Source organism: Sorex araneus, chromosome 1 (genome assembly GCF_027595985.1).
Source record: "Sorex araneus isolate mSorAra2 chromosome 1, mSorAra2.pri, whole genome shotgun sequence".
Lineage (NCBI taxonomy): Eukaryota > Metazoa > Chordata > Mammalia > Eulipotyphla > Soricidae > Sorex > Sorex araneus.
This window is the reverse complement of record NC_073302.1, coordinates 195143027-195209956: the sequence shown is the minus strand read 5'-3', so window position 1 is coordinate 195209956 and position 66930 is coordinate 195143027. Positions and strand designations below refer to the sequence as shown.

Genomic DNA, 66930 nt, shown 5'->3' with positions numbered 1-66930 from the left:
ATCTGAAAAGACTAAACAGGAGTTTCTCTATAAATTAAGTTTTTGATGAAATGCAGTTTATAAAACAACAACAACAAAAAAATAACCAGGACGGAGGCAGGAGCGATAGGACAGCAGGTAAGGCCTTGCATGTGACCAACCCAGGCCCGAACCCATGGAACCCCATCCGGTCCCCTGAGCATCACCCGGGGTAACTCCTGAGAACTGCTGGGTATGGTCTAAAAATCTTTTAATTAAAATCAGTTAAAAATAGGTCAACCCCATTGTATGACTGAAACGTAAGCACGATAGTTTGTAAGTCTGTAACTACCTCAGGGTGATTCACTAATAATAATAAAAAACTTTTTTTTTTTTAAATAGGTCAACCCCTGGGGCTGGAGCAATAGCACAGCAGGTAGGGCGTTTGCCTTGCACGTGGCCGACCCAGGTTCAATTCCCAGCATCCCATATGGTGCCCCGAGCACTGCCAGGAGTAATTCCTGAGTGCATGAGCCAGGAATAACCCCTGTGCATTGCTGGGTGTGATCCAAAAAGAAAAAAAAAATAGGTCAACCCCTAATTGCTACCAGGCTCAGATATTTTTAGGGTCATTTTTGCTTTGTATTTTTACTCAGGTAAATGTCCTAAGCAGAAAGATTTATGCACTATTTCAAAGAATGTAGAGAGGGGAAAAAAGCATCTCCACAAATTTCATGAAGCGAGTGTGAGCCCAGCTCCAAGTAAAGATAATATAAGAACCAGAGTCGTGGACATAATGCAGACTCCCGTCAAGTGTGGCAGGGCAGCCCTGCCGCAGCCTCACCCTGGGCGACGCGTTCCCCGAGTGAAGGCCCCACGGACCCAGGATGTTGCTTATGCGAAGCCTACGGTTTGCCGTAGGGTAACTGAGGAGCTAGGGTCAGCTCAACAGACAGGAAAACTTATTTTTATTCAACATCCATTTGTAATATTTTGCTAACTACAAGTGGAAGGAACTTTTCTAATGTAATAAAAAGTATAGCAAAATCTTCCAGCAAAAATTCTGGTTTTTTTTTTTCCTGTGGTTACAACCATGGGGCAGGGGCAGGTGGCTCTGTGGGAGGCAGGATGGATGACAGGCTGAGACACCATGTCCAGGGCCGTGTGTGTGTGTGTGTGTGTGTGTGTGTGTGTGTGTGTGTGTGTGAGGGCACGCATACACGGGCACACACATGGATATGCGTGCACCGTGGACGTGGCCTGGGTCGGGGGCGGGCCCGGATTCCTGGCCTGTGATCCTCTGGTGCTGGCCCCCTCCCCCCTTGCCCTTGAGGCTGAGAACTTTGTTCCCCTCCCCCTGAAAGTCAACAGCCCCGGTGGCACACAGACCTCGCCATGGTCTTCCTGGCGCCTGTCTTCTTTTTGCTTGGCCTCTGGGGCTCTCTGGCCGCAGGTACGTGGGGCTTCCTGGGGGAAGGTGGGTGGGGGCTCCCTCCCCCCTGCACGCTCCCCCCACGCTCCCCCCACCCCACAAGCAGACAGCCTGGCATATCCACGCTGCTCCAGGCGGGCTTGGGGACATGGCAGCAGACGCTGGGGGTGGCAGGGCCGAGTGGTGACGCAGAGGTGCCTTATCAGCACCCACAGTCCTTCCGGCCTGGCCCGCGGCGGAAGCGGGGGCTGCTCTGCTCGTGACAGCCCCTCTGCCCTGCGTCCAGCCTGTCCTGTCCTGCGGCAGGGCTGCCCACTACTGCCTGGGGCAGCGGAATTTTCTCGTGTCCAGACGCCCATGTGGGACCCGGGGACTGGGTCCCATGGTTTGCCCGGACACCCCTATGAGCTGCCGGGGCCCCTCTGCCCAGCCCAGACCGCAGGGACGCCCCCATCCTGATCCTGTGCCCCCTTAGCATTCCTTCCTTTTTTTTTCCTTTTTGGGTCACACCCGGCGATGCTCAGGGGTTACTCCTGGCTCTGCACTCAGGAATTACTCCTGGCAGTGCTCAGGTACCATATGGGATGCTGGGATCAAATCCGGGTTGGCCGCATGAAGGCCAACGCCCTACCTGCTGTGCTATTGCTCCGGCCCTTTTGGCCCCTTTAGTGCTCCTTTCAAACCAGACAACCCCAGGACAGGACCCAGGACCAGGAAGTGGACAATGACTGAAGTGCCCCAAGCTCTCCCTGGCCACCCCAGCACTGCTGGGCCTCAGTTTCCCCCCACCCCCACGAAGCGGCCTTCCTCTGCCCTTCCCCCACCACCCCAGGCCTCACCTTGGCGCTGCCTGTGCCCTGGCCTGAGCCCTTTGCATCCTGTGGGCATCCTCAGCTCTGCCTTCGTGCACACCTGGCCAGGCCCCGAGTCTGTGACTGCAGGGTCCCAAGGTCAGGCTATGCACACGCACCCCCAGACTTCTCTGGGTGCCCTGCAGGAGGCAAAGGGGGACCCACTCAGCATCCCTGCAAGGACCCAGGATGTGGGTACACCTTTGTGGCACTTAGCTCAGGAAGGGGGATGACTCGAGCTGGTGCAGAGCTGCGAGGGCATCCCGGGGCTGGGGGAGCTAGGGGGGACGAGCTGTGCTGGCAGAGCGGAAGATGGACAAGGGGGCAGCAGGCCGGAGGGATGGGCATGGGGTGCAGGGTGTGTGTGTGAGCGTGAGGTGAAGTGGGAGAGAGGCCCCGTGTCCGGAGGGCTGGACATGCACCCCAGGGAAGGAGCAGGCATGGGCTTCACGGCCCCCAGCTGGGAGAGCGGGAACAGGAGGGGCTGTGGGGCCTGAGACTCAGGGAGGCTGGGCTGGGAGGTGGTCCGGGCTGCAGAGCCCAGGCAGAGACCCCACCTCAGAGTCGAGTGAGTTTCAGGTGAATGGGAGGTGTATGTGTAAGTGTGAGGTGAAGTGAGAGTCAGGTATGCATAAGTGAGGAGCGCGAGGAGAAGTGTGCGTGAGAAGTGCCTCACAAGCCTCTCCCCCAGTGTTCCTGGGCCCCGAGGAGGCCCAGCAGGTCCTGCACAGGCGGCGGCGCGCCAACTCCTTCCTGGAGGAGCTGCGGCCCGGCTCCCTGGAGCGCGAGTGCAAGGAGGAGAGCTGCTCCTTTGAGGAGGCCCGCGAGATCTTCAGGACGCCCGAGCGCACGGTGAGGCGCGCCCCACGCCCTGCCCGGCCCGTCCGTCCCCTCCCTTCCCAGGATGAAGGGCTTCCCCTGCATCCTGCCCTCCATGTCCCACGCCCAGGGGCTTCCTCTCCCACCACAGAACCCTGGTCTCTGCCAGAGCAGCCACCAGGCAGGGCCATGAGCCAGGGAGGCGCCAGGCTGGACACGGAAGCTCCTGTGCCACAAGGCCATTTAGCGCCACCATCACCTCCTAAAATTGCATGTGCCGTCTCCTTTCTGGGAACATGGCCACATGTTCCCACACAGGCACACATGCTTCTCATCCACACTCACCTCACACTCCTTCACTCCTGACACACTTCACCTCATCTCATGGACACACCTCACTTACGCATACCTGACTCTCACTTCACCTCACACTTACACATGTACCTCCCATTCACCTGAAACTCACTCTCCTCTCACATTTCACCTCACTCTCCTACACACACCTCACATTCACCTCACACTCCCACCTGTCTCCCACCTCACACTCAGACACATACCTCCCTTTCACCTTACACTCAGTCCGACTCTCTCCCACTTTATCTCACACTCATACACGCACACCTCACACTCACACCTGACTCTCACATTTCACCTCACACTCATACACACCTGAATCTCACACTTCACCTCATACATGTACATACTTGACTCTCACTCACACTTCACCTCACTTATACACACACTTCACATTTACCTCACATTTACACAACTCATACATACATACTCAACTCATACTCACATCTGACATGTCTCACAATCATACCTCATGTACCTCACAGTCACAAATGACACACATTCTTACCTGACTCTCCCTTCCTTTACCTCACACATAGACACACGCCTCACACATCTCACTCGAACCTCACATACCTCATACTCATACATGACACCCGACTCTCACTCACATTTTTTTCTCTTTTTGGTCACACCCAGTGATTCTCAGGGATTACTCCTGGCTCTGCACTCAGGAATTACTCCTGGAGGTTCTTGGGGGACCATATGGGATGCTGTAAATCGAACCTGGATCAGCTGCATGCAAGGCAAATGCCCTACCCACTGTGCTATTGCTCCAGCCCCTCTCACTCACATTTTACCTCACACACACCTCATTCATTCATACCTCACACTTCACCTCATGTTGTACACACTTCACACTGCCACATGACACATACCTTGCATATGCACACCTCACATTCATACCTGACACCCATCTTACACTTCACCTCACGAACCTCACACTCACTCCTTATGTCACACACATACATACACTTCACACTTCTCTCACTCTCAACACATCTCGTGCTTCACCTCACACTCACTCCTTAATTCACACACATAAGCACACCTCACACATATCTCACACTCAGCTGACACACCTGACACTCTTCACACTGCCCTCTCCTGACACTCACCTCACACGGTCCCGAAAGAAGGTAGATTTGGAGAGAAGGAGGCTGAAGGCCTTCCAGCAAGGAAGACAGCACACTGTCTTCCCAGCTCCGATCTTTGGGTGACTCCCTGTTCTCACCAAATTATTTTTGTCGAAGGCCATACTGTAAGTTTTGCAAAGAAAGTAAAATGTAAGTTTCGCGAAGAAAATATAAATTTAGCCCATATTTCAGATGACAAGCAGTGAATAGTGCATATGAGAACGACATGCTGGGTTTAGTATTATTAATATGTTCAACTAAAGTTTGCTTAAAGGCATAAAAGAAATGATGATCATGTCAAATAAAAAGGAGATTATCATTTAGGATATAGGAATTACAAAAAAAAATCTAAAGTGGAAAAATCAGTAGTTAAAATTTCACTAGAGTAGCTCAAAAGTAAATTTCAACTAGCAAACACAAAATTTAATAGAAGCGGTGTTACCAAAATGGCATGTTCTCAGCCATTCTACTCTGAAAGAACATTGGTTTAGACCAGTGTTTCAGAAGGTACGTGGTGCAGCACCCCCTCCCGAGGGTATAACTGAGAGCCTATTGTCTCAGTTATCCCCTAGGGAGGGGTATAGCTTGTCTCCTGAAAGGTGTATTTCCAGAGGGATAATAAGTAACTTTTTTCGGAAAAAGGAGGCAGTAGGCCAAACAAATTTGGGAACCTCTGGCTTAGGGAAATAGTGATGGAGAATGTCAGACATAGGGGAAGAAATTATTATCTCTGAGTTCCTGAAGCTTATTTTTCCCCCAAAATCTCAACCCAATAATAATAATAATCTTCTCTAAGACATAATAAGGACTGGAGCGATAGCATAGCGGGGAGGGCGTTTGCCTTGCATGCAGCCGGCCCGGGTTTGATTCCTCCGTCCCTCTCGGAGAGCCTGGCAAGCTACCGAGAGCATCCTGCCCACATGGCAGAGCCTGGCAAGCTCCCTGTGGCGTACTCGATATGCCAAAAACAGTCACAAGTCTCACAGTGGAGACGTTACTGGCACCCGCTCGAGCAAATCAATGAACAAAGGGGCAACAGTGCTACAGTGCCTCCTCCGGAGTTGCTATGCCACGGGCTTGGTGCGCAGGTCTTTGCCCATCACCTCAGTCCTGTGCTGGTCAGGTGGGGTAACCTCTGAGTCCACAGTTGATCACGGCCAAGACTCGGGAGGGCGACTAAGAGGAAAGCGCGTGAACTCCGAGCACCTCAGTAGTCCCTCAGGGTTGGAGAGACTGGAGGAGGCTCCGGGGTAACCTTCCTCAGGTCTAGGAGAAAGCCTGGTCTGGGCCTGGCCTGACCACCAGCCACCGGCGCCCCGTCCTCACAGGGGCCCTGCCGTGGCTGTCGTGGTAGCTCAGTGACTCCTTCTTGGTCCCCCAGAACCGGTTCTGGATTTCGTACACTGGTGAGTAGGCGAGCAGCCCCTCAGGCCTGCTGTGACCCCGCTCCACGGCCGACACGATGCCCTCCACAGATGGGGACCAGTGCACCTCGAACCCATGCCAGAATGGGGGCTCCTGTGAGGACCAGCTTCAGTCCTATGTCTGCTTCTGCCCGGATGACTTCGATGGCCGGAACTGCGAGAAGAGTGAGGGGCCCGGGCCCAGGGGCCGATGCCCTTGGGGGGTGGGGTCTGGCCAGCAGTGCTGGGAGTGCCCAGAGGTGTGGGTCCAGGTCTCCTCGGGGGCAGCTCTCGGGCTGGGTTTGGCCTGGGCTGCTGAGGAGCAGTCGCCCGGGCAGGTTGGACAGGCCAGAGGGGGCAGCGCTCAGGGCCAGGCCCGCGTGCTGGCCAGGGTGACGGGCCGGCTGGCCAGGGTGACGGGCCGGCCCTCCCCCGTCAGCAGTGTCTCAGCAGCTGGGCCAGCGCCCAGAACCCACCAGGAGAGCTGCGGGCGAGCTGGCCCAGCGGGAGACGGCCGCTCGCAGGAAGCTCGGCCAGGCTCCAGGAGGTCCTGAGGCGCAGGCTGGACGTGGCGACGAGGCTGGCAGCCTGCCCACCCGTCCCGCCCAGCTGGACCCGGAGCACTTCAGAGCAGCCCGCAGGGTCGAGGCCAAACCCCGGAGCTGGGATGGAGTGGAGGGAGGGGGCAGGACGGGCGGGGGCGCTCTTGGAACACGCCTCGCTGGTCACCACAGGCCACAGGCACCTTCTCTGGGCCCTGCCCTGGGCAGACTGTGGCCAGCAGGGCTGGGCCCCTGCCCCTGGGCAGACTGTGGCCAGCAGGGCTGGCCCCTGGGCCCTCCCACAGTCGCCTCCCACCCGAGCTCGTCCCCGTGGCTCAGCGTCTGCCAGGGCCGGAGGGCCTGCTCTCTCCCCTGGCCACTCCTCCCGGCCCAGACCGCTCACGGCAGGCCCCCGAGCTCCAGTGCTGCCCCGGGGGTCCCCCGTGCCCGCCAGGCCGCTCACGAGCCGCCCGCCCGCCCGCCCGCAGACAAGAAGGACTCGCTGCTCTGCGTGAACGAGAACGGCGGCTGCGAGCAGTACTGCACCGACCACGCGGGTGCCGGGCGCTCCTGCTGGTGCCACGAGGGCTACACGCTGGAGGCCGATGGGACGTCCTGCACGCCCACAGGTACGGCCCTCGGGCTGCGGGCGGCCCCCGGCAGGATGGAGCCAGAGCCGGGCTGAGCGAGCTGCTTGTCTCGCAGTCGACTACCCCTGCGGGAAGATCCCTGCTGTGGAGAAGAGGAAGGACGGCCCCCAGGGCAGGATCGTGGGCGGCACTGAGTGCCCCAAGGGCGAGTGTCCCTGGCAGGTGAGCCGCAGGCCAGCAGAGGCCCGGTCCCAGCCCACACCAGCACCTTCCTCACCCCTGCATGGGGAGGCCACAGCCCGGGGACAGGCAGGAGATGTGCCACCTGGGCCCAAGGCACCCCTCCCCGACCGACCCCCTCCCCACCACGCCCCTGCCCCCACCGCGCCCCTCCCCACCGCGCCCCTCCCCCACGGCACCCCTCCCCACCACGCCCCTGCCCCCACCGCACCCCTCCCCACCACGCCCCTCCCCCACGGCACCCCTCCCCACCACGCCCCTCCCTCCACCGTGCCCCTCTCTCCAATGCACCCACATTGTTCATTATTCAATGCCTGTCCACTGCTCCTGTGCCTCACCATGCCCCCGTCCCTCTTTGCGCCGCACCCCTTTGTTCCCTCGCCCTCTCGGGGCGTGTCTGCTCCAGAGCCAGGACTGTTGGCCCCACGGGGACAGCCGGGTGCTGAGGGTCCAGCCAGGGACTGCGGGGTGGGGCCGTGGGACGCACTCCCTGCCCGAGCCCGGGAGGGGGCTCTGACACCGTCTGTGCCCGCCAGGCCGCGCTGAAGCTGAACGGGCAGCTGCTGTGTGGGGGGGCCTTGGTGGACCCCCACTGGGTCGTGTCCGCCGCCCACTGCTTTGACCGGATCCGGAGCTGGATGAACCTGACGGTGGTGCTGGGTAGGTGGCCTGGGGGCGGCTGGTGGGGGCTCCCGCGGCCTGCCCACACCTCTCGCTGTCCCCAGGGGAGCACGACCTGGACGAGCAGGACGGGGACGAGCAGGAGCGGCCGGTGGCCCAGGTGATCCTCCCCAGCCAGTACGCGCGGGGCCAGACTGACCACGACGTGGCCCTGCTGCGGCTGGGCCGGCCGGTACGGCTGTCGGAGCTGGTGGTGCCGCTCTGCCTGCCCGACCGGGCCTTCTCGGAGCGGACGCTGGCGCTGGTGCGCTTCTCGGCCGTCAGCGGCTGGGGCCAGCTGCTGGACCGCGGCGCCACGGCGCTGGTGCTCATGACCATCCGTGTGCCACGCCTGATGACCCAGGACTGCCTCGAGCAGTCGCACCGCCAGCCCGGCGCCCCCGGCATCACCGAGAACATGTTCTGCGCCGGCTACCTGGACGGCAGCAAGGACGCCTGCAAGGGGGACAGCGGGGGCCCCCACGCCACCGAGTTCCAGGGCACGTGGTACCTGACCGGCGTGGTCAGCTGGGGCCACGGCTGCGCGGCCGCGGGCCACCTCGGCGTCTACACCAGGGTGTCCCGCTACACGGAGTGGCTCCAGCGCCTCATGGACTCCGGGGAACGCCCGGCCTCGGGCGGCCTGGTCCACCGGGAGCCTGTGCCCTAGCGCGGGCAGCCCCACCTGCCAAATAAAGCAGCTGCCGCCTGCAGTCCTGGCATCCAACTTGGAGGGGGCGGGGACCCGGGTCGGCCCTGGGCTCAGGCACTGCCCCGGGCTGCGTCCCTCAGCGGGGCTGTGTGGCCCAGTGGGAGGCTCTGTCTGTGCCCACCAGGGCACCACGTGCTTCTCAGCGAGCAGCGAGCCCGCAGGCAGCCAGACCCAGGCCCCAGAAGCGGGATCCCTCCCCAGAGGCCCTCGGAGGGCCCCAGAGAGGCCCCAGGGGCGCCCCAGACACGGCCCCAGACCCGCCCGGAACAGGCCATGGGGGCGACTGTGAGCTCGTCCCCACGTCTGGGGCCCCCAGGGCCCCACATGACTGTCCTGGTGACACCCAGGCCCCGGCCGTACCCAGCACAAGCAGGGCCTCCCAGGACGCTGCCCACCTGAACCCCAAGGCTCATGCGTGTGTGTGCAGGTGTGTGCATGTCAACACATATGTAGCATGCACACGCAGCGGGACAGGGTGCCAGCACTCAGGCAGCTCTGGCCTCGCAGGATGCAGGCCAGCGTCCTCCAGCCTGTGCCGCCCTCCCTGCCTGCCCCCGTCCCCCTGTCCGCCTCTGTCCCTCTCTGTCCCTCTCTGTCCCTCTCTGTCTCTCTCTCATCTCTATCTCTCTCCCTCTCTGTTCATCTCTCACTCTGTCTCTGTTTCTCTGCCTCTCTCTCTTTCTGTCTCCTATACCAGGTTCTGGGACACCTCAGATTCTGTTAGGGTGGACAGGACCCCTTAGGGTGGACAGGGCCCCCGAGGGTGGACAGGACCCCCGAGGGTGGACAGGGCCCCCGAGGGTGGACAGGGCCCTAGAGGGTGGACATGGCCCTTGAGGGTAGACAGGGCTCCTGAGGGTGGATAGGGCCCCCGAGGGTGGACATGGCCCTTGAGGGTGGACAGGGCCTCTGAGGAGGGTGGACATGGCCCTTGAGGGTAGACAGGGCTCCCGAGGGTGGATAGGGCCCCCGAGGGTGGACATGGCCCTTGAGGGTGGACAGGGCCCCTGAGGAGGGTGGACAGGGCTCCCGAGGGTGGACATGGCCCTTGAGGGTGGACAGGGCTCCCGAGGAGGTTGGACATGGCCCTTGAGGGTGGACAGGGCTCCCGAGGTGGACAGGGCTCCCAAGGGTGGACAGGGATCCCGAGGAGGGTGGATAGGGCCCTTGAGGGTGGACAGGGCTCCCGAGGGTGGACAGGGCTCCCGAGGGTGGTCAGGGCTCCCGAGGGTGGACAGGGCTCCCAAGGGTGGACAGGGCTCCCAAGGGTGGACAGGGCCCTTGAGGGTGGACAGGGCTCCCAAGGGTGGACAGGGCCCTTGAGGGTAGACAGGGACGCTGAGGGTGAACAGGGCCCTTGAGGGTAGACAGGGACCCTGAGGGTGGACAGGGCCCTTGAGGGTGGACAGGGCTCCTGAGGGTGGACAGGGCTCCCGAGGGTGGACAGGGCCCCCCATGGTGGACAGGGCCCTTGAGGGTGGACAGGACTCCCAAGGGTGGACAGGGCCCTTGAGGGTGGACAGGGCTCCCGAGGGTGGACAGGGCCCTTTAGGGTGGGCAGGGCTCCTGAGGGTGGACTGGGCCCTTGAGGGTGGACAGGGCCCCCGAGGATGGTGGACATGGCCCTTGATGGTGGACAGGGCCCCCGAGGAGGGTGGACAGGGCCCTTGAGGGTAGACAGGGACGCTGAGGGTGAACAGGGCCCTTGAGGGTAGACAGGGACCCTGAGGGTGGACAGGGCCCTTGAGGGTGGACAGGGCTCCTGAGGGTGGACAGGGCTCCCGAGGGTGGACAGGGCCCCCCATGGTGGACAGGGCCCTTGAGGGTGGACAGGACTCCCAAGGGTGGACAGGGCTCCTGAGGGTGGACAGGGCTCCCGAGGGTGGACAGGGCCCTTTAGGGTGGGCAGGGCTCCTGAGGGTGGACAGGGCCCTTGAGGGTGGACAGGGCCCCCGAGGATGGTGGACATGGCCCTTGATGGTGGACAGGGCCCCCGAGGAGGGTGGACATGGCCCTTGAGGGTGGACAGGGCTCCTGAGGGTGGACAGGGCTCCCGAGGGTGGACAGGGCTCCCAAGGGTGGACCGGGCCCTAGAGGGTGGACATGGCCCTTGAGGGTGGACAGGGCTCCTGAGGGTGGGCAGGGCTCCCGAGGGTGGACAGGGCCCTTGAGGGTGGACAGGGCCCTTGAGCGTGGACAGGGCCCTTGAGGGTGGACAGGGCCCTTGAGGGTGAACAGGGCTCCGAAGGTAGAGGAAAAAGTGGGCCGGGGAGTTCAGGGCTGCTGCCTGCCCTCTGCTGCACTGGCCGCGGTCACTCGCTTGCCCACCCCACCAACAGCTCCAATCAGGAGGCCGGGGGAAGCAGGACAGCCGGCACACACCCTGCGGCCAGGGAGTGGACCTTGCCCCATTGTCGTCACCGGGGAGAAGCCTTCCCCGGTCCCCGGCCCTGGACACGCCATGGCCGGGACCCTGCTCCGCGTCCTTCTTGGTGCCACCCTGGCTGGCCTGCTGCTGCCGGGGGGAAGCGGTAGGGCCCACCCACGGGGGCAGTGGGCACCGGGAGGGACCTGCTGCGGGTCAGCTGGCCTCCTGTGCCACTTCCACGCGGCGGGACGGGGGCGGAGCGGGAAGAGGGGGACGGGGCGGCCGGGCAGACTGCCCCATGGGGCTGGGGCGGCTGGAGAGCAGAGGCCGCGGGCAGCAGGCCCAAGGGCCAGACACAGCTCCGTGGGGGGCTGGGAGGCCAGCAGGCGGGTAGCAGGGGCTGCGTCTCTAGCAGTGCTTGGAGCACGGGTAGGGGCACGGCCAGCAAGAGCTACAAGCAGCAGGGGTCAGCCTGGCCTGGGCGCCATGCCCCGTGGCACTGGGTGGACAGGTTGGAGGGGAGGGCTGGGAGGGGGGCGGGGGTGGGGCTGGAGAGCAGGGCGGGGCGCAGGGGTGCGAGCGGGAGAGAGGGGTGGAGAGGCGGGGCCCTGGACTCGGGACTCAGCTGTCCCACACGGAGGGTAGCGCACAGCGGGCGGGCGCAGGGAGCCCACGAGAACATGTCCCGCAGTGTTCATCAGCCGAGACCGGGCCCACGGGGTGCTGCAGCGAGCGCGCCGCGCCAACTCCTTCCTGGAGGAGATGAAGAAGGGCAACCTGGAGCGGGAGTGCCTGGAAGAGACCTGCTCCTACGAGGAGGCGCGGGAGGTGTTCGAGGACACAGACAAGACGGTGAGCCGCGGGGCGGGGGGCTGGGGAGCTGGGGACACACCCTTGGCCCCCACCGCCCTGCATCAGGAGGGGAGCGTAGGCGAAAGCTCGAGCAGTCACCTACGCGTCCACCTTAGCACTGGAGCACTGTCGTCCCGTTGCTCGTCGATTGGCTCGAGCGGGCACCAGTAACGTCTCCATTGTGAGACTTGTTGTCACTGTTTCTGGCATATCCAATACGCCATGGGGACCTTGCCAGGCTCTGCCGTGCGGGCAGGATACTCTCGGTAGCTTGCCGGGCTCTCTGAGAGGGACAGAGGAATCGAACCCGGGTCGGCCTCATGCAAGGCAAATGCCCTACCCTCTGGGCTATTGCTCCAGCTTCCACCTTAAGATGCTAAAAATATTTTTTTAAACAAGAGGAAATGAGCCCCACAGAGAGAGCCAATCAACAGTTATTGATGCAGGAAAAGAGAGGAGAGAAGCCCTGGATCCATGGCCTCCCGCCACGGAGGGGCAGGGGGCAGCAAAAGGCTCTCGGCCCGCCCGGAGGCCACAGAAATGCAGGGAGGACCACAGGGCCATGAGGCCCAGGCCACGTCCAGAGACCTCAGCTGGTCACATGAAGCCGAGAGAGTGGCCACACTGCCCCTCCAACAGCCAGCTGCCCAGGCCACGATGGTCAGCTCTGACCTTTCTTCTGGGAGTGAGGGCAGCACCTCTCCAGCGACAGGAGGTCCCCAGGAGGACCCCAGGAGGACCCCAGGAGGACCCCAGGAGGCAGCCCTGCATGCACTGAGTGGCCCAAACAAGCAGAATGGGAGGCCAGGGAAAGGGAGAGGGGAGGGAGCTACTGAAGGAAGGGAAGAAGGAAGGTGAGAGGGAAGGAGGGTTGGAGGGGGGAGGGAGGGAGGGGCAGCGGGAGGGAGGGAGGGAGGAAGAGTAAGGGCAGCAGTAAGGAGGGAGAGAAGGAGGGAGGGAAGGAGGGAGGGAGGAAGGAGTAAGGGCAGCAGTAAGGAGGGAGAGAGGGAGGGAGGGAGGAGTAAGGGCAGCAGTAAGGAGGGAGAGAAGGAGGGAGGGAGGGAGGGAGGGAGGAGTAAGGGCAGCAGTAAGGAGGGAGAGAAGGAGGGAGGGAAGGAGGGAGGAAGAAGTAAGGGCAGCAGTAAGGAAGGAGAGAAGGAGGGAGGGAGGGAGGGAGGGAGGAGTAAGGGCAGCAGTAAGGAGGGAGAGAAGGAGGGAGGGAGGGAGGGAGGGAGAGAGCAGGAGGCAAGTGGTCACTGGGACGGGCAGACTCCCGGGTCTCTGGGCTGGCCGGGGCTATGTTTGCCAGCAGAGTGACCCAGAGTGACTACTTAAAGGGGACCCGCCTGAGCCCTCTGTCTGTGGGGGAGGGAAGCGCTCGAGCCCCCCGTGGGAGGGCCAGGGTGGGGGGTGTTGGAACGGTGGCCGCGAGAGACCGACCCTGTCGCTGGGAAGCACGTCAGCGGCACAGACCAGACCCTGGGGTTCTGCTTCGGTCTGATGAAGGCAGCACAGAGAACCACGGTGGGCTCGACCCCCACACACCCGGCTCTGCCTGCGCTCTGTCCCTGGACCCGAGCAAGCCAAGAAGAGGCGCCGGGGGATTTCGCCGGAAGCTCAGAGGCCCTGGCGAGGTCAGCGCGTGAGACAGGCCGCGTGGCCCAGCTGTCACAAGACGGGATCGAGTCTTAATGCCACGGGTCACACTAAGGAAAACGAAGCACCAACGTGCAGACCCAATGAGAGATGACAAGGGCTGACGTGAACCTGGCGTGGCGAGACTAAGCAGGCAGGCACGCGCTGGCACTGAGGGGACCCGGCCCTGTGGGGACGTCGTCTCTCTCCTGCTTCTTCCACACATCAACATCACGCTGGGGCCGGAGCGATAGCACAGCGGGGAGGGCGTCTGCCTTGCACGTGGCCGACCCGGGTTCGATTCCCAGCATCCCATATGGTCCCCCGAGCACCGCCAGGGGTGATTCCTGAGTGCAGAGCCAGGAGTGACCCCTGTGCATCGCCGGGTGGGACCCAATTCTGACACTTCCAAGGCAGAGGGAGAACTTGGGCGGCCCTGGGACAGACTGAGTGACGGCCTCACAAGGGGCCTTCTGGTCGGTGAGGAAGACCCTCGGCTCGCCTGCCCCCCACAGCCGGACTGCCCCTAAGCCAGGCAGGCCAGGACAGCGGCTGGACACACTCCCGCATCACGGCTGTGGCCCAAAAGTCAAAAGAGAGAAAAAGAAGCAAGTCGCCACGGGGTAGATGCAGGGTGATGGGGAAACACCTCTGACGGGCCCCGGAGGGCTCTCCCGGGGCCTCGAGGGGCCGAGAGGGCCGGCCTGACCCACCCCTGTCCTCTCTTCCCTTTCAGAACGAGTTCTGGAACAAGTACACAGGTGAGGTGCGCTCTGCTCTCGGGAGGCCTCGAGGGTCTTCTGCTCTGCTGTGGCCCCCCCTGCTCTCCCGTCCTGGGGGTCTCCACGGTCGCCCCCTCCGCTCCTTAGTTAGTCAGTCCTCTCTGGGGGAGGGCAGCGAGTCCACGAGGAACACCTGAGATCTGGCCTCCTGATGTAGAAACAGGATTTCGCCCCCAGGGTCTCGGGGCCGACCGGCAGTGGGCACTGGCCAGCCTCAGCCCCGCGCCCAGACCCTGGGCCAGCCCCCTCCGAAGGAGGGCACGGGGCCGGGCAGCACCGCCCTCCCTGTCTGTCTGCGCGCCCCCCGCCCGGCAAACCCTCTCTCCGCAGATGGCGACCAGTGTGAGAGCGGGCCGTGCCAGAACCAGGGCCGCTGTAAAGACGGCCTGGGCACCTATACCTGCACCTGCCCGCATGGGTTCGATGGCAAGAACTGTGAGCTGCGTGAGTCCTGGGTTCCGCTGAGAGTTAGTGTCGGCTGTGGGTCCCGGAGGCTCAGCTCTGAGGTAGCACGGCTTTGGGGCCCACCCTTGGCCAGGTCACCTGCGGGCTGCACTGGTCAGGAGGCCGTGGGCCGCACAGCCCCCTGCGAGGCTCCTGCTGCCCCGGCAGACTGGCCCGTCCTCGCTGCGTGGGGCCCTCAAGCCGCCGGGCCCTTCGGGTTGGGCAGGGAGCACCTTGCACCCACTCCCCTGGGTGATGGCCTGGGCTGTGGGGCCCTCCCAGCCATCTGACCACGGGCCTGTGACCCCCACAGCCACGCGCACGTTCTGCAGCCTGGACAATGGGTACTGCGACCAGTTCTGCCGGGAGGAGCGCCACGATGTGGTCTGCTCCTGTGCTCGCGGCTACGTCCTGGCCGACAACGGCAAGTCCTGCGTGGCCACAGGTGAGACCCGCGGGGCCGCAGGCGGGAGGAAGGGGGCTGCCTCAGTGGACCCCTAGCGATGGGCCATGTGACCAGCCCTTGGCCGAGGCTTCGGCAGGGGCTGGAGCTCCTCGCAACGCTGCTGCCCGAGGGCAGACACCCCCAGGCTCACCGTCGCCAGAGCAGGGGCCTGCAGGGCCTCAGAGGTGTCTGCCTGCACACAGAGCCCGTGCACGTGTCATGCAAGTCCATGTACATACATGTGTGCTCCTATGTGTGCTGCTATGTCTGTGTGTGCACACAGAGCCCCGTGCATGTGTGTACATGTGTGCGCATGTGTGTGCTGCCATGTCTGCACTCCATGTGTGTGTATCATGTGATTACATGTATGTGCATGTCGCCACATCTGCATGCGCACACAGAGCTTTGTGTGTACTAGGTGTGCATGGGTACATGTGTGCACATGTGTACATGCTCACATGTACTGGTGTGTTTACGTGTGTGCATGTGTGTGCATGTGTGTCCTGCCATGTTTACACGTGTGCACACAGGTGTCACAGGTGTGTGTGGGCTGGAGCCTCCCTGGATGACCCCCAACTCCCCCCTCAGGCGCTTTCCCTTGTGGGAAGCACACCCCCGCCCGCACGACGAGGGCAGCCGGCCCCGAGCCCTCCCTGCGGCCGGAGCTGCTGGACGCCGAGGAGCTGCCGCCCACGCAGGACCCGGTCCAGCTGCTCGGCCTCAATAGCACGGACGGCTCCGGTCAGGACAGCAGCAGTGTGGTCCGCATCGTGGGCGGCCAGCTAGTGTCCGACGGCGAGTGTCCCTGGCAGGTGACTGTGGGATCCCGGGTCCAGCTGCCTCCGGGGGCCAGTGGGGAACTGGCCAAGGGCCGGGATGGCGTCTGAGTGCCTGAGCCGTGTGGCCCCTGCCTGCCCCGTCCACCTCACCCACTCGGCTCCTGTGCTGTCCGCTCCTCGGGCTTCCCAGGCCGGGCGCCTGGCCGGGGCAGGGGTCAGCGGGAGGCCTTGGCCTGGCCACTGGAGGGGCAGGACTGGGCGCCTGGTTTGATGGCCGCCCACAGCTGCCCAGAGACAGCAGGTGCCTGAGGCGCCGTCCCTCCTGGGGGGAGGTGACAGGCCTCAACGCGGCTCTGGGGGAAAGCGGGTCGGGGGCGCAGGCCCAGACACGCCCAGGCCGGATGGTGCCGGTCAGGGCCGGGCTGGGCACGCGAGTGCTGTGGGGCTGTGGCGGGCGCATCTGGAGCATGTCCCCGCAGCCTCCGGGGGCGTCTGAGTGCGCCTGGCTCTGCACTTCAGGGCGGGCGGGCAGCTGGGGCCGGCTCGGAGCACACGCGTGAGGGACCTGCACCCCGAGGTGCTGGTGGGGCAGTGAAGGAGGAGCCTCCCCTGGGGATGTGGACGTGGGCAGCCCTGCGAGGCCAGCCCTGTGCGGTCCAGGAGTGAGGCCTTCGAGGTGCCGTGGAACCTTCTAGATGGAGACGCGGGCCAGAGCCTGCTTGGGGGTGAGGACGGCTGCGCCCACAAGGCAGGTCTTGGCCGTGGTGTCTGCCCGCACGCTGATCACGGGGCCACCTTCGGGTGTGCTGCAGGCAGGGGCCGGCGGGGAGGCTGGGCCTGTGAGGGAGGGAGAGCAGTTCCACACTGGTCACTGCTGTCCCCACAGGCCCTGCTGGTCAATGAGGACAATGAGGCCTTCTGTGGGGGCACCATCCTGAGTGAGTTCTACGTGCTCACGGCCGCCCACTGTGTGCACCAGGCCAAGAGGTTCAAGGTGAGGGTAGGTGAGTGCTCCCGCATGCCCCGGGTGAGGGTGGGCGAGTGCTCCTGCATGCTGAGGCAAGGTTAGGAGAGTGCTCCCGCATGCCCCAGATGAGGATGGGTGAGTGCTCCCTCGTGCCCTGGGCGAGGGCGGGTGAGTGCTTCTGCATGCTGAGGTGAGTTAGGAGAGTGCTCCCGCATGCCCCAGATGAGGGTGGGTGAGTGCTCCCTCATGCCCTGGGCGAGGGCGGGTGAGTGCTCCTGCATGCTGAGGTGAGTTAGGAGAGTGCTCCCGCATGCCCCAGATGAGGGTGGGTGAGTGCTCCCTCGTGCCCTGGGCGAGGGCGGGTGAGTGCTCCTGCATGCTGAGGTGAGTTAGGTGAGTGCTCCCGCATGCTCCAGCCTCGCGGGTCCTGGCGAGGTGGGTGAGTGCTCCTAATCGTGAGGACCCCTGACTCCCAGTGGGGAGGAGGGTGCGGGCCAGCACCTCCCGGCCCTGCCTCTGCAGGGCTCCTGGTCCTTCCCCGGGAGGCCCCTGCTCTGACCGCTGGGGTGCTCGCCCTGGGCTGTCTGCTGCCGCCCGTCCTGAAGCACCTCCCTCTGCCCGAGTCCAGACCTGGCGGGTCCCCAGGGCGGGAGGGCAGGGCGAGGGTCCTCACTGCCGCCCCCAGGAGAGCGGGACCTGGAGGAGGAGGAGGGCAACGAGGGGGCGCACGAGGTGGACAGGATCGTGAAGCACAACAAGTTCGTCAAGGAGACGTACGACAACGACATCGCGGTCATCAGGCTGAGGACGCCCATCGTGTACCGCCGCAACGTGGCGCCCGCCTGCCTGCCCGAGAAGGACTGGGCCGAGGCCACGCTCATGACCCAGAAGACGGGCCTGGTGAGCGGCTTCGGCCGCACGCACGAGAAGGGCCGTCCGTCCACCAAGCTCAAGATGCTGGTGGTCCCCTACGTGGACCGCAACACCTGCAAGCTGTCCAGCAGCTTCTCCATCACGCCAAACATGTTCTGCGCTGGCTACGACAACAGCCCCGACGACGCCTGCCAGGGGGATAGCGGCGGCCCCCACGTCACGCAGTTCCGGGACACCTACTTCGTCACGGGCATTGTCAGCTGGGGGGAGGGCTGTGCACGCAAGGGCAAGTACGGTGTGTACACCAAGGTCACCCACTTCCTCAAGTGGATCGAGAAGTCCATCCGCCTGCTGGAGAGCTCGGGGCCGGGGCAGGACCCCACACACGGCCCAGCCCCCACCCAATAAATTCTCCCACCCACACCCTCTTCCTGACTTTCTGCCCAGCGGGGCCAGTACCGGTCCTCCTGGCTTCTCTGCTGAGCCTCCGAGTTCCAGCTGCCCTGCCCAGAGGGTCTTCACTCCCGAGGAGCCCAGAGTCCAGAGTGCCCGGGAGTCTTGGCAGACACTGAGCTCCCCCAGGCCCACTTCCCCACTGCCCAGTCCAGGGGGTCATCAGCCCTGAATGATGGAGGCCCCCCGGCCTGTCCAGAGGGGTCACTACCCTCAGCAAGAAGAGATCCCCGCTGCCCTGTCCAGGAGGCCATCACCACGAGCAGGATGAAGGTCCCCCACTGTCCTGTCCAGAGGGAAGGACAGAGGCCCCCATTGCCCCATTCAGGATGGGTGACTCAGTTCTGGGGCCACTCACCAGGATGGGGCTCAGCTCTTATGCCATGAGAATGGGCGTCCAGGAGCACCTGTCCTGAGCTGGAAGGCCCTGAAGGTCCATGGTGCCAGGCCCACCCATACCCGCCTGCCACGATTCTCGCCTGGCACCTGGCACTTGTCCAAGGTGCCACGCTGGGCCGGGCAGGGGGGCTGTGGGGACACACGGGCTCTGCGTGGGGGGCTGGGTAGCGCTGTCCTGCTGCGTGGCTCTGACCCTGAGCGGGACGTGCCTTAGACACAGGTCAGCTGGCCGGACCCTGCGTCCCGCCGCTGTGCTGGCTGTGCTGACCTCTGGTCAGGCCGAGGCTGAGCACACCCAGACGTGTCGTCACAGGCGGCAGGGGCCTGGGAGACCCTCGTGGACACTCTCGAGGGCGCCCAACCGGCTCCGCCCACCCCGAGCTGGCATCACTCCCGGGACAGGCACCACCCTGTTGGCCAGAGCTGCACCCTGTCCTTACCCCAGCTGGAGGGACCCTGAGGCTGTGCCCCAAGGGCCAATCAGCTGCCCCCGCCTGGACGCAGATGCAGAGCCCCACCAGGCAGGGGCGTCTCAGGCCCACCCTGCCCGGGGCCTCTGTCCGGGCTGAGGGGAGGAAGGAAAGTGCACATATGAGTGGTCAGGGGCTTCTGGCGCCCTGCGGCCCCTCGCAGCTCTGCCAGGGCCGAGGGAGCACCTGGAGGGACCCAGGAGGGACACTGGCTCTGGGAGACTGTCCCCATGGCTGCCGGAGGAACCCAGAGCCCAGGGTGCCGGGAGTCTGGGCAGACACGGAGCGCCCCCAGGCCCACCGCAAGTGTGGACTCTCCAGGACGGGATGGGGGGGCTGGGACCCCCGCACCCCCCCACCGCCTCAGCCCACACATCACCTTACCCCATTCTTTTCCCCCTTCCCCGCCCCCCCATGGAGCACCATGACCCTCCTCGACACCCCTCCCCCCTGCTCTTCCTAGTCCCACCCCTGCACCCGCCCACGCCCCGCCCCCTCTCCCTGCCCCTTTCTGCCTGTCATCCTGCTGGGACACAGGGCTCCCCCTCGCCTTTACTGACTCCCCCATCGCCCTGCCTCTGGCAGCTGTGAGACCCCCAGTCCCCGCTGTCCTCCCGCTCTGGTCCCCCAGAAAGAACATTTCTGCCCTTCCCAGACCCAGTGGACACGCTCAGGGTCTCCAGAGCTGCGGTGAGTCTGTCCCTCGCTGCAGGTCACTTGCTGGCACCTACCGCCTCCCCAACCCCCGTGGACTTTGGTCTTGTGACCAGCGGACAGGATGGCCGGCTGCCTCCTGCTGCTCCTCATCCTCGTCCTGGCCCTGGGGCCATGCAGGGCACTGCCCTCAGGTAAGCTCCTTCCAGAACCTTCCAGGGACTCAGGCAGGCAGGCGAATCGGTTGCCTCTCACCTTGCACACGGATGCAGCACCGAAAGGCTGGGGGCACTGGGAGAGGAGTTCAGGCACTGGGGGTGCCCCGGGGGACTGCCTGGAGGTCTGGAGTCACCTTGTGCCCCAGCATGTGTGCAGGGACATGAAGGAAGACCCAGCTCCCAGTCTCCAGGGGGGCCCGAGGGACCCTGTGTAGAGGCTGTGAGCAGCCTTCTGGGTGTGTCCTCCAGGGGCCACATGGCTGCCTCCCCCCTGCCCGTGGTCTAGGAGGCCTCAGAGCTCTGGGCTGTCAGGGTTGGGGGAGGCTCTGGGCCGCAGACACAGGCTCTGGGCACTGAGCACTGGGCCCGGAGGACACTGGGATGGGGACCCCCTCAGCTGCAGCCTTCCCTCGAGCCACAGGTGCCAGCCAGGAGGCCACATCTCAGAACTCACCTCTGAGCCAGGCCCCAACACCAGGGGCTGTTCTCCAGAGACCTGACCCATGCCTGCCCAGGGCTCCCGACAGTCCTACCTGAGCTATGCCTCCCCACCCCCCTGGAGTCCTCACTGCGCTGGGTCCCGGAGGTGGGAGCACAGCAGGAGGCGGTCGCCAGCCCGAGTCAGCAGCCCCCCAGTGCTCACTGGCTCTCCCTCAGTCTTTCTTCCAGCACCCACGGCACACGGGGTCCTGGGTCGGTGGCGGCGGGCCAGCTCCTACCTGCTGGAGGAGGTCTTCGAGGGCAACCTGGAGAAAGAGTGCTATGAGGAGCTCTGCGTGTATGAGGAGGCCAGGGAGGTGTTCGAGCATGACGAGGACACGGTGAGTCATTGGGCTCTGCATGTCCTGCCATGGTCACAGCCTGACTCCCGGATCCTCCCTGCAGGGTACCAGGCCAGGGAGAGACCCCAAAACTGTTCCAGGTTCAGATGTGCAGGAATTTAAGAGAGATTAAAAAACCTCAAAACTAATTCTGATTTGTAATGAAGACTCAAATTATAATAGTTACACAGATCATAGGTGCAGGATTACCATGAACTGGCGCAGGATCACCCATGAAGGTGCTGGATTATCATGAGCAGGTGCGGGATTACCCATGAGCAGGTGTGGGATTATCATGAGCAGGTGCGGGATTACCGTGAACAAGTATGTGAGTACTGCGAGCAGGTGTGTGATTACTGTGGGTAGGTGCGGGATTACTGTGAGCAGGTGCGGGATTACTGTGAGCAGGTGCGAGATTACCATGAGGAGGTGTGGGAGTACCGTGAGCAGGTGCAGGATTACTGTGAGCAGGTGCAGGATTACCGTGAGCAGGTGCGGGATTACTGTGAGCAGGTGCGGGATTACCATGAGCAGGTGCGAGATTACTATGAGCAGGTGCGGGATTACCGTGAGCAGGTGTGGGAGTACCGTGAGCAGGTGCGGGATTACCATGAGCAGGTGTGGGATTACCGTGAGCAGGTGCGGGATTACCATGAGGAGGTGCGGGATTACCTTGAGGAGGTGCGGGATTACCTTGAGGAGGTGCGGGATTACCGTGAGCAGGTGCGAGATTATCATGAGGAGGTGTGGGAGTACCATGAGCAGGTTTGGGAGTACTGTCAGCAGGTGTGGGAGTACCATGAGCAGGTGTGGGATTACCGTGAGCAGGTGTGGGATTACCGTGAGCAGGTGTGGGATTACCGTGAGCAGGTGTGGGAGTACCGTGAGCACATGCGGGAGTACCGTGCGCAGGTGTGGGATTACCGTGAGTAGGTGTGGTGCTGAGCACTGACTCAGTGCTGACCCAGGCCTGCTTCCTGCTGTGCTATGGAAGAGCCTGAGGCAGAGGAGATGCTGTCTGCCCCCTCCCTGGGACCCCCAGCTGGACACAGGTTGGGAAGGGCCGTGGGGTCACGTGTACTCTTGTCTTTTCTCATTAGGCTCGGTTCTGGAAGCAGTACCTGGGTGAGTGTCCCCACTGTGCTTGGTCCTGCTCGCTTCCCTGCTGCGGCCCAGGGTCAGGGGAGAGGTGGGCTGAGGGTGGAGCCAGCTGCACTGGAGCATGGACAGAGCCCGGCCCAGCAGCTAGCGCTGGCGAACACATGCCTGGCCCTGGGGCAGAGGCACCAGCAGGTGGTCCCTTGGCAGGTGGCTCCCCCTGTGTGTCCCAGCCCTGCCTCCATGGTGGCTCGTGCCAAGACCACATCCGAGGGTACACTTGCACCTGTGCCGCAGGCTTCGAGGGCACCCACTGCGCATTCGGTGAGCTCCGCGGTCCCTGTGCAGGCAGGCCCCCCCCAGACACCTCCAGGTCTGCCCCCTTGGGGATGTGCGGGCATTTCGACCAGTGAGCTCACGGTCAGTAATGCGCAGATCAGGAGAAACTCACCCACCCCAAGCACTTTCTGTCGAGATGCTTCCTGGCCCAGTGAGCCGACTCCGGAGCATCACATTGGCTCGTACCCGGGCCACTGGACGTGTCCACCCTCATCCTACCCCCAGGGAGCAGCTCGGGGGCCACGTGTTGGGACCCGAGCTGGGGGACCCTGCCAGGGGCAGCAGTGCCCAGGGGTCTGGCCTGGGGAGAAGGGGGGGCAGGACTGGGTGGGCCGCGAGGTTGCCTCAGGGCCTGCGCTCTGCCCCTCCCCCAGCAAAGAACCTGTGCTACCCCCAGAGGCCTGACGGCTGCGCACACTTCTGCCAGCCCGGCCCCAGCTCCTTCTCCTGCAGCTGCGCCCACGGCCACCGGCTGGCCCAGGACCGCCGGGCCTGTGAGCCACACGGTGAGTGGCAGCGGCGCAGGAAGTGGGGGGCTGAGGGAGTGAGGGGAGACCCTGACCGCCCAATCCTGCCCCCGAAGACAAGTGTGCCTGCGGGGTCCTGAGTCCCCAAGGATGTAGGACGGCCCCCACTGGCGGGCAGAGCACCATGGCCTTCCCGTGGCAGGTAAGAGCCCCAGGCCCAGCCTCCCTGTCCGCCTGGGCTCCCGAGTTCTGGCTCAGGCTGCTGGGCTGGACCCCCTACACAGCTCACTGCCCTGCTCACCTGGACCCACAGCCCTCGGCACCCAGGGCGGCACCCCAATCTGGCCTCTGCCTCCCCACTCTCCCCGAGTCCCGGACCTCTCCCTCAGACCACGTCCCCCATCTGTCCTGGGGCCACACAGCACAAAGGACCCTCCCGCTGTGCCCCCAGTCCTGCCTCGGGCACCCTGGGCGCTCGGTCTGGGTTCTGTTCTCCGTGGGGGCCTCTGGATCTCTGTCCCCACCCCAGGGTACATGCTGAAGATCGGAGGTCTGCTGCTAAATGCACAGAAAGTGCTTCAAGGGAACATTTTCACTTATTTAAAACATTACAGTTAAAATGAGTATCAGTCATATGGGGGCAGCCCGGGGGGACACTAACCCTGGGCAGGTCTGGTGGCCACTGCCCTGGCCTACGTGTTGTGCTACGTGGCTGGGCTGAGCCTGGGACTACCCTAGGCAACTGCCCTTCTGGGCCTGTGCATGTTCAAGGTGAGGCTCAGAAACACGGCGGGAACAGCTTTCTGTGCTGGCGTGGTGGTGGACAAGAGCTTTGTGCTAACCACGGCGAGCTGTGCACTCCTGCACACCAACATCAGCGTGGAGACACGTGAGCGTGGGGGCAAGTGGGCCCCAGAGTGGCGCAGCCACGGGAGCGGGCGGTCTGGGTACGGGAGCAGGTCCACGGGAGTGGGCGGTCTGGGTACGGGAGCAGGTCCACGGAGTGGGCAGTATGGGTACGGGAGCAGGCGGTCTGGGTACGGGAGCAGGGTCTACGAGAGCGGGCAGTATGGGTATGGGAGCAGGTCCACGGGAGCGGGCGGTCTGGGTATGGGAGCAGGTCCACGGGAGAAGGCGGTCTGGGTACGGGAGCAGGTCCACGGGAGCAGGGGGTCTGGGTACGGGAGCAGGGTCCACGGGAGCAGGCGGTCTGGGTACGGGAGCAGCGTCCATGAGAGCGGGCAGTATGGGTATGGGAGCAGGTCCACGGGAGAAGGTGGTCTGGGTACGGGAGCAGGTCCACAGGAGAAGGCGGTCTGGGTACGGGAGCAGGGTCCACGGGAGCAGGCGGTCTAGGTATGGGAGCAGGGTCCATGGGAGCGGGCAGTATGGGTATGGGAGCAGGGGGTCTGGGTACGGGAGCAGGTCCACGGGAGAAGGCGGTCTGGGTACGGGAGCAGGTCCACGAGAGCGGGCAGTATGGGTATGGGAGCAGGTCCACGGGAGAAGGTGGTCTGGGTACGGGAGCAGGTCCACGGGAGAAGGCGGTCTGAGTACGGGAGCAGGGTCCATGAGAGCGGGCAGTATGGGTATGGGAGCAGGGGGTCTGGGTACGGGAGCAGGTCCACGAGAGAAGGCGGTCTGGGTACCGGAGCAGGTCCACGAGAGCGGGCGGTCTGGGTATGGGAGCAGGGTCCACGAGAGCGGGCAGTATGGGTATGGGGGCAGGCTACGTGGGCCACACTGCAGATGGTGTTCAGATCCGGGGTGGCCACGTGGCTCAGATCCCACAGGAAGTGCATCCTGCAGATAGAGGGAGCCAGTGCCCAGAAAGGTTCTACAGGGCCCCTCCAGGCCTGTGGCCCCAAAATCCCACCGAGTGTCGCCCGAGATCAACCTCCCGTGGGGTCTCTGTCCCAGGACTGCAGGGAGCGCGAGGGGAGGTGGTGGTGAGACGCAGGCATGTGCACCCGCGGTACGACCAGGACTCCGGGGAGAACGACCTCTCTCTGCTGGAGCTGGCACAGCCCCTCCGATGCCCGGAGATGGGGCGCCCCATTTGCACCCCCGAGGGGGACTTTGCAGAGCATGTGCTGGTCCCAGGAACAGATGGTCTCCTCAGCGGCTGGACCCACGATGGCTCGGAGCTTGGCGAGCTGCCCACACTGCTGCCGGTCACGCTCCTGGACAGCGGCGAGTGCGCCAGCACCCTCAACGTGACAGTCACCACCAGGACCTACTGCGAGAGGGCGGGCGTGGGCCTGTGCTGGGGGGCGGGCAGCGCAGTGGTCCGGCAGCACCTGGGCACCTGGTTCCTGTCGGGGCTCCTGAGCTGGGCATCCCCGGACCAGCCTGCGGTGCTTCTCACCAAGGTGTCCAGATACGCGCTGTGGTTCAGGCAGGTCATGGGGTGATGTGCCTGTGCCAGCCTGATAATAAAGCCACCGGCCGAGTCCTGACCCTCTCCCATCTGACGCCCCATCCCACGGGGACCCAGGCAGAGGGGCGGGCCGCTGGTGGGGCTGGTCCTGTGGAGAGCCCAGGCGCGTCGCCGAGCTCTGGCACAGGCCACCATAAGACAGGCAGAGGGCACGAGGGAGCCGGGGGCACCTTACAGCCAACACCCGTCACTAACAACCCGCTTGTCTAACCTCAGCCTGAACAAGAAGGGCTTGGAGCCCATGCCCAGGCCAGCCAGGCCCTGGAGGGTCAGAGGGCAGAGGACCCAGCAGCTGAGTTAAAGGGGCCCAGATGGCCTGCGTCTGCCCGCCACCGGACAAGCCTGGCCAGGGTGCAGAGGGTTCTGCAGGAACGAGATAAGGTGTGCATGGGTTGGAGTGTTGCCCAGATGAGGAACTGGGGGTTCAGACGCATGAGTTCTGGGTCTCACGCCTGACACTGCACGTGACCTCAGGTTGCACATGTGGGTCTCTGGCCAATGGCAGCAGGCCTGGCACAAGAAGGGGAACGCCTGTGGGCCAGAACTCCACCGTTTCACGCCCACCACGGGCAGGCAGGGCTCCCTCAGACGGTGGTGCCTGAGGGATGGAGGTTGGAATCAGGGCAGAGGAACCCAGGGGACTCGGAGTATGGAGGGCTGGCCTCCCGCCGGCTGCCGCCAGCCCATCCCTGAGGTCAGGTTACCATGAGCTCTAGAGGTCCAAGCCCTGTGACGTTGGGCCCGGGCAGCAGCAGCAGGACCCCTGCTCCGCACAGCTGCTCACAGCTGCCCGGCATGTGTGCGAGCAGCTCAGGACCGGAGAGAGCAAGCCACCAAACCCAGAGGGGTCTGGGCTCCCTAAGCACGTCACCCGTGAAGCTAGACACATGACACAGTCAGTTCAGTCCCAGCCGCCGCTCAAACATTAAACACCTTTTATGGGGAATTGTAGAAAATACACACTTGGTCCCACTCTCCTGAGACAGAAAACACACTGCCTGGGTCTCTTCCACACGAGCCACAGGAGGTGCAGGCAGCCCATGAGGGTGACGGGGTCTCGCGCCTGTGCAGTGCTCTCTCACGGGAGGAAGTCAGCACACGGTGGACAGAGGCGGGAATGGGTTCTGCTTGCTGACCACCAGCTTCTGATGCTGGTGGGAGATGTAGCCTTTGATGTGCCCCTGCAGAGAGGAGGTGCTTGTGGCCGGTGACAGGCCACTGGGCGGGACACAGGCACACACAGGAAGCGACACGCAGAGGAAACAACACAGCTGTGGCACACTCACACATACACACACGAGGGCGCGTGCATGTACACACACACGCATGCACATACACACGGGGAAGTCACACAGCTGTGGCACTCACACACACACACACGCACGAGCACGCGCGCGCGCACACACACACACACACACATGGAAGTCACACAGCTGCAGCACACTCGCACACAGCAAGCATCACAGCTGCTGCTCCGCTTTCCCACAAAGTGCTCCCAGGGGGCTGGAGTGATAGCACAGTGGGTAGGGCGTTTGCCTTGCACACAGCCGACCTAGGTTTGATTCCCAGCATCCTATATGGTCCCCTGAGCACTGCCTGGAGTAACTCCTGAGTGCAGAGACAGGAGTAACCCCTGTGCATTGCTGGGTGTGACCCAAAGAGGGGAAAAAAAAAGCGCTTCCAGGAGTGCGAGCGCCTGGGGTCTGGGCAGCGGAACGCTCCCAGAGAGCTGGGGACACTCCAGATGACAGTGACAGGCACGCGGCAGCCGTGGTAACGGGGGGGGAGCATGCAGCCACGTGCATCTGGCAGGAGCTCCGGGTCATCAGGAGTCAGGTTGTCCAAGCACACCAACCAGACTGCCCTACCACGCGGACCTGGTCATCTGGCTAGCTGCCACGTAATCAGGTCATCACGTGAGTCAGACCTGTCAGACGTCAGGCTACCTAACACACGCACCAGCTCACCTACCACGTGCATCGGGTCCTTTACACGTGTGTTGCATCATCTGCCACATGGCAGGTAATCTGCCACGTGTCAGGCTGTACATGACACATATGTCACGTCCATCAGATCATCTAGCACATTTGTCAGAATCCCCCCACGTGCGTCAGACCATCTACCCCTTGAATCCAGTCACGAGGGTCAGGCTGTCCTACCATGTATATCAGGTTGGCCAGGATGCACTGGACTTCATCAATGTCCACATCCTCCACCTGCATGAACTTCAAGGCCACGAGAAAAGCATCCAGGGACAGCTGGTGTGTTCTGAGCAACAAGTACCTGAAGAAGAAGCAGACACACCTACTGACGGCCCGGGGGCAGGAGGCTAGGCTGCGAAGACCAACACAGGCACAGCCCCAAGGAGCAGGGACGTGCATCAGCCGGGCACTGTCCAACTGACACGACCACACACCGAGAGAGCCGAGCTGCCAGCCCAACCGCACTGTGCTCAGACCTGAGGCCGAGCATGCTGCCCGACGCAGGCCACATGGCCTGGGTGACCTGAGGTGCTGCCTACAGCGGTACAAAATGGACCAAGACCAGGGGGACCAGGCCCGGAGCAGAGGGTGATGGGAAATGACAAGGCGATCAGCAATGAGAGAGGGGGACGCTACACAGAACTCCGATCCCGGGACAGTGCGACCAACAGGACGCCAACCTGCCTTCTGGCAAGCATAGGCTGAGCCCGGCGCCATCATGTCAGTGCCAAAGCGGGCAGCCCAGGTGGCTTCACTGCGCCGCACTAGAGTAGTCTGGCTGCCCCAAACCGGGCTGAGAACACAGAGTCTGCTGTCCCCCGGCCACTGGGGATCTGGCTGTCCCCCGACCACTGGGGGATCTGGCTGGCCCCCGGCCAATGGGGGATCTGGCTGGCCCCTGGCCAATGGGGGATCTGGCTGTCCCCCGGCCACTGGGGGATCTGGCTGTCCCCCGGCCACTGGGGGAGAGGCAGCGGGCGAGTCAGACTGTCCCTGGGGAGCCCCGCAGAGCCCCCCCGAGGCCTTACACTTTCTTGAAAAGGTTCCTGTAGGTGATGATCTTCAGCTTCTCGAGGATGAGGAAGATGCCGCAGCGGATGAAGAAGGCCTCGTGCCGGCTCAGGGCCTCGTGCAGCAGCAGCAGGTTCCCCTCGCTGGGGCGGGTGGGAGGAGGCGGCATGTCAGCGACGCCCAGGATGGCACTGGCCCGCAGACCCCCAGTGGCCGGGCCTACCTGACGGCCCGCGTGACCTCGGCAAACTGCAGGAGGTGGTACTTCTTCAGCAGCTCCATGGTGGGCATGTGACCCTGGCGAGAGTTGGTCCACAATCAGGACAGTCTCTGGGAAGCCCTCCAGCAAGAATTGTCCTGAACACTCATGTCCCTTACGGCTTCTCTGAAGCGTGGGCAGAGTCACTATTGAAACAAAGGCGGGTGAGGAGGATAGTACAGGTGGCCACATAGTGGCCTGTGGGGCCCGGGGCACCACTGACTCGGAAATGCCACCTCCACGTGGGCAGTACAGACGCCTCCTCAGCCAGAGCCCAGAGTCCCAGGGGTCCCTGAAGGAGGCGGGCAGTGTCCCCTGGCCCCACCTTCCCCCCTCGGCCTTAAGTGTGTGTGTGACAAGGGAAGTAGAGGCAGGAAGCTGCCCTATGTCGGTGCTCCCAGGGGCCCACACAAAGGCGAGGACGATCTTGCTCCCTCTGGGTGGACCCATGTCCACGACCCCAGGTCTCTACGGGAGGAGATGGGCCACATATTTCCTCTGTCCCGTGCTAGCTGGACCTTCACCAGAAGTGCCAGGGCCTTTCCGGAAGGATCTGAGGCCGGCAAGGAACATTCCCCGTACGGTGTGGGTGTGCCCCTCAGGCTGGGTGGTCACACCCCACCTGCTCTGTGGACGTGGCCCCCGGAGACGGGGAGGAGTGGCCTGGCTCACCAGCAGCATCTTCACTGGCAGCAGGTAGATGAGGATCATCCTCTTGTTCTTCTGGCTGGAGCGGTGGCAGTGCTCGAAGGCGAAGGACAGGTACTCCTCAGCTGCAGACAAACACGGGCACGTGGGCCCCCGCCCCCACCCACACATGCCCACCACCAGCGTGGAAAGGGCACATGGGCCATGGACCACTGAGGCAGCTCTGGGGGCCTGAAGGAGCTTTGGGGGAAAGCACTCGTGCCCCAGGGTCCACGGAGAAGCCGGATGCCATCGCCCACGGGAAGGGGACAAACTGACGGCCACACCGCGAAGGAGCTGCCAAGGCAAGGGCTGCTTTGGAAAAGCTGGCGGGACCCGAGTGGCAGTGTGTGCGCCCCCGCCATGTCCCTGAGTGACAGCACCTCAGACCAAACTGTGATGCCAAGCAGGCACGCCCGGCAGGGCTGGCGGTGATGACCTGGAGCCAAAGCCAGTCGGAGGAGCCGGGCCCAAACCAGAGGAAAGTGGAAGGCAGGGAAGGGTCTGTCATAGAACAGGTCAGTCATCTCAGTGGGACGGGCCCTCCACTCAAAGCACACACGTACACAGAGATGCACACAGACACCCATGGAAACACACATGCACACACACCAACAGGGAAACCCTGGACCCTCACAGCTCTAGAGGGTCTGAACTCTGGCCTGGGGGCCAATGAGGAGGGCCCTAAAGCACCAGCTCATACTAGCTCCACCAGGGCTGCAAGACCACAGCATCTCAGGGCAAGGCCCACAGAGCACACGCAGCTCCCACATCCAGGACACGGGAGAGCCACCAGGCACCCGCCAAGGGGAGCCAGCCAAGGCTGGAGGTCCTGGCCACATCCTGGGCTGGGCTGGCCGGCCGTGGCCGAGGGAGGAAGAGGAGACCCAGAATGGACGCTCCCACCGGAGTGGAGTCCCTGGCACTCACCCTGCTTGAAGTCGCTGTCGAACATGGCCTTGCGCCCCACGTAGTACCTGTACGTCACCCTCTGTGCTGTGCTGTAGTCCTCCTTCAGGTTGGAGCTGTCGATGGCTCGGATCAGGGGCTTACACAGGTGCAGCTTGTTGATCTGCCAGACAAGCAGCCCCTGGGGTGGTCAGGGGGCCCCAGCCAGTGCCCCATCATCCCTGAGGGCCAAGGCCAAGCCCACGGGCACCCGGAGCAGGCAGCACCCTTACTCTGGGGTGTGGTGTCCCGCTGTGCCAGGTAGAATGCCCAGCAACCCCCAGGGGCCCTTGTGCCCAGCCCTGTGGCCACAGTGATGCCGGGAGGCCAAGCCCACTGCCCACCTTGAAGTAGATCTTGAACAGCTGGTTCACCAGGAATAGCATCCCCCACTTCTTGGAGTCCTCGATGCCCGCTCGCCTGTGCAAGGGAAGGCGTGCCAGCCACAGGGAGAAGGGCCTCGGGGGGTGGGGGGAAGGGAGCGGGGGTGGGGCAGGGGAGGCCCCACGGCTGCTTACGTGTCGCTGGCGCAGACGCGGAAGCAGCTCATCAGCAGCTCGGCCGCCTTCTCCAGCATGTCCCCGGTCTTGCTCTTGCCTTTCCTCACCAGCTGCTGATCTGCCTGGGGAAGGGGACACCACACCTGCTGAGAGCCCCCGGCCGAGGGACTGTAGGCCTGGCAGGGCTGGTGCTGCGGCCTCGGCCCTTCACCCCCATGGCTGTGTGGACCAGGCCCCGGTCAGATCGCCCGAGGGTGGGTCAGTACTCTGGGGCATCAGTCACACTGTCTGCCACTCTTGGCCCTGGTTCTGGGAGCCCCAGTGAAAAAGCATCCAGGGCCTGACCCCTGAACCTGGTGGAGGCTGCAGATGCCCCATAGAACCCTACGGCCAGACCAACCCTGCCCGAGGCTCGCCCAGGCTCCCGCCCCAGGATGCAGCAGGAAGAACCCCAGACCCTGGGCCGGTGCTTGGGGTCTCCCAGCAGGCCCTGGAGAGGGGCCTGACCCTCTCAGAAGCCTCACCCGGGGCTCTGCGGAGTGCGGGCCACAGCCTGTCTTGCTGTGCGCGCACGCACGTGTGTGTGTGTGGGATGCCTGGGGGTATGAACGTCAACACTGTCCATCTCTCGGCCTGGACTCTCAGGGCCGAGCTGCCGCCCGTGACCCCTTCCCAGACCCTCCCTCCTGCCCACAGAAGGTGGGCTCAGACCCACAAGGCTCTAAGGAAAGCCGCTTTGTCAGACGTGCCCAGGGGGCAAGACCGTCTCCTGCAGGACCCCTGAGGACGAGGGCAGCAGGAGCCTTGGGGTCACGGGGGCACTGAGCACCACCGGGCACAGCTCAAACGCCAGGTCCAAGTACAGGCCCGGGGCCTGCTCGAGTCCAGGCGGGGCCCGTCTGCACCTGCCCCGCAGCCCAGAAATGCCCGCGGGAGACACTCACGCTGTTGGCGAAGATCCGCAGGTCCAGTGCCACCGCGTACATGACAGGCAGCGCCCTGCGGGCAAGAGCAGGTCCCCAGTAGTGCCAGACCCCACGCGCCGGGCCCTGCTGGGGTCCCTCTGGCCACTGCCTGGACTGCCACTGTCCAGGATGGGCAGTTGTTGAGTTGCTTGCGCACCCCCACAACAGCTCCTGGACGGGGCACTGGAAATGCCCCGAGCATCACCCATGGCCCCACAGAACTGCCCTCCTCTCACTCAGTGGAACTAAGGCCACAGGCTACGTCCACAACTGACCCCTTGCAAGGAAGACCCTCTGCCCGCCCTCCGACCACCTCAGGACATGCAGCCAGCCGCTGCCCTCATGTGCACACATAGGTGCATAACCATGCCACCCACCCACCGTGCCACCTCAGGTCAAGCTGCTGGCTGCACACACGCGCGCGCGCGCGCACACACACACGCATCCCACTGCTGCCCTCATACACGCACACACGCGCTTCACACCACCTCACACACGCAGCCACCCACAGACCCCAGACCCACTTACCAGTTCTCCTCCTTATGAGCCTGGAACGCGCGCAGAAAGGACATAACAGGTCAAGGACAATGCAGGGACAGAGGACAGGTGGGAGGCGTCAGGTGCCACTCAGACCGAGAGACGTGGAACATACTGGTCTAGGGCCCAGACAGATAAGACAGGAACCAACGGGCTACTCTTGCATGTGACTGACTCCGGTTCTATCCCCAACAGTACACAGGGAGCCCAAGTACTGCCAGGACGATCCCTGAGCACTGCTGGGTGTGTCCCGAATCCAAAACACAAGTAAACCTTGTGATTTCCTGCCAGTACACTCCACAGTAAGGAAATGCCTGCAGACGCAAACTGCCTCTGATTGGTCCCCCCACAGGCTTTGGTTGCGGAGTCCAGATCCTCATGTGCACCAATGCTTCAGAACCACTACTACAAAACCTGGCGACAGGCAGGGGGCTGGCCTTGCAGGTGGCTGACTCAGCTTCAATCCCAGCCACCCCACAGGGTCCCCCGAGCCCCACGAGGAATGACCCTTGAGCAAAGGAGCCAGGAATAAGCCCTGAGCACCTCTAAGTGTGGGGGCAAAAATCTCACCAACGACAGAACTTGATTGCGGTGCCAGGATCAAACCCATGGCCAAATAGAAAAACTCAAGTCCAAAAGAACACAGCTGATCAGCTGCCGACTCTTCTCCGGGTATACATCCTGAGCGGCTCTCTGAGCTGCCTCTGCCCATGGGCACTGGGCCCCAGAACTAGCTGCAGACCCCACAAACCCCAGGGTGCTCTCCCGGGGAGATGGCACCTATGATGGCTCAGCACGCAGCCAACAGCAGTCCAGAAGGGAGAGAAGTCAAGGATATTGGACGATGACCGTCTGGCACTTGTAGGCCTCGATGAAGTCGTGGTTCCCCACTGCGTAGGTGCACCTGGGAAAGACACAGGACTGAGGAACAGGCAGGGGGCACTGGACATGGCCCTCGGGACGACAGGAAACTGCGGCCACCGCCAGCCCCACAGCAGTGACCCGGGAGAGAAACTGGACAAATGGGCGAGGGGACTAATGTAAGGGGTGAGGGAAGAGGCAGAGGCCAACTGGGTCACGACCGGTACCGGCCAGGTGGCCGTCAGAGCTCACAAGTGGTGTCAAGACCAGTTCATGCTGACAGGCCAGTGAGGCCTCTGGCCGACACTCATCACCACGCCTGCCTGGGCAGCAGAGTGCAGCAGGCGCCCTTTCCCCAAACGGACACGGGGAAGCTCGTCCTCCCCATCCCTGCAGCTGACCTGAGGTGGGCGGCGAACATCTCGTCGTAAGGCGGCTCCAGCACCTGCTGGCACTTCTCCTCTGGGGAGGCCAACTGCAGCGAAAGATGCACTTTTCAGTGGTAGGCCCTTGTGCCAGCCACCAGAGTCCCTGTGGCTGCCCAAGCTGCTGGCCCTGGGCCCGATCACGACATGCTAAGAGCAGAGCCGCCCCTCCTGTGGAGCTGGCCGTGGGCCTTTCAGCTTCCATCAAGGGCCTGCTTCCCTCTGGGCAGGGTGGCCACCTCTGCTCGGACCCCTGCCAAGATAGGGGGGGGGTCCTGCCCTGCTCACATCAGTGCCAGGCACTGGACACAGCTAGCCCGGGCAGTCTCTGCCCTTCCACCCCCGGCCCCAAAGCTGGGCAGCCACGTAGGACTGAGAGTGGGTCCTCACCCACCTGGAGCCGAGGATTGGCGACATGCGGGTGCTTGAAAGACACCAGCTCCGCACAGGAAGCCCCATCTCTGCTGTCGATGGCTTCGCAGACCTGCCCGCAGAGCAGAGAATGAGCCTCCGCCCCCGCTCACCCCCAATTCCTCTCCACTTGGAAGGGTGATCTCGGCAGCAGACAGCCGGAGACAACCTTCCAGGGGCCGTGACCCAATGGAGCAGATGTCACCCATGTGCGAGCCCAAGAGCACACCCCCCAGCACCATTCGGAGGTCCCTGTGGTCGAGAGCTTGTCCTGTGACCCCGGACATGTGCTCTTGGCACCATCCCCGACCAGGAATCCGTTCACACAGGGCCCGGTGCAGAACATCACACTTCGGTGATCCTCCTGAGGCACGCCCCCAAACTGGCACAACCCAGGGTGGCAGGAGCAGGCCGAGGAGCAGGGAGGGCCTCCGCCTGGGCGGGCTTTTCTCACTAGCAAAGTCACAACAGGAAACTGAATCCAGGAAGCTAACGTGAAATACAGTAGTGAAGAGACGTGCTCTGGACAAGCAGGCAACATGATCTGCCGGAGACCGAGTGTGCGAGCATTCCCACCCGGGACGCGCGTGCCCTAGCTCCAGAGCGCGAGGCAAAGCGAGGGGGCCCGAGTCGGCAGCGCAGGGCCTGTGCAGGACCCTGGCCGCACACGAAGCCGCGCTGCTGCCGGGACACTGGCGTCCCGTGCTGCAGTGCTCCGGGGTGCAGGGTCTGGGGGCGAGCGGCGAACCCCTGCTGGTCAGGCCCTGGGAGCGGTGCGGCGATGCACGGGGTGCACGTGTGGGCTCTGTCCCCGGTGGTTCCGGAAGGCCCTAAATCTGCTTGTGGGCAGAACGCGCGAGGCTGCTGGCCCGGACAGACTGGGTTCGCGGTGTCGCCCACCTCCCGGGCAGTGGTGTCTGCCCTCCCAGCAGAGGGGCGTCTCCGAGGCCTGCGGACCCCCGGCCAGCACAGGGCGGCGGCCTGGACGAGCCCTGGCACGGGCCGTGGGGGTCTCCGTGGACCAGGGAGCCCCCGCCGGGAGCAGGGCCGTGGCTCCCGCACCCGAGCCCTGTGGAAGCTCCCAAAAAACTCCCTGCCCGGCCTCCCCCGCCGCCCGAACCTGCCCGCCGGCACCTACCTGCTGCAGGTACTGGTTGATAGTGATATGCGCCATGGCGGCGCCCCGCCCGCACGAGGGGCGGTGCCTGCGCGCTGCGTCACTTCCGGTGGCGGCGCCTCCGCGGGCCTGCGCAGTAGCGCCACTTCCGGCGGCGGTGCCTCTGCGGGCCTGCGCGGTGCCGAGGCACTGGAAGTCTTCCAACGTTGATCCGTCCGCGGGCCTGGACGGAGCCTGCGCGTCCTGCGTCACTTCCGGCGGCGACCCGCCCGCAGCCCCAGCGGGAGCCCGGGTTTCGGGGCGTCACTTCCGACGGTGACCCCTTTCCCCCCAATGCTCTAGCGGGAACCCGGTTCCAGAGCGTCACTTCCAACAGCGACCCTTTTGCAGCCCCGGCGGGAGCCCGGGCGCGGGCACATCACATCCGGCAGCGACCGTTCCGCAGCCCCAGCGGGACCCCGGGTTTCGGGCACCACTTCCGGCGGCGACCCTGCCGCTGCCCTAGCGGGAACCGGGCTTCCAGGGTGTCACTTCCGGTAGCGACCCTCCAGCAACTCCAGCGGGATCCCGGCCGCCGGCACATCACTTCCGGCGGCGACCCGCCCGCAGCCCCAGCGGGAGCCCGGGTTTCGGGGCGTCACTTCCGGCGGCGACCTTCCCGCAACCCCAGCGGGATCGCGGGCGCCCGCAGCTCCAGCCGCAGCCCGGGGCCTGCGTCACTTCCGGCGGGGTCCGTCCGCACGCCCGTCCGCCCGGCGGCCCCGCGCGAGAGTTCCGGCTCCCAGTGCATGGCGGCGCGCGAGCCGGGCATGGCGGCGCGCCCGGGCTGAGCCGAGCGCCCGTGCGCTGCGCCGCCGCCTCGCTCGCCCCACTCGGCCGCCGCGCGGACGCCGGCCCGGCCGGGCTCCGCGGACGCGGCACGCCGCGCGGCGCGCGCGGGGTCGGAGGTCAGCGGTCGGGGTCGCGGCGGTTGGAGCGGCGGCGCCATGGCCGAGGAGGCCCCGCGCAAGGGCGGCTTCTCGGCGCTCGTCGGACACACCAACGGCCTGTCCCGGCCCGCGGCGCTGGCGGCCGCCGCCGTCTCCTCGGCGCCCGGCGGCTCCAAGAAGCTCGTCATCAAGAACTTCCGAGGTGGGCGCGGGTCCGGGGGGCGCGGGGCGGGCGCGGGGCCGCCGCTGACCCTCTCCCCTCAGACAGGCCGCGGCTGCCCGACAACTACACGCAGGACACCTGGCGCCAGCTGCACGAGGCCGTGCGCGCCATCCAGAGCAGCACGCCCGTCACCTGCAACCTGGAGGAGCTCTACCAGGTGGGCGCGCGGGGCGCGGCGGCGTGGGTCCCCGCGGCGGGGGGGCGAGCCACCCCAGCCCCCCGCGCTGCCCCAGCGCTGTGGAGGGTGGAGTCCCAGCGGGCCCTTCCCGGGGGGGCAGCGTCCAAGCGGGGCGGGGCCGCACGCTTCCTTAGGCTCACCTTTCTTCGCCCTGGGGGCCGGGCCGGGCCGTCCGACCCCCCTCGGGAGGCGGCCGAGACCCCCGCGGTGCAGGGCGAGCCCACCCGCTCTGGCCCCGCTCTTCCCGCCCAGTCTCCGCTGTCCGCACGGGGTTTCCCTACGCCCCGTGAAGGGGATGCGCCGCGCGTGACGTGTGCGGTGTGTGCGGGTTCACCCCATGTCGTGGAACGGGGCCTGTTGTGTGTTGCGGTGAAGGTGTTCCCGTGTGCAGGTCCATCCTGTGCCGTGAGACCGGGTTTACTGTGTGTTGTGGAGGTGTGTGGGCTCGTTGCGTGTTGTGATGTTTGTGGGGGTTTGTGTTTGGGGGTGCTGGTGCATAGGTCTGTCGTTCGCGTGTGGGGTTGTATGCGACACGGAGACTGGTGCGTGTGCGAGGCTGCGGGGTGGGCCCGAAGGGCGGGTGCTGTGTCTGCTGGGTGTCGGCCCGCTGGCCTCGGTTCTCCAGCAGTTACTGACGGGTCCAGAGCGGTGGTGTGGCGGGAAGGGTTCTCGTCTCGCACGTGCCACTCGGGTTTGGTCACTGGCCGAGTGAGCCCTGAGCGTCGCTGTGACCCCCCCGCCCCACCCCGACCAAGGCCAGACAAGGCAGGTGACCCCGGCACTGCCTAGTTCCCCCGAGCAGCACCGGGACCGAGGAGTGACCCTTGGGCGCGGCCAGGTGTGCCCTGAGCCAGGGGTTGGCAGGGAGGCAGCATCAGGCAGTGCCGGCCGTCTCCTCCGCCTCCCCGCTGTGGCCCGGTCTGTCCCGGGGCCTGGGTCTCCCTCAGGAAGTGGGAGTCCGCGTGCATGCCCACAGGGCCCCTCTCAGCCTTTGGGCCTCTCACAGCGCTGGCCTGGTTTGTGGGTCACGCTGCTGCAGGCCTCGCGGCCCCCAGGAGAGAGACTGCTCTGTTTGGAGGCGCAGGGATGCCTCTTGCAGGAGCTAGGCGGTCCTTCCTCCTGGGTTTCCTCCAGTGCTCCCGTGTTTGCGGGGCTCCCCTGTGGGAAGTGGTGGAGAGTCGCCCTCATAGCTCCCCTCTGCGGCCCTGGCCCTGGCCCTGGCCCGGTTCGGGCTGAGCCTGCTGCGCTGTGTGCTGGAGCAGCTTGGGCTGGGCTGGGCTGGGCTGGGCTAATCTCTGACGCCCGTCAGGCCTGGGCTGATAGCCTTGCTGGGGTCCGGATGGCGCGAGTCGCCAGGCCCTGTGGAGCCTTTGCCGGCCTCGTCCAGGGCCCAGCTGGGATTCCAGGGAATCCCGAGGGGTCCAGCCGCCTACCTCAGAGACTCGGGCTCGGCACGCCATTGGGGTGCTGAGGGTGCCGCTGCCTCCCCATTTGCTGTTCCTTTCTGGCCGCTCGACTGGCCGTGTCCCTGCTCCTGGTGGAAGGACTTGCTCTGCCATTTTTCAGGACGTCTTGGACAGGGGCTTGAGTGTGCCATGCTGCTTGGCTGTGGGCGCACCCCTCCCCAGACGGCTCCAGTCCCGGCTTCCCTCACCCCGTCCCACTGCTGTGCCTGCCTCCTCCTGTGCTGTCCCCACTGCCTCGTGAGATCTCTAGCTCTCTGCTGAGGACTCCAAGATGGCATGAGGCTTGAGGGGTGTCTCAGGACGGCCGTCTTGGCATGCTCCGCCGAGGAGTGGGCTGCATGTGGCCCTGGGAACAGTAGGAGGGGAGCGTCCGTGGCGTCCACCTGGCCTGCACCTCAGAAGAACCTGAGTGCAGGGGAGTACCCTGCCCGGAAGCCTTCCCTCAGCACGCCCATTCAGAGTGGCTAGAGGGACCTGTCCTGTTTTACTGTTGAATCTCGCTCGGGGTCTCAGCTGCCAGAGCCATCGGAGGTGAGAGGAGGTGAGCTGAGGAGGAGGAGCAGCCTCTCATCTCGCCTGTTGTGCTTTTGTTTGGTGTGGTGGCCAGGAAGGGTTCTTTCCGTGTCCTCTTCTCTTCTGTCTTTCCTTGCCCTCTCTTCCAGCCATCCCCGTCCCCCTTATAATGCCAGAAGGGAGCAAGGTCTTTTCTGTTGGTCAGACTTGAGTTCAGGGCCAGGGAGAGAGCTTAGAGGTTGGGCCTGCCTCGTGTCGCCCAGGCCAGAGCTCAGTCCCTGGCATCCAGGCCCTTCTGAGCCACCTGGCAGTGCTGGGCCTGCAGTCAGACCAAGGAGATAATAGTACATTGGCACTTGCAGTGCCTCTAGGAGTGAGCCCTGAGCACCACCGGGTGTGACCCCAGGCCCCCCCTCCGCCCAAAGATACCAGACCTGTACATGATGCAGGCGTCCTGATTTGGGACTGTCTCTATTTTCAGATGGGTGGGTTTTTTTGCCCTCGTAGCTGACTTGATATCCCTGCTTTGGCACTCCATACCCCAGGAAGCCCATTTGGAGCAGCTCTGTGTACCCTCCAGGGGATCTGCAAGTGGGGCACACTCGGGATGCAGATGGGCTGGTCTTTGCCCTGGAGGGAGGGCAGGCGGGATAGCCATTCGGTGGCCGGCTCAGGCTGGTGTCCCCACCCACCCTGGTGCTGGCCTACTGTAGCTTCTGCTGTGTGGTACCCCAACCCTGGTAGTCCCCAACGCACACCTCTGTGCAGTGGGGAGGTGGTGCGGGGACAGGGAGCAGCTGCCTATCGTGGGAGTCACGAGAGTCTGTAACATGAAGACACCCACAGTGACTCAGCAGAACGGTTGTGCCTTCTGCTCCTGCTTCTTGTGTGCCGTGTACCCCACTGATACCCCGTGGCACTGCACAGCACCATGACCTGACACCTCGAGTGCACAGACATGGCCCCTACAGTGTACTGCTGTGTACCCGCAGCACTGCACTGTTGACAGCCAGGTGGCGAGGCTTCGGGGTTCACCAGCGGATAACTTGCGGCACGAAAGTTGTGCTGAAAGGTCAGCCAGGCTTTGAAGAGAGACGAGGATGGCTCTCTGGCTTCCTTAAAAGGCGTGGCCACTGAGAGGGAGGAGTGAAAACGGGAGGAAGGGAGGGCGGGCAGAAAGAAGGCCACGGTGTCCGGACTGTATGAACGAGGGGAACCCAGACTGGCAATCTCAGGATCGGATTTAGATTCTTGGCATCATCCACGTTCTCTTTGAACTTTGTAAACACACACTTCTGGGGAATCCTGGCTGTTCTTATTTTGGGCTATGAGCGTTGTAGCAATCATCCTTCTATTGGTATTAACGAATACAAGCACTCTCTAATACTTGAGTAGCTATAAAAATCGAAGTGGGGACTGGAGCGATAGCACAGCGGGGAGGGCATTTGCCTTGCACACGGCCGACCCAAGTTTGATTCTCAGCATCCCATATGGTCCCCCCCCCCCCAGCACTGCCAGGAGTAATTGCTGAGTGCAGAGCCAGGAGTAACCCCTGAGCATCGCCAGGTGTGACCCAAAAAGAAAAAAAAACCGAAATGACCCTTTTTGTCTAGACAAGATGTTTCGGTTGAAGTCAAATTGTACAGTGTTCTTTCATGCATGTTTGTTTTAATGGTTCGAGGCAGTAGTAAACAGTAGGAAAGCTTTCTGTTTAGTATGTCTGTTGGGGGTTGGAGCCATAGTACAGCAGAGAGGACACTTGGCTGTATGAAGCTGACCCTGCTTTGATCCCAGGCACCCCATATAGTCCCCAGAGCACCACCATGGCTCTTTTTTTGTTTCTGTTTTTTGTTTTTGCTTTTTGTGTCACACCTGGTGATGCTCAGGGGTTCCTCCTGGCTCTGCACTCAGGAACCACTTCTGGCGGTGCTCAGGGAACCATATGGTATGCTGGGAATCGAACCTGGGTTGGCCGCATGCAAGGCAAATGCCCTACCTGCTGTGCTATTGCTCCAGCTCCGACCATGGCTTTTTTGGTGCTCAGGGCGGTGCTCAGGGGTTATGCCTGGCGATGCTTGGGGGACCATATGAGATGCTGAGGATTGAATCCAGGTCAGCCACAGGTGCAAGACAAACACCCTCCCCGCTGTACTATCGCTCTGGCCCCATTTTAAGATACTTTAAGGAAAAGAATTCTGTCTCAAACGCTGTCACTTCTTTCATTCACCCAAACAAACCTTCAGTGACCCACACGAGTTGTCCTGCAATGACATGGGGGGCCCTGCCACTCCTCTCCCCCTTCCTTAGCACAGAGGGCCCCAGTGGGCGGGCGAGGGCATGCTGCTGATGCTCCTGTACCCTGTGTTGCAGGCTGTTGAGAATCTCTGCTCTCACAAAGTCTCGCCGGCCCTCTACAAGCAGCTCCGGCAGGTGTGCGAGGAGCACGTGCAGGCGCAGACCCTTCAGTTCCGAGAATATCCTTTTCCTCGTGCTAGCTTTCAAACTGACATTGATAGGATAAAGAAAGACCGAGTATCCTTGCGGCTAAACGGCAGCGTAACTAACCAATCCTGTACCTCGGATTCACGCCAGGAGTTGAGTTTTTATTTATCTTGCTGATCTGATGTAAAATAAGGTCCACTTGGATAATCTGGTTGGTGTTATTAAGAAAAGTTGGAGATCTGTGTTTGATGCCACCTGACTCATCCCTGGTGCCTGACACACGACAGCCCTGCACCCACGTTTGGCGGCTGTGCCCCCCAGGCCAGTGGGGACAGAGAAGCCCCATGTTGTTACTGCTCGGCTGGTGATGGGTGTGTGCTGCTGTGCGGGGAGGGGCCTGAGGGACAGGTGGGCTCCCTGGGGATGCAGGTGCTCTGGCCTGGTGTGCAGGACGGATCCAGGGACAGTGGTGAGGCAGGAGCGTGTGGCCAGCTGCTCCTGGACTAGTGGTTTCCTGTTGGGCGCTGCCATCTGCTATCAGGGTTGTGGTGGCCACAGTACCCCTGCTTCTGAGCCCCACGCCGCGCCCTGCATGGTTGTGTCTTTGGGGAGAGGGACTCCCCTGGGGCCAGGTCGTGTCACTCACTGCTGCCCACGTGCAGGAGGGGCCCCTGCCCAGGCGTCTCCTGGCAGAGAGCAGAGCTGCAGAGCCTGGAAGAGCCCAGGGGACCGAGAGCCAGCCTGGCAGGGTGTGGTCCAGGGAGTGGGGCAGCTGCCCTCCTTCTGCCCCCTGATAGTGGGGTGCGGCTGGGTGTGGCCTGCCGCTCTGCATCTGGGTGTGAAGGGAGAAGACGCAGAGCTCAGGAGGTGGGGCACTCTTTAGAGAGGTGTTTGTCGCCCCCACCCCCGCCCCATCCATGCAGAGCAGCTGGCCCCAGGCAGTCCGCGTGCTGCCAACACCTGAGCCCGCCACCCCATGCACCTGCGTGTGGGGCTGCAGCTGAGCCGGTGTTGCTGCATGTGTGCCCCACACGCCTGCAGTCCTGACACCCCATGGGAGGTGCTCAGGGGAGGGGCCTGCCCTCACCACTCAGCCTTCCTCTTCAGAGTCCCCAAAGGGAGGCCATTGCTTACGGCCACGTGTTTCTTTCCTTCCTGAGTGAGGACAAGCGCGGCTGCTGGGACTCCTCCCAGTGGGGGGGAGGAGCAGGCTTGGGATGAGTGCGGGGTGGCTTCCATGCTTGGGCCTGTGGGCTCTGGGAAAGAGACTGCTGAGTGCTGCTCTTGGCTCGCGGTCCTCACCCACCTCGCTGTCCTGTGGGAGTGACATCTTGGGCACTCGTGGAAAGTGTTGAGGCCAGCTGGGTGCACATCATGCAGTGCTCCTGGGTACTACTGGGTGGGGGCATCTAGTGACATGCCACAACCTTGGTTCGGGCCTCCTGTCCCTTGTGCCTGCGGCTGCTGTGAGTACCAGATGTCCTTGGAAGTTGGGGTCTTAGATACGGTGTGAGTGTGGGAGAGGGGCAGTGGCTGGCTTCCTTAGCAGGCCTGCACAGATGCTCTAGACAGCGTCCTGTTCCTAAAGAGGATCAACACGTGCTGGCAGGACCACTGCAGGCAGATGGTAAGCTGCCCTCTCGCCCTCCACCCCCTTGGGAAGCTTGGCCAGGCTGGAGGGGGACATGGATCCGCTTGGGGCACTGCAGTGACTTGTGACATACGGCAGCCTTGCTCCTAGAGGGTGTCTGACCCAGCATGACGCCTCCCACCCACCCCTCTCCCAGATGGGCCCTAACCTGATGTGCACCCCTCCTGCCCACCAGCCCAGATAGGCCCCAACCCAAGGCACATGCTAGCTTCACTTCTGGATGGGCCTTGCGGGGTGGGGGGTGGGGTGGCTGTTGTTTTGATTCATTCCAGTTTACCCAGGACAGTCAAGCCAGAACTACACCTGAATGATCCCAGGCTTAGATAGTGTAGATTTGTTCAAATGACTTGGCGCACGTGGAGTTTTGTGGGCTGGTTGGTTGATAGGAGGGAGAACAAAGGGACCATTCTGGCTTTGTGTCCTGCCTGTGCTGACGGCATTGGAGAGATGAGCTGGCCCTTGCTGCTCACAGCAGCCTTTCAGGACCCTGCATGCAACTGCTTCACACCCGTGTGGTCAGTTTTTGGGTCAGTAGGAAAGTCTAGCACTCGGGCACTGTCCACAGAAGTTTGACGCGGGAGTCTGGGTGAGGTGCACGGTCACTGTTGCTCGCGGGGCCAAGGCCTCCGGCATTGTGCAGAAGGTGCCGTCAGGCCTTTCACAGAGGAAGCAACTTTCTCTCCTACAGATCATGATCAGGAGCATCTTCCTCTTCCTGGACCGCACATACGTGCTGCAGAGCTCCATGCTCCCTTCCATCTGGTGAGTGGGCCAGTGCTCTCGGTGTCAGGGCACAGGGCCCTTCATCCTGCAGCCTCTGCAGTGGCCTGTGGTCCTGGGGGCAGCTCCAGCATGTTCTCCAGCAGGCCCCAAGGGCACTGCCTGCCCTGGGCCATCCTCCCTGGGCCAAGCCTGTTTCCGCTGCTCCTCACTCACCATTTCTCAGGGACAGTGTCTCGGTGGGCGAGCCCTCCACGGGTGTCTGGGTGCCGCTTCCTTCACCCTCTCATTCATCGCAGAAGCCCTGCCCTGCTCTAACGGCACCTGCTTTGTCACCTACTGAGGAAGCTCCTTCCATCCGTCCTGTTCACACTCCCCATCCCCACCCTGCTCACACCCACATCCTGCCCATGCTCCCCACCCCGTTCACACCCATCTGCACTCCCCATCCTCACGCCCACACCCATGCCTGCTCACACTCACACTCTTCACCCTACTAACACTCACACCTTCCCTGCTTATACTCAATTCATCCCCACCCCATCCACATCCACTCCCACCCTGCTCACATCCCCTCTCACCCACCCCATGTACCCACTCCTCACCCCTGCTCACACCCACTCACCTTGTCTCACCCAGCTGTTCTTGGCCCCTTATATCTGCTCCCCACTGACCCTCGCATCCGTCTGTCTCATCTGCTCGCCTTCACTGTCCCTTGAGGGCCCATTCAGGAGGCCCTGCTGGCAGGGCGTGCCCGGCCTTTTCAGAGCTTGGCACCCACGATGCCGACCACGAGTTTGTTGGCATACTGTTTGTGGACAGTGACCGACAGTGGAGTCCTACTCCATGCCTGAGACTGCAGCCGAGGCAGAGAGCAGCTCCTGGGGCTGGAGGGGGCGGGCAAGGCGGGGCATCCCGGTGAAGCAACTGGCAGAGCCTGGGCCCCAGGGCTTGGAGTGGTTGTCTGCTATGTGTCCCCGTGGACAGACATGTCACTGAAGGCGATACTCCTGTGGCCATGAGGGGAAGACTGGGCAGGCTGGACCTGGGGAGCGAGGGTGTTCCTGTCATGGCAGCCAGCTGGGAGAGGACACTAAGAAACATTCTCCTCGCGCTCTCCCTGCAGGGACATGGGCTTAGAGCTCTTCAGGAACCACATCATCAGCGACAAGCTGGTGCAGAGCAAGACTGTTGACGGCATTCTTCTCCTGATCGAGCGTGAGCGGGGCGGGGAGGCGGTGGACCGCAGCCTGCTGCGGAGCCTGCTGAGCATGCTGTCTGACCTGCAGGTGAGCCCGGGGCAGCACCCCGGCCAGGCCCGCTCACTGAGAGCTGCTCCTCAGAGCCTCAGCAACTGCTCCTTCCTTAGGTTTACAAGGACTCATTTGAGATGAAGTTCTTGGAAGAAACCAACTGTTTATACGCTGCAGAAGGCCAAAGGTTGATGCAAGAAAGAGAGGTGAGATGGAGCGTTTCTGTAGGCCTTGTCTCGGCAGAAGCAGCATCCAGGAGTCTTTTATTTTTTTAATGACTTTATTAAGTCATTATCTAGATTCAGTATTCCATCACCTGTCCACCATTTCCCACCACCATTATTTCCAATTTTCCCACCTACTCCTTGAGCCTGCTTCCATAGCAAGCCCTCAGTAACTTACTTTGCATTGCTTGTTACAAATAATTTGTTAAAAGGTTGATCAAAAAATGTTTTCCAAGAAGAAACTGAAGATTGTGTATCTCACCATGGAGCCCTTAAGCTCTTGTATGAGATTCTAAGATGCTGGTACAGGTTAAGCCTTTTGTCTTGGTATACTGTTAATTGAGATTGGATGCTTTCTACATTACATTCCATCCAATCTGACATGCTACTCCTGGTTTGTCAGTGTTGTAGAGTTTGAGATGTTGTGTGGCCGAAATTGCGACGTGCATAGAGTTTGAGATGTTGCGTGGCTGAAATTGCAGATGTGCATACCAGGGTGTCCATAGTTTCTAATGTGGTAATACAGCTGCAGTTAAATATTCTTTTTTTTTTTTTTTCTTTGAAGTAAAGCAGATTTTACTGGAGGTTTTTAGGAAGGGAAAGGAGTGAGAAAGTGAGAACACAGGACACAGGATGCTCAAGAGAGAACACAGGATTCTCCATAGGTGGAGAGATCTACACATACCCCAGTATTATATATGGAAGCGTGAAAGTACATATATCAAGAGGGGAGATGTGTGTGCCACATGTGCTCAGGTTCCAGAGGTGGTTGGCCACGTGGGCGCAGGCAGCACATGGGTTCGGGCAGCAAATGTGCCTGGAGTTGTATTCTTAACTGGCAGTGTTGGGGCATGTGTAACTGCTGGCTTCTGTAGGTATGGGAAGATAGGGCGAGGTAGCCCATCCCCAACCCTGTGAAAGCTGGAGATTTCAGTCACAAAACCCACATACCTGAGTCTTCCAACAAATTAATTTCTGAGAAGCAAGGTCTGGCTGGGAGCATGGTGGCGATAGTAGAATGTGGAGGTTTTCGGCTGCTGGGGCTCTGTTTGGGTGGATGCAGGGGTTCACCTGCTCCCCCGGGTTGCCTTGGAATGACTCAGCCTTGTGTGGGATCCAGGAGAAATTCTTCCACTTTCATTCTCTTTCAAGATTTACTTCTGGATCTCTGGACCATGGCCAGTGAGAGAGCTCCCATGGCACTCGGGGCGGTTTGTGTGTGTGACTGCCAGACTTCCAGAAGTGCAAGGAGATGCGGGGGGAGGTAGCCTATCACTAACTCTGAAAGCTGGAGATTTTAGTCACAAAACCCACATACCTGAGTTTTTCAACAAATTAGTTTTTGGATGAGGCTTGTCCAAAGAGTAGGATTCTGTTTGAAGCATGGTGGTGATTGTGGAGTGTATAGATGTCTGTCTTCACATATTGCACAGACCCTTCTGAAAGCTCTTGTTCGCCCAGCCAGTCAGATTGTGTCTGAAGTACGTAAGGGACAGTGCTTACTTGGAGAGAGAGGAGAATGTGTAGGAAACCTGGGACGTCCGGGTTGTAGCTGTGTGAGCTGCTGTCCTTGAGGAAGCCACCACAGGCCTGGTGAACCCCAGTCATTGGACCATGGGTTAAGACCACTGTGTCCCAGTCGCTGTCATTGGCAGCCTAGACTCAACGCTGACCTGAGCATCTTGCCTTGCACCAGGAATGTCCTTCACCTGCATCTTCAGCCCCATGCTGCTGGGGTCCCCCAGGAACAGCCTTTCTAACCCCATTGGCTATGGATTGCCACTTGGCTCCGGAGGGAAGCCTGTCCATCCTCACAGGTTGTGTACAAACAGGGCAGGGTCCATTCAGACCCTCCCTCACGCCACCCACCATTCATCTGTGTTCACCTTTATTCTATTTCTATCCCGTCGGTTTTATAGAGAATGGTATCATGGGCTATTGGGCAGCATCCATCTTTTTGTTACTGACCCATTTCAATGTTCGGAAGGTTCCTGAATACCTTAACCATGTCAGTAAGCGTCTGGAGGAAGAAGGAGACCGAGTGATCACGTACTTGGACCACAGCACACAGTAAGTGGGTCCATGTGCCACCTTCACACAATGTGGCTGCGGGAGTCTCCTCCTCGTGCTGCATCTACCCTGTACTCTGGCACAGCCTGGGGGCCAGCTCCCCGCTCCTTGCTTCCAGCTGTGGCCTGACATTTATGGGACTGGGAGTGGTGGGAGCTCAGTAGCCCGGCGGGTGGAAGGTCAGCTGTCCGTAGCACCTTGCTTCTCGCTCATTGCTGCTGTCTGAGTGCTTTGTCTCCAAGGCAGCAGGGAGCCACTGCGGGGAAAGGCAGGCAATGCCACGCATGTGGCACCGGCTGCGTGCATTGTGGAGAGGAGGGAGGGCAGGGTGGCCGCTCTGCCTGCAGCCAGGAGGATGTGGTGAGTCAGGATCACGGCCTTCAGGCTGAAGCTGCATCTGTCCTCCAGGAGCCCCGTATGCCTAGTGCCGTGTGTGGCTGCCTGGGTGGAGCTCTGCCCCAGCAGCATGAGGGGCATGGGGGACTGTCCCCACCATGGGCAGGGAGGCCTATCGTCGCGGCCTGTTTTTTCCTGATTGCTCCTGTGTAACGATGCCTTGTCATACAAAAACGTGGCCGTCCAGTTTATTAAATGCTACTGCAGTTTCAGTCCCCCAAGCCTTGCATTTAGGTAACGGAGCATAAAGTAAACACACCTGGCTGATGATAAATACACATTTTTCTCCCAACCCCCCATCCCACAGTCAGTCTAGTTCTCCTTAAAGTATGGAAATGTTAAGGATACAAATGGTTTGTAACTTTGTAAATGCTTAAAACATGGCATATTTTTGTTTATGAATATTTTATCTAATAATCTGGACTAGTCTTCAGACAAGTGAATGTGGGGCTGGAGAGGTAGCACAGTGGGTAGGGTGTTTTCCTTGCATGCGGCTGACCTGGGTTTGTCCCACACCCCACCAGATGTGAGCCTGTGCACCGCCGGGTTGACCCCCAAACCAGAAAGGCAAAGGGGTAAAGTGGAGTTCTGCTGGGTTTCTCTCAAGACCCAGAGTGCTGCCGTGGCTGCTGTGAGCCACACTGGGGTCTCCCAGACTCTGTGCAGGGCCCTTAGTAGTGGTCAGTCAGCGTCCAGGCCAGTGAGGAGAGGGCAGGCACTCACATGAGTCATGAGTGTCCCAAGCGGATTTGATTATGATGATAGTTTCAGGTTTGGAAGCTACACCCAAATATATTTGCATACTGGAAACATACTTAACTTTCACTTGAGAGAGAAAGCCCTCAAAACAGTGTCTTATGAAACCCGATAGTGTTTTTTTTTATTATTATTATCTCCTGCAGTTATCATTATTCAGAGATGTGTGTTGTAGCTAAATGAACACCATTTCAGTCCTGAGTCACATATTTGGGACGTGGAAAACATTTCATGGGAAGAGAAGCATACGCAGTAAGGAACTAATCTGGAAACGACCCCATCCCTCACAGAGTGCTTGCTCTGGGACAGATGTTTGGAAAGGGTTTATGATAATGGATCTCGATGGGCTGAAGAATCTTTTTAGGTCCAACATCTCTATCTGCTCCTCTCTATCTCACTCTCACTCTCTCTTGCTCTCTGTCTCCCTCTCCTTCCTTCTCCCCACTACAATTTTACATCCCAAGAGACCAAGTATTAGAGAAGTAAAGTGAATGGTTCAAGGCCACATGCTGATTTCAAAGTTAAGTTATTCTGATACTTAAAATCATTTCCAGATTAGCTCACCTTATCTTACACACGTGGAAAATGTACGTGTGCTTGTATGTATACATGCCACCAAGTTTGTGAGGAATTGGAAAAATCCTAATTCATCAGAATAACTTTAAAAAAATCCAACTTGTTTTGTACATCCTAGAAAGGGACATAGTCTATCCTTTCTTTCACATACGTGGGGGCTGGGGAGATGAGGGGTTTCTAGTGCCCCAGGGCTGGAGAAGGGTGGGAGACACTATTTGGTTGGTTCTAGTGTGGGAGCCTCCCGAGCAAAGGGGTACAGCGTGTGCCCTGCGTCCTAGCTCGAAGGCCCCATGTCTGAGGACGTGACCTCTGCCCTCTGCCCTCTGCCCTTTCACAGGAAACCGTTGATTGCCTGTGTGGAGAAACAGCTCTTAGGAGAACACTTGACAGCAATTCTGCAGAAAGGTAAATGTTCCTGTAGCCAAAAGCTTGTCCTTGTTGGATTAAGAGGACGCGTGAAGCCACAGCCATAAGCATGTCCATGCGTTCATCTTTGCAGTGAGTCCATGAGCACAAGTGCGCCTCGGCCACTCAGGCACCTTGAGCCCCAGACTCTGTTTCTGCTCTGTTTGCTGAGCGTCAGCTCTGCCCGCCACCCTAGAGCGCAGATCAGTCCTGGTTGGCCCCCTTCCCAGCAGGGCTGGGGAGTCCTCTGGCACCTGTGTCCTCCAGGTTTCCGTGAGGGGCCTCTTGTACTCATCTTACCTGCCACAGTGGCAGACTCCAGGTGAGGCCTTTCAGTGCCCATGAGGGTCTGCATCAGGAACCATTTGCCCACGAGAGGGTGTCTGGGGGTGCCAAGCAAAACAGTCACAGGAAAAGGCAGAGGCCCAGACCCGGCCTGTTTGTCCGGAAGTCACCCTGGGGCCTTCCTGTCTTCCTAGCAAGAAGCAGTGGCTGGAAGATGCTGGTGCTGGGTCCCTGCCAAAGTTGCTTCAGTGTGTTTAATAAGCAAAAGTTTCCAGGAACTGATAAGCTGTACAGGCTGGAGCAGTAGTACAGCAGGTAGGGTGTTTGCCTGGCATGTAGCTGACCTGGGTTTGATCCCTGGAACCCCATATGGTCCCCTGAGCCCTGCCAGGAGTAAGCCCTGAGTGGAGAGAGATTCTCCATATGTGTGGCTTAACGAGTTTCTGTAGTGGCACCCCAAAATTGGTACAGAAATACCCTTGGGAGCATCATTATTTACACCAGGGAGATGCTCAAGGGTCTAAGTGCATGTGGGAGCCTGGGCTGGGTCGGCTAGGGTCCTCACGCACCCTAGGATCAGACCCCCTGCACTATCTAGAGAGATCCTGAAAAGGGAGAAAAATGTGTTGTGGAATATGGTGTGCATGGCGCCAGGTGCTGGAAAGAGAAAGGCTGCGCCAGGGGGGCCTGAGACAGCTTCTAGAGACGTTCCTGCCACCCTCCTGGGGGCTGCTGGCTTCAGAAAACCTCTGCGAGAGAAAGCTTGATGCCTCAAGCCGTATGATGTTGTTTTTTAAGGGAGACAGCTGGTTTCCTTTCCACTCTGTTATACGTGCGAATGACATTTCCTAACAGATTTGGTAGTGAATAGGAAAAACACTTTGACAAACACTTTCCAAGTGATGAACCACATCACGATAACTTGCTGTCACACCCTCGCAGGTCAGGGGTCTGGGGGAGTTTCAGAGCCCTGCTGCCTACTAAGATGAGAAATTGTTAGTGACCAGTGGGATAGATTGCGTCTCCTGCAGGAGAACGCTCCATCAACTCCTGCCCTTGTGTGTGCTGGACCAAGGTGCCCGACAGTAAGAAAGAAAGTGATGGCGACAGAGAAGAGAGCTGGGGCGTGGGGAGAGGATTGAGAGCCGAGCCAGATGCCTGCCTGGCTGTCCTGTGGTTGCCATGCTCGTCTGGGCCGGGAGGTGCTGTACTAACATCACTGTATACTCTCAGGGCTGGACCACTTGCTGGACGAGAACAGAGTGCCAGACCTCACCCAGATGTACCAGCTGTTCAGCCGTGTGAAGGGTGGTCAGCACGTCCTGTTGCAGCACTGGAGCGAGTACATTAAGGTGTGCTGCAGGGCAGCTGCGTCACTACCCATCTCAGGCCCCTGGCGAGCTGTAGTTGGAGCACAGACCATGGGAGCCAGTGTGCTTTGCCTCTGTGGCTGTGGTCTTCAGGAAGTTGCACCCTTGCTCAGTGGGAACTGCAAAACTTGGGGCTGTGCTGGGTTTCTGTGTGTACTGGCAGTCCTTGGCAACCCCGTTTTTTTGGAGGCCCCTGAGCACTGCTGTCGTGGATCTGCCAGCCCTTCATCCTTGGGCCATTGCACGGACCAAGTATGAGTGTTCTTTGGCCCCTGAGCATTGCCTTGTGAAGGGGAGAGAACATTGATCAAATATAAGTAGATTTTCTGGTCAGAAGAATCAAGTCTACTTAGCATCTGAAGGGAAAGTTCTGAAAGGCAGCGGTCATGCTCCTGTGCCTGGCGGTCTCCTGCAAGCACTGAGAGTGTGTGGCTGAGTTCTCAGGATGTGACCGAATCTGGAAGAACTTGGGGAGGTCTAGTGTTTTTTGTTTGTTTTGTGTTTTTGGGGGGGAGGGTGTCACACCCGGCGATGCTCAGGGGTTACTCCTGGCTCTGCACTCAGGAATTACTCCTGGCAGTGCTTGGGGGACCATATGGGATGCCGGGAACCGAACCTGGGTTGGCAGTTTGCAAGGCAAACGCCCTCCCCGCTGTGCTATCGCTCCAGCCCTGGGAGGTCTAGTTTTGAGTCCCCACCATACACCTTGGCTTAGCTTGCACCATGGCTGCCCTCAGGAGAGTGAGAGCATGCACCTGTGTTTGCGTTCACAGACTTTCGGGACAACGATTGTCATCAACCCTGAGAAGGACAAGGACATGGTGCAGGACCTGCTGGACTTCAAGGACAGGGTGGACCATGTCATTGATGTGTGCTTCCAGAGGAGTGACAAGTGCATCAACCTGATGAAGGAGTCCTTTGAGACCTTCATCAACAAGAGACCCAACAAGCCCGCAGAGCTGATAGGTAGGATGCAGCTTCCAGGACTTGCAGACTGTCATGGTCACACTTGTTCAGAAGCTCATCTTTAATAAATGTGTGTGTCTGTCTGCAGAGAGAGTGCCAGTGGTGGGATGCATTCCTGGCAGCTGCTGGCCTCGACACTGCATGTGTGTGTGTGTCTGTGTGTCTGTCTCTCTGCCTGCCTGCGTGCCTGTCTGCTTGCCTGGCTGCCTGTCTGGTTGCCTGCAGAGAGAGAGTGCGGTTGGTGGGACACATACTGGCAGCTGCTTGGCCTTGGCCCTGCATTCCCCAGCCCCCACCCAGCACTTTGGGCTGGACCAGAGTGCTAAACCTTCATGCTTGCCTCTCGCTTCCGCCTGCAGTACTGAAAGAGAGTGAGTTCACTCCAGTTTTGTCTTTTGCCAACATGAACCTCAGCTGTCTTGGTTACAAGCAAGGGATTTCTGCTTGGAAATTGGGCCACGATGGTTTGTTTGAAAGCTGCCTGTGTGTGAGGGCAGCAGCAGAGAAGAGCTAATGTGTTCATCGTACTCTGCACGCTGTGTGATCAGTATAAAAAGAGGACAGAAGTGGGGCCAGAGCAGTATTATAGCAATAGTAAAGTGCCACGAAACAAATCTAGGAGTGGCCCTTGAGCACAGAGCCAGGTGTGGCCAAAAAAAAGAACAGAAAACAAAATAGGGTAAAAGTAGATGAGATTTTAAAATTGTTTCGGGGGCGGGGGGGCGGTGGCGCATACCTGACAGTGCTCCGGGCTTACTCTTGGCTCTGTGCTCAGGGATCACTCCTGGCAAGCTCGGGGGACCATACGAAATGCCAGGGAACAAATCTGGTTTTGCCACATGCAAGGTAAATGCCCTACATGCTGTGCTATTGCTCTTGCCCCATGATAGTATAAGTTAAGACAAAGCATTTTTTATTATTTTTTCTTTATGAGTATGAAGGGGCCAGGGACTGGTAACATACACTTTACCATATAAGACATACATGTTAAGATATATATTTTACCATATAAAGACATATTCATTATTTATTTATTTTTGCTTTTTTGGGTCACACCCGGCAATGCATAGGGGTTACTCCTGGCTCATGCACTCGAGACTTAACTCCTGGCAGTGCTCAGAGACCATATGGGATGCTGGAATCTAACCCGGGTTGGCCCCGTGCAAGGCAAACACCCTACCCACTGTGCTGTCCCTCCAGCGCCTAAAGACATACTTTAGACATATACTGTAAGACATATACTTTACTGGGATTGGAGGGATTGCTCAGTGGGTAGGGCATTTGCCTTGCAAGCAGCTGACCTGGGTTCAAATCCCAGCATCCCATATGGTCCCCTGAGCACCGCCAGGGGTAATATCTGAGTGCATGAGCCAGGTATGACCGAAAAAAAGAAAAAACAATAAGATATATACTTTACCGGGGCTGGAGCAGCGATAGCACAGCAGGTAGGGCTTTTGCCTTGCACGCGGCCGACCTGGGTTCAATCCCTGGCATCCCATATGGTCCCCTGAGCACCACCAGGAGTAATTAATTCCTGAGTGCATGAGCCAGGAGTAACCCTTGAACATTGCTGGGTGTGACCCAAAAAATCAATAAAAATCAATAAAAATATTTCTTAAAAAAAAATGACATATACTTTACCACTGAGCCACATCCCTGACCCTAATAGGATCGATCAATCTCCCTCGCTCCCTCCCTCCCTTCTTCCTCCCCTCCCCCGCCGTTTCTCTCTCTCCCTCTCTCTCTCTTCTCTCTTCTCTTTTCTCTTTCTCTCTTCTCTCTCTCTCTCTCTCTCTCTCTCTCTCTCTCTCTCTCTCTCTCTCTCTCTCTCTCTCTCTCGGGGAGCAGTGGGACTATTCCTTGTGTGCTCAGGGCTCTAGGCTGTGCAGAAGATTAAATCTGGCACTCTCCTTGCAAAATTTGTGCTTCAGCCTTGGATCCAACTCCCAGGCCCTGAAGACCAGGTTTTAAGTTGCTCTTTCATAAGAGCTATTTTGTGGGAGTATCAAAATGTTGCTAGTTAGAACGGGCTTGTCAGAGTTTCTGGTCCCAAGGGTGATGTGTGGTCCACACCCCTCAAATTTTACCTGCAACAGATGGTAAAGACAGGTGTGCTAAGTTTCCGGAGAGGTTGTGTCAGGGTGTAAGGGCTACAGGGCAGCAGTGGTCAGGGCACTTGGCTCCTGTGCCTGTCTCGCCATCTCTGAGCAGAGCGTTAAGTGGAAAGGTACAGGCACTTCTGTGCAGTCCGTCTGCTGCTGCAGGGACCGAGCATCCTGGTACCTCTCCCACAGCAGGCTGTCCCTGGGGCAGTCTGGGCTGGCTTTCCAAAGACGGGAACAAAGTCCATGCCGGGTTCAGTGAGCCTCAGCTCAGAGATGGCAACCGTGTGCTGCGACAGTGTTTTGCTCATGGAAATTGAGGACATAGGAAGTTCGCCATTTCCCTTTTGCCCTATAATGTGATCATTTTGAAAAGTCCCCAGGTATTAGGGCCCGACTATTGTTGCTGTGAGAGAGAGGGAGGCGGGGGCGGGGAGAGAGACCCCCCTGGTGTCCTTCTGGAGCAAATGTGGTGCAGATAAGTCTTTGATCATCAGTGACGCTTGCTCACTCCCCACAGCCAAACATGTGGACTCCAAGCTCCGGGCAGGCAACAAGGAAGCCACTGACGAGGAGCTGGAGAGGATCCTGGACAAGATCATGATCATCTTCAGGTTCATTCATGGTGCGTCGGCCCTATCCTTGCTGTGCACACACACTCACGCCCCACTTCCAAGCAAGCAAGTGCTTGCCTTACAGGGACACCCGCGTGGTGACTCATTTGGTTTCAACAGGGAAGGATGTCTTTGAAGCATTCTATAAAAAAGATCTGGCAAAAAGACTTCTGGTGGGGAAAAGCGCCTCTGTGGATGCAGAAAAGTCGATGCTGTCCAAACTGAAGCACGGTAAGCCGGCGGGGCGGGGGTGGGGTCGAGGCCCGCTGCACCGCCTCACCTCTGTTTGTTGTCCCAGAGTGTGGTGCCGCCTTCACCAGCAAGCTGGAAGGCATGTTCAAGGACATGGAACTCTCCAAGGACATCATGGTGCACTTCAAGCAGGTGGGTTGGGGCCTTGGACTGCAAGGATCCTCAGGACTGCCTTGCACGAGACCAGCCTTGGTTCGTTCCTTGGTACTGCTGTGTCCCCAGATCCTGCTGGGAGTAAGCCCCGAGCACTGCAGAGTGTGGCCCAAACAACAGTAGAAAAGTAAAAGGTATCCTCAGGCAGGTTGGATATCGCAAAGTCCATACCTTTAGTATTTGAAACATTCAAGTAATTAGTATTCAGGTCAGTCTGGACCTAGCATCTGGCTCTGAGGGATTCATCCTTGATCCTGAGATCAGTGTGGCCTCATACTAAGGTGCTGTCCAGAGGACCCCTGAGTGCGCTAGATCATTCTTTGAGGCGCTCACTCTTCCTTTTTCAGTACATGCAGAACCAGAGTGCACCGAGCCCCATTGACCTGACGGTGAACATCCTCACCATGGGCTACTGGCCCACCTACACACCCATGGAGGTGCACCTGCCGCCTGAGGTGAGCCCGTGCTGCCGCGCCCCCAGCGCCACCTGCAGCTTTGGCTGCTCTCCCTTCCCTTCTGGGGCCCTGCTGTCGGCATCCTGGGTGACAAGGGCTGTTCCCATGGGCCTGAGCCTGGTCAGGCTGCAGGCTGTGCTCTTCTCTCTGGCTGTTGCTCGCCTCCCCTTCATGAGCCTCCCGCCATGAGCCCAGAAGCTGACCCTTGGAGCCAGGGCCCTTGGAGCCATTCCTCCCCCCTTCCTTCCCCCCTCCTCTTCCCCTGCCCTCTTCCCCTCTTCCATCCCCTCCTCTCTCTTTCCCTCTCCTCTTCTCTCTCTTTCCCTCCCCTCCCCCTTCCCTTCTCTTTACCCTCTCCCCTCTCCTCCCCTGCCAGCACATCCCCACCCCTCCCCTTGGTGATTACGGGAAACAAAATCTGGAGGTGCTTGTCTGATGGGGGGCTGAAGTCTCTTGCCTGGGACCCTGGTACATGTTGGGGACAAGGATGGGCTGAGCCTGAGACATTGGGAAGAAGGACCAGGCTGAGACCAGGCTGCAGCTCTGAGCCAGAAGCACACCGGTACCCACCCAGCGTGCTGCTTCCTGTCCAGAGTGGCTCTCACTACCACAGTGCCTGTGGAAGTGCAGCCAGAGCTCAAGGAGGACTTCCTGGAGGCAGCAGTTCAGAAAGCAAACCTTGGGGGACATGGCATAAGGCCAGAATCTGAGGCTGTGTGGGTCACATGACTTTGGGACTGTGAGAAGGGAGGATCCAGCCAGGCTGTGCACAGGGGCTTGTCTTCTACTCCCTGAGCTTGTGGCCACTGGGTAAGAAGGCACTGGCTGTGAAGGATGTGCAGTTTTTGTGGTTCCATGGGGGGAAGTATGGCCACAGAAGCGCAGAGCAAGGTCAAAGGATGGCGCAGAGGGTGATGTGAGGTGCAGAGGATGGTGTGAGGTACACAGGGTGGTCTGAGGGTTTGAGTCACAGAGTTGGGTCAGTGGACTGCACCACCAAGTGCAGGCAGGGTTCCTGGAGCCCACTTGGAAGGTCCAGAAAGAAGGGTGACCCTCAGGCTGGGCTGCAGCCACACCCTGCTGTAGCCTCCCTATTGTCATAGGTACTTTGGGAGCTCAGGGTACAGTGCCGTCGCAGGTGAGATTCCAGAGAAACCTTTGGTGGTGAGCTGGTCTGCTTCAGGTAGAAAATGGTTCAAGATTCAATGGAACAGTACCATTGCAATGAATATGCTGAGAATGAAATGTCTTCTATGCTTGACAGATGGTCAAACTTCAGGAAGTGTTTAAGACATTCTATCTGGGAAAGCACAGTGGCCGGAAACTCCAGTGGCAAACCACGTTGGGACATGCAGTTTTAAAGGCAGAATTCAAGGAAGTAAGAGCCCTGTCTGTTGCATTTGATGATTTAGTGAGTCTTTTCATGGAGCCATTGCAAATTGTGCTTGAGCATTGTCATCCAAGGGAGGGTGGGTATTTGCCTTTGCCACGTGCCCCTGCAATGGGGCCAGTGGGTGCAGCACCTCTCAGGCTATGTCGTCAGAGCTTACAGCAGGCACTTGATCTGCCTGCCCACCTGTGGACCTGACCCTAATGGGTTACATGAAACCCTCTGGGACCCTGCCTGCTGCTCAGCAGCTCTCTAAATGCTGCCCAGAGCACCATGGGCCCTGGGCATCCATTACTGTTTGTGCTGGTCTGCACTGGCTGGAAATCAATTCTGAGCAGGCTTTGGAGGTAAGGTGAGATAGTACCAATGTGCCCCTCTGGACCCTTTGGGTGGATCCTCTGTCCAGGGTGGTGGTGGCATTGCCCAGTGCTGATCTGAACAGACATACTCCAGGGTTCTGCCCTGTCCCTCCACCCTGTCTCTCATGCCTGACTGCCACACCACTGTTCCCTGCTACCCAGATGGCCCCGTGTGCCTTGTCTTGGGGCTAGAGCCCCTCTGTTCCACTGTGTGTGGCTGAGGAACCTGCAAAGACTTGATGAGGATTGCCTTTGGTCTGGACTCTCGCCCGGTCTGAGATGACACCCACCTGTCTCTTCCAGGGAAAGAAGGAGTTCCAGGTGTCCCTGTTCCAGACGCTGGTGCTTCTCATGTTCAACGAAGGGGACGGATTCAGCTTTGAGGAGATCAAAGTGGCCACTGGGATAGGTAGGGAGCCCTCCCCTGCCGCGCTGCCGGGGCCACTCTTTGGCAGGCACTGGGCGGACGCTCTGGGGGCTGCTCTCTTCCGGCCCTGACACCCGTTTCTTTGCTCAGAGGACAGTGAGCTGCGGAGAACCTTGCAGTCCCTGGCCTGCGGCAAAGCCCGCGTGCTGGTCAAGAGCCCCAAAGGGAAGGAGGTGGAGGACGGAGACAAGTTTCTCTTCAATGGCGAGTTCAAGCACAAACTGTTTCGCATCAAGATCAACCAGATCCAGATGAGGGAGACCGTAAGTCCACAGGGCCTGCTGCAAGAGGTGCCCACCTTCTGCTCGTTGGCTTGGGCCCTTCCTTGACTTGGGCTTGGCATTAGGCTGCAGATGAGAAGGAAGCACACCCCAGGGGATCAGCCTCACATTCGGGGTGCTAGCTGGCCAGGGTTGGTGGCATGATGTGGGGCTGGACACAGTGGCTGGGCTCACAGTGCATGTGAGGCAGCTCTGCTCGCGCGGTGCAGGTCCTGAGACAGGGATGTGCCGTGCCCTCATACACCTGGTGGGCAGGCCACAGATGTGCGCACACACATACGCGCCATGGCATGGTCTCGTGCAGGGAGGCCACAGGTCAGGAAGGGTTGTCAAACATGTAGGGGTGCCATCACATTCACCCCCACTGTGGTAGGAGTTCCTGGGGTATCTTCTGCCTAGTGACAGAGTGCAGGCCTTGCATGCAGGGTGCCTCAGTTCAGTCCCGTCCCATGTGGTGCCCTGGCATTGGCAGGAGCGACCTGTGAGCACCAAGTTGACAGGGGCAGTCTGCAGGGCACCATTGACTGTGACCCCAGTCTTGTAGCTGTTTCTGTACTGGGTTGCACGGTGGGTTTCTTTGCTGGAACTCACATTATCTCTTACTACACTTAATGGCTATGGATGAGATTCTCAATGAGTCAGCTAAGGTTGTTATGTCTCTGCCCTTCCACAGAGGAGTTCTCCAGGGACCTATTTCCTGGATAGCTGTGCTTCCTTGTGAGCTCTGTGTCTGTGTGTGCATACAGATCTCTTCCCCTCCTCAGAGGCTTCTCTTTCTCTGGGTCTTGGGCCTTCTCAGTAGTGCCGGAGAACATGCAGGTGCCAGGGGGGCAGCACTGGATTTTGCTCTGTCCCTTCCTTGGAGGTTTCTGCTTTTCCCATTGCTACTACAGGTGCCAGGAAATACCATACAAGCACATGCATATATACACAGGTACCAGGACACACAAATGTGGGCACCATGAGACACCACACACACATACACAGACCCCAGGAAACACCACATATACACGCACACACACAAAGGCACCAGGAGACCACACACACAAACACACACACACACAGAGGCACCAAGGAGACAACACACAAAGTGCCAGGGGACAGCAGGCTTGCATGCATGAATGTGAGCAGACATCTCCCTGGAGCTCTGTACTGGGTGGGGAAGGCTGTCCTCAGAGTCTGAGCAGTGTCTGCTTGCAGCTGTAACCCCTAGGGCATAGCAGAGCCAGAGCTGGCCCTGGGGCTCTTCCCTACGTGTATTTGACCAGGCACTGCAGGTGGGAGACAGGCTGTAGGGGCTGGGGCGTCCAGTGCTGATGGTCCATGGGATTCCTGGAGTCTGGCTTCTGGTGTCTGCCCTGCGGAGGGTCACAGGTAGTCATGCTCCCAGGCCTCCCTCCCTCGCCATCTCCAGTGCCAGGTCCCAGAGGCTCTCCTGAGAGCTTGGCTGCTTCTGCACCCCACATTAAACATGCCTGCAGACTGCCTAGGAAAGGAAAGAAAATCTCCCCTCTTGTACCTTTGCTGCATCTCTCGGGGGGATAACTTGCACATGGCAGGCTGGCAGCTCCCTGATGTGGAACAGAGCTTATGTTCTGGAGTGAATGCCATAGTGGTGATGCTTTTCGGTGCTGTGCTGCTGGACTCATTCGGCCACTATAGAATTGCAGGGTTTGTTTTGTTTTGTTTTCTTTTGTTTTAAGGGAATACAGCTTGGTTAGGTTTTTTTGTTTTGTTTTGTTTTTTTAATACTTTGGTACTGAAATTATGCTGCTCTTTAGAAACTAGGTTTTATTAAACCAGTTACAGTGCATAGCCAGATTTGGTCTGAAGTTTGACCTTTCTGTGGATTAGCAGTTGTGAGCAAACACAGGACTAGAGTAGGGGGGTGCTGAGATGTGTCTGTACTCCTTCTGTTCCTTCCCACACAGGTCGAGGAGCAGGTCAGCACCACAGAGAGGGTGTTCCAGGACCGGCAGTACCAGATCGATGCTGCAATTGTCAGAACCATGAAGATGAGAAAGACTCTCAGCCACAATCTTCTGGTCTCTGAGCTGTACAACCAGCTAAAGTTCCCAGTGAAGGTAAAGATTCCCCGTGCCACAGTGCAGTATGCACGTCTGTTCTCTCCATGGCAGAGCCCAGCCTCAGGTCCCCTGTGACACGTCACTGCTGTGACTGCCCTGTGGTGGACATGGGATGGGAGAGCATGCGCACTGTTTTTGGGAACACTTCTCTCGCATCTGCCCACCCAGATAGCAGGCTTTGGTGCAGGAGGCCTCCCTAAGCTCACAACTGAGCCAAAACCCCAAACATCTTTCTGCAGGGACTTAGCACATGTTTGCATGGAGTCCGGGAACCCACCCCCCCACCCTACCCCACATCCCCTGTGGCACCATATGGTCCCTGGCAATTCGTATGGTTGCTGAACATGGTTGGCATAGCCCCCAAATCGGACAAACAAAATCAACACTAAGTTTGGTGTGCGCACACTGCATCCCATCTGAGTAGGCAGTGTGCCCCCATTCCTGCAGGCAAAGCAGAAGTGAAATGCATGGTAGCAGGTGCACACTCCCTGATCTCGTGTGCTGCCCACAGCCCTGCACGTATGTACAGGCAGGCCACACTGAGGAGCAGTGACTGCTGTGCTCGCGTGGCAGGCTCTCTCTTGAGAAGCTGCCTCACCTCTGTCACCAAGGCCTGCCCTTGTGGCTCATGGAAGTGCAGATGCCCCAGTCAGTCACAGGTCTTGGGCTGGTTCCATGCTGCCAACATAACATGGGGAGTGAAGGCAGTCAGAGGACAGGGTATTTGGGGAGAAGATGGGTTCCCCTGCAGACAGCCATGCTGGTGCTGGCAAAGGCTGGCTTCCTTCCCAGCCACAAGATCCCAGGAAGCTGGTATAGACCTTGTACTCCTTTGCCAGCCCCAGCACCAGGAGCTCACATGGATTCTGTCATGTGTGATCACATGTGTGTGACAATCATGTACACTCCTGCTCTGTGTGTCTCCTTACCTGTAACTGGGTCCTTTCCCCTCTGCAGCCTGGAGACCTGAAGAAGAGGATTGAGTCTCTCATAGACAGAGACTACATGGAGAGGGACAAGGACAGCCCAAACCAGTACCACTACGTGGCCTGATGCGGCAGGCTTCTCCTGTGACACAAGAATGTACCTTCCAATCAGCCTGGTGCGCTGCTCCCGGACATGGGGGGCTGAGCCAGTGGGGCGCATGTCTTGGAGGAGAGGAGCTGGCTCTTGCACCCCACACAAGGCTTCTGGATTCACAGATGGTGTCCAACTCTTCTCCCCTCACTTCCTCTTGTTCTTTTGAGCGTTCAAATTGTTTCTGTTGTTCTGTGCAGAATGACTTTGAGATTGGACAAGAAGGCAATAGCTAAAAGAGGTTTCTCTATAAGGTCTTGTTCCGGGGCAGAAATGCTGCGGTTTGGTTTGTGTGTGATCATGAATGCACAATTAAAAGACCCTACATGCTGCATTCTTTGGCTACAAAGATGTCTTAGGTATTCCCAATACAGGTGGTCTTAGCTGATGGACGCTTAGATTTAAAACAAGAATCCTTCGTTGGTGAACATTAGGAAGAAGTAGTCAGTGTCTCCAACTGGCTCGTCGATTATGCAGCCTGAGTATTGGCATCTGTTTGTTCGCTTTATTTCAAACTTTTTCCACTTGGATGACTTTTTTACAAATTAGGTTACTCAGTGAGACTCTGTGCCAAGGGGCCTGGAGCCTGGTGGGCCAGGCAGGGGCCCCGGACCGTGTCAGCTGAGTGCCTCGTGAATCCTCCGCAGGGACCACTGTTTGTGTGTGCCCTGCTATTCTGGGGTCCTGCAGCACCAGTCTGCATGGCACCAGCTGCCTGCCCTTCGTGATGATGGCGTGGGCAGACTCAGGGACCTGCATCGGGGTGGCCTCACTGACCCACCGAGACAGACCCTGGCGGGGAACACTGGGGTGTGGCTCTTGCTTTGTGGAAACATTAAACAGTTTGTTGGCACCTGGTTTCCTGTTGTGTCTGTGCAGGTGAGGTGAGCAGTAATGGCTGGCGCGTCTGCCACTCAGGCCGAGCCCCTCTCTGGAGACAGGGTGGAGCATGTTTCACGGGAGTAAAGCTACCAAAGGAATGTGATCATGGTATGCGTGTTTCAGCAGTATTTTCTGGAACAGACCAACTTTCTATCATTTGACTTTGTGCTAAGTTATTAAAAGATCTTCCCTTTTTGAAACATGCGTGTTTAGAATATGGCATCTCCCAGGTTCCTCAAGAAAGTCCTCACTTTACATATCCTTGTTATTTCTATATTTGTAGCTTTTCCGTTGTGAGTTCCGTAATATAGGGTCTACAAAAGACCAAGTAGATTTCCTACTTATATTTTAGGTTCATTGTCTGTAGAGATTGTTAACTGTAATTTGATGTAGACTTACTCTGAATAATATTAACTAGCCTTAACATGGCATTAATAAAATTTGGTGGTGTCGAACATTCCTCATAGCTCTTTAGCAACGTCAGGTTCCTGTCATGGCCAACAGCAAGAGTCAGATGTAAGGGATATGGCCCAGCCCTTGAGGATCCTGTCCTAGGGGCCCTTGTGACCCCAGGAGACTGTCTGCTGCACCCTATTTCCTGTTCATTGCAAGTGGCACCTTTCACACACCCGTTTCAAGATGAAGGTGCCAGCACAGAGATGGGATTAAGGCAAGGCCTAGAGACCAGAAAGTCTGCGGGAGCTGGGAGCAGCAAAACCGTCCAGGGAAGTCCTATGCCCCAGGAACATAGGTTAGCCCACCAATGTGCGAGTGTCCAGGAGTTGGGGCTGAAGAGTCTGCTGCCCCGGCTGGCCTGGGCAGCAGGGTGTCTACAATAGCAGCCCCAGAAAGTCAAATGGCCAGGCAAGACTATTTATGGAAAAGCGTTACCAGTGACTTGGGATGTGAACCCAAAAGAGAAAAGGCATGAGTTATCTCACATATCTCACGCTGGGGCATGGACTCTGCCATATGTGAAGCCACGATTCCCTGCCAGACTATGATTCCCATCCCAGCCCATTCCCTGGGCAGGGCTGAACAGCATGGGGGCGGGGGCAGTACTGCTTCCTGCACTGAGCTACACCCTGTTGGTGCTGCTGAGGAACGACTTACTGGTGGCACTAGTGTTGAAAACAAGACCAGAGTGCAAGTGAGAAAAGTATTGCTCAAGAGACTATCGTGATGTTCTTCACCATGGACTTGAGGAAAGGAAGCTCAAGTGAGTGGGAGTTTATGGTTTTTTTTTTATTTTTGTTTCTGTTTTGGGGCCATACCTGGCAGTGCTCGGGGACCATATGAAATGTTGGTGTTTGAACCCAGGTTGGCCCCATAGGGTCTGGAGCAAGACAAGCTCCTGCCCACTGTACTATCAATCCAGCCCACATGTGGGAGTTTTCGCTCCAGATTCGTTTGTGGCCGAGCTTGTCCCGTTTAAGCACAGGTGACATAGTACCTCCCGAGTGTGTTCAGGTGAGGCTGTACTGTCCTGAGTTTGGAGAGGTGAGGCTGTGCTGTTCCCAGAGGTGGACAGGTGAGGTTATGGCCGTAGGTCCACATTTGAAGGGGAGCGACAGTCACTGTGGGAAGTCCAAGGAGGTAATCTGAGGCCAGCCTCAGTACATGGTACATGGTTGAGGGTCACCTGTAAAGGCCGAGGTTGATTGCCACAATAGCATCTGGTTAAATTGGAGCCGGGGTCCTCCTGGAGGGTTGGGGGCTGGGAGGGGGTTTCTTTGGCCCCTGGACTCAACTGCCTCTGTGTGTGGGGTCGTCAGGCAAGGAGCCACAGATGAGGCCATGACCTTTACAACAGTGATCAGTAAGGTATGGGGGTGAGTGGCGGGCACAACTGGAAGCAAGCTATGTCCCGGGGACAAGCAGCTGGGAGGTAGCCATGTCCTTCTGTAGACAGGTGGGAGATGGAGCGGGGCCTCATGGGCTTGGACCACCTCTCAGAGTCTGACAGCTGGTGAGGAGCCAGTTAGGGAAAATGTTCCTAATAGGCTGCCTGACCACCCACCTGCCACCATCCCCACCTCGGGTTAGGGAGAAAGGCTGGGGTTTTGCTGGCAAGTGAGTTGCGGGCCAGCAGTTGGGCTATGTCCTGGGTCGGCAGCCGAGAAGTGTAGCGTAATGGGCCTGTGGGTGTGGTGGTCTCAGGCAAACTAAAAGCTTACAGAAGTTCATGGCTAGAAGGAGAGCTGCAAGTAAGGGAGAAAGTGCTTGGCTCTGCAAGTGGCCAACTCTGATTCAGTCACAACATGCGCAGGGGCCTTGAGCACTGCCCCTGAATGACCTCCAGCACCAAAACCAAACTTCACTCGTGACTGGTAACTAGTGCAGCAAGCACAGGCCCCTAGCAGGTGGCTCTGGGCACATTCAGGAGCAGCCAGTGACATGACTGTGCAGAGGTGTGCTCGTGTCCACATTGCACTGCAGTCATGGAAAAAAATGGTTATCTGCACCCCTAGAGTATGAGGCCTGTGGGGAATGGGCGCCCGAGCTGGGCAGGTGCCCATAGTGCAAATGGGGCTGGTCTGGATCCTGTGCAGAAGAGGGCAGACTAGTCAGGGAGCAATCACAATCCAACTCACCACAAAGATTCCCAGACTCCTAGGGAGTCAGCTGGTGGACACAGGACAGGAACTGTGGGCAGATAAGAGTGGGGAGAAAGCAGCAAAGGCCCAGCCCCTGGAATGGGGCCACGTAACCACAAGTCTGCAGTGTGTGGGACAAAGAGGTGCAATCAGCCTGACCCCCACCCGAGGGTCCACATGGTCCACAAGGACTGTCCTGTGGCCACAAGCAACTACAGAAAAGCCCAGGAATGCACAGGGTTTCTAGTTCACCAAAGAAGTGCACATTATGCTCTAGTAACACACACTTAGATCTGATGGTGCTGTGGCAGTGCCAGACAATTCAACCGGGCATTCAGAATCAGACCCACACATAACCCGTGAGTCAGGAAAATTAGTGACTAGAGTAACTAGGAAGACAACATGGATGTGGCTAAAGGGAATTTATAGTTTCAAGTGCTTACACTTAGCTGGGACCAGAGAGAGTACCGCAGGTCAGCACTGGCCTAACATATGGCAACCTGGGTTAAATCCACCCTCCACCCCCAAATTTTAAAAAGGGCAGGACAGCTGCCTCCTCAGGGAGGCACTATTTGGAGTGAACTTGGGTTGTGAGTGTCCTCACGTTTCTGTTCTGGCCGCTTGTGCTGTCAGGAGGAAGAAGGTTCTTTGGTGGGTCAGGAACAAACATTGCTTCATGCTGCACTGATCCTGACTCCACATGTCACACAGGCCTTTGTGCCAGTGTCTGTCCCTGCCTTGCACCATGTACCCAGCCACCCAGTGGGTGGGGCCCGGGAAGATCTAGGGAGTCTCGCCTATGGGGATGGCAGGAGAGGCCCACAGGGACTCCTGCCCTGCCCTGCCTTGGCTGTGAAGAAAGTAAGTTTGGTTCTCCTTTGAGACTTCCTGTTTCTACCGGGAAGGCCACTGCAGTTTAAACCCTTCCTGGAAAGCAGGAGAAAGTGCTGAGGGGAAAGGAGCCACTCAGAGGCAGGCGCATGGATAGAGCTAGGAAGGCTGCGTCACTGACTGTCACCCAGCGAGAGCCTGTGAGCAGCGATCAGGCAGCTCATGTGAGAAATGGCTGTACTTTTTTGCTTTGAAGACCACACCCAGCTCTAGGATTACTTCTTGCTTTGCGTTTGGGCAAGTGGAGTGCCGGAGATTGAACCCAGAATGGGCGGCATGCAGGACAAATGCAATACCCACTTTACTATTGCTCCAGCCAAATGGGTCAACGTCCAAATCCTGTTGTGTTGAGGTTACAGCTGGCATGCTCAGGGGACTATACGGTGCTGGGAGGCAAACCAGGGTTGGCTGTATGCAAGGAAGCTGAGTCGTTTCGTGTTACTAGACTTGAGCACACCACTGGTGGTCCCAAGTAGCTGGTTTTACTTTATATAGTAGAAGTTCTGCCACTAAAACACACACACACACACACACAAACACACACACACAAACATACATATGTAGACTTTAAAACTTTTTTTTTGTTGTTCTGGGGCCATACTTGACAGTGCTCAGGGATCACTCTTGGTGGGGCTCAGTGGGCCATATGTGATGCTGAAGATTGAATCTGGATCAACCACATTAAGCAGATGTCCTGCCCACTATACTATCACTCCGGCCCTTGCAGAATGTATTTCCTTAAAGAAAGAATGTCTGATGTTTTTCTGAGATGTTATGCATGAATACTAGTTTTATACTAATTATCTATGATCCAACACATTATAACCTTTACTCAAAAAAGCCACATAAAGCCACACTGTGGAAGTGACTAATGGTGGAGCAGTCTTGTCTAGGGGAGGTCCCGGGTTCTTTACTGGGACCTCTGTACCAATGCCACAGAAATACTATCACTATCACTATCATCCCATTGCTCGAGCGGGCACCAGTAACGTCTCCATTGTGAGACTTGTTACTGTTTTTGGCATATTGAATACGCCACAGGTAGCTTGCCAGGCTCTGCCGTGCAGGTGGGATACTCTTGGAAGCTTGGCAGGCTCTCTGGGACGGAGAGAATCAAATCCGGGTCAGCTGTGTGCAAGGCAAACACCCTACCAGCTGTGCTATTGCTCCAGTCCAAGCACACACTGAATTCAACAAATGCCAGTTTTAAAAGCTGGGCCAATTCTACACGTGCAGTCTATGGACAAAGTGGGAACAAGCCCTGGGGTTGTGGCACCCTGTGCTGGCTGCACCAACAAGTGCACTAGCTCCAATGTGCCCGCAGGAAAAAGGTGCTAGGCAGAGCACCACACAGCACATGTTAGCAAAACGCTGCATTCAGTGCAAATCTAAGTGAGTCAGGGCTCCTCCTCAACCAAATCTAAAGTGTCCCTAAAACCCGGGCCAGGTTTTTTTTTTTTTTTTTTTTAATTTTTGTCCCACAGCCATGCCAACACACCTTGTGTCCCCAATAGAGCATGTGGAGACCAAGCGAGGGCTTGTCCTTCAGAGAAACCGCACAAGGAGAAATGGTGGGGCTGGGGCTATGCGCAGCCCATGCACATGCCTTGCACGTGGGAGGCACACAAAGTAAAGGACAAAGAAACGCGCACTGCTGGGAAGAGGAAATGACAGATTCTCGCCCCGGGGCCCTGGGGCTGGAAACACTGGTCCAGGAAGGCGAGGCAGGTCCCCAGAACCAAACCAGCCTGCAGTCTTCGGGCCCCTGGGGACAAACATGGAGTGAATGGTCTGAAGTCCAAGATTGGCCCAGACTTTCTGTCTGGTTTGGGGGCTACATATGGTGCAGTGCTAACTCCTGCTGTGCTCAGGGGCCACTCCTCTGGGGCTTGGGAGACCGTGGGTCTCTGCCCCAGGCTTGCCCAGTCTGTTTGGGGTCTTGGTTTTAGACCAAGGGCCACACCGGTGGTGCTCGGGGCTCACTCCTGGCTGCCGGGCAGCTGGCCCGGATCAGCGCGTGCCCTCTCCGCGGGCCC

General features: G+C 59.5%; 5 protein-coding genes across 8 annotated transcripts; 4 read left to right on the top strand and 1 right to left on the bottom strand.

Moving 5' to 3' along the window:
• The first annotated feature begins 1340 nt into the window (after nt 1-1340).
• On the top strand, nt 1341-8677 carry F7 (coagulation factor VII). The gene is made up of 8 exons (XM_004621386.2): nt 1341-1411; nt 2933-3093; nt 5932-5956; nt 6026-6139; nt 6984-7124; nt 7201-7307; nt 7862-7985; nt 8051-8677. The coding sequence occupies exons 1-8, from the start codon at nt 1354-1356 to the stop codon at nt 8653-8655; spliced, it is 1335 nt and encodes a 444-aa protein (XP_004621443.2). The 5' UTR covers nt 1341-1353; the 3' UTR covers nt 8656-8677.
• Nucleotides 8678-10716: 2039 nt separating this feature from the next.
• Nucleotides 10717-18416, top strand: F10 (coagulation factor X). Its single transcript, XM_004621385.2, has 8 exons — nt 10717-11228; nt 11757-11917; nt 14289-14313; nt 14665-14778; nt 15092-15223; nt 15812-16035; nt 16889-17006; nt 17655-18416. Exons 1-8 carry the CDS (start codon nt 11159-11161, stop codon nt 18248-18250), a joined length of 1440 nt encoding a protein of 479 aa, XP_004621442.2. The 5' UTR covers nt 10717-11158; the 3' UTR covers nt 18251-18416.
• Nucleotides 18417-18876: 460 nt separating this feature from the next.
• On the top strand, nt 18877-25220 carry PROZ (protein Z, vitamin K dependent plasma glycoprotein). Of its 2 annotated transcripts, XM_004621384.2 has the most exons (8): nt 18877-20012; nt 20694-20857; nt 21958-21982; nt 22166-22279; nt 22669-22800; nt 22878-22963; nt 23533-23650; nt 24682-25220. In XM_004621384.2, exons 1-8 carry the CDS (start codon nt 19943-19945, stop codon nt 25173-25175), a joined length of 1203 nt encoding a protein of 400 aa, XP_004621441.1. In that variant the 5' UTR covers nt 18877-19942; the 3' UTR covers nt 25176-25220. The 2 variants fall into 2 exon arrangements, with proteins under 2 accessions (XP_004621441.1, XP_054973896.1); XM_055117921.1 differs by lacking the exon at nt 18877-20012 and having other exon boundaries at nt 20071-20857.
• Nucleotides 25221-26119: 899 nt separating this feature from the next.
• Nucleotides 26120-35090, bottom strand: PCID2 (PCI domain containing 2). 2 transcript variants are annotated; one of them, XM_004621407.2, is made up of 14 exons: nt 34926-35090; nt 33771-33860; nt 33353-33426; nt 32929-32994; nt 32082-32123; nt 31533-31587; nt 30607-30710; nt 30433-30508; nt 30071-30212; nt 29126-29226; nt 28418-28491; nt 28212-28337; nt 27361-27484; nt 26120-26382 (listed from the first exon to the last, which is right to left on the bottom strand). In XM_004621407.2, the coding sequence occupies exons 1-14, from the start codon at nt 34959-34961 to the stop codon at nt 26293-26295; spliced, it is 1200 nt and encodes a 399-aa protein (XP_004621464.1). In that variant the 5' UTR covers nt 34962-35090; the 3' UTR covers nt 26120-26292. The 2 variants fall into 2 exon arrangements, with proteins under 2 accessions (XP_004621464.1, XP_054973950.1); XM_055117975.1 differs by lacking the exons at nt 32929-32994; nt 33353-33426; nt 33771-33860; nt 34926-35090 and adding an exon at nt 32871-32919 and having other exon boundaries at nt 32082-32101.
• Nucleotides 35091-35759: 669 nt separating this feature from the next.
• On the top strand, nt 35760-61382 carry CUL4A (cullin 4A). 2 transcript variants are annotated; one of them, XM_055147540.1, is made up of 20 exons: nt 35760-36035; nt 36098-36213; nt 40584-40688; nt 42214-42282; nt 42995-43068; nt 44153-44315; nt 44396-44485; nt 46488-46573; nt 48639-48706; nt 50225-50343; nt 51135-51327; nt 53950-54054; nt 54164-54274; nt 54342-54427; nt 54796-54903; nt 56168-56281; nt 56956-57061; nt 57170-57342; nt 59292-59444; nt 60405-61382. In XM_055147540.1, exons 1-20 carry the CDS (start codon nt 35891-35893, stop codon nt 60498-60500), a joined length of 2280 nt encoding a protein of 759 aa, XP_055003515.1. In that variant the 5' UTR covers nt 35760-35890; the 3' UTR covers nt 60501-61382. The 2 variants fall into 2 exon arrangements, with proteins under 2 accessions (XP_055003515.1, XP_055003520.1); XM_055147545.1 differs by having other exon boundaries at nt 35762-36035; nt 46491-46573.
• The last annotated feature ends 5548 nt before the right edge of the window (nt 61383-66930 follow it).

Bases quoted from the DNA above. Each gene is read 5' to 3' on its own strand.
- F7 (XM_004621386.2), top strand. From the start codon at position 1,354: ATGGTCTTCCTGGCGCCTGTCTTCTTTTTGCTTGGCCTCTGGGGCTCT. The intron at 6,140-6,983 runs GTGAGGGGCCCG...GCCCGCCCGCAG, and splicing joins TGGCCGGAACTGCGAGAAGA to ACAAGAAGGACTCGCTGCTC. The intron at 7,125-7,200 runs GTACGGCCCTCG...CTTGTCTCGCAG, and splicing joins GACGTCCTGCACGCCCACAG to TCGACTACCCCTGCGGGAAG.
- F10 (XM_004621385.2), top strand. From the start codon at position 11,159: ATGGCCGGGACCCTGCTCCGCGTCCTTCTTGGTGCCACCCTGGCTGGC. The intron at 11,229-11,756 runs GTAGGGCCCACC...CATGTCCCGCAG, and splicing joins GCTGCTGCCGGGGGGAAGCG to TGTTCATCAGCCGAGACCGG. The intron at 17,007-17,654 runs GTGAGTGCTCCC...TGCCGCCCCCAG, and splicing joins GAGGTTCAAGGTGAGGGTAG to GAGAGCGGGACCTGGAGGAG.
- PCID2 (XM_004621407.2), bottom strand. From the start codon at position 34,961: ATGGCGCATATCACTATCAACCAGTACCTGCAGCAG. The intron at 32,995-33,352 runs GTCAGCTGCAGG...TGTCTTTCCCAG, and splicing joins ATGTTCGCCGCCCACCTCAG to GTGCACCTACGCAGTGGGGA. The intron at 29,227-30,070 runs GTGAGTGCCAGG...GTTTGTCTGCAG, and splicing joins CGACAGCGACTTCAAGCAGG to CTGAGGAGTACCTGTCCTTC.
- PROZ (XM_055117921.1), top strand. From the start codon at position 20,540: ATGCCTGCCCAGGGCTCCCGACAGTCCTACCTGAGCTATGCCTCCCCA. The intron at 20,858-21,957 runs GTGAGTCATTGG...TTTTCTCATTAG, and splicing joins TCGAGCATGACGAGGACACG to GCTCGGTTCTGGAAGCAGTA. The intron at 23,651-24,681 runs GTGAGCGTGGGG...TCTCTGTCCCAG, and splicing joins CAACATCAGCGTGGAGACAC to GACTGCAGGGAGCGCGAGGG.
- CUL4A (XM_055147540.1), top strand. From the start codon at position 35,891: ATGGCCGAGGAGGCCCCGCGCAAGGGCGGCTTCTCGGCGCTCGTCGGA. The intron at 44,486-46,487 runs GTGAGATGGAGC...TTCAATGTTCGG, and splicing joins GGTTGATGCAAGAAAGAGAG to AAGGTTCCTGAATACCTTAA. The intron at 46,574-48,638 runs GTAAGTGGGTCC...GCCCTTTCACAG, and splicing joins TACTTGGACCACAGCACACA to GAAACCGTTGATTGCCTGTG.